The sequence below is a fragment of the Mya arenaria genome, chromosome 10, assembly GCF_026914265.1.
Source record: "Mya arenaria isolate MELC-2E11 chromosome 10, ASM2691426v1".
Classification (NCBI taxonomy): Eukaryota; Metazoa; Mollusca; class Bivalvia; order Myida; family Myidae; genus Mya; species Mya arenaria.
This window is the reverse complement of record NC_069131.1, coordinates 34523585-34595673: the sequence shown is the minus strand read 5'-3', so window position 1 is coordinate 34595673 and position 72089 is coordinate 34523585. Positions and strand designations below refer to the sequence as shown.

Below are 72089 nucleotides of genomic sequence, written 5' to 3'. Positions count from 1 at the left end.
GAGGAAACTTCAAAAAACCTTTTAAAGAAAAGATACGGTTATTGTTTGAAACTATAAAATTACCACACAGTCTGCCTTAGCAAATATAGAGTTTTATAATGATTTATACTTGTTACGTATTTTGCAATGAATTAGTCTTCCTGTTTCACTAAATTGCGGTAAGCTGTAGTTTTGCTGACATGAGGATAATAGTTTTCAAAAAACAATTCACAGTTCGGTATTGAGATATACTTTGATTAGCATCAAATGTTAAAGGCTATCGCTTCAAACCGTATTATTTTCCTGTCGGGGTTAAACATGAAACTCGCTTACATTGCTATATTGGGTAAGAGACAGACATCAGGAAGTATTTGTACATTGTATTCATTTCATTTAAATATGACCGAATTATCCCTGCAAAACTTGCATTCACCCGAATGATTAAATATGTGAGCTCAATGTAACAGAAACATGACTAAAACATATGAAACATAACAATGAAAGCTACCAATGGGGATAAATACAGGAGAGGTTGAGAAACACGACGAGAACTTGTTCGTGTACGTGTAGTAATAGTTATCATAGTTAGTGTTTGCTAAGTGCACAGCTACATGTATATCTCTTTATCAATCTGTTCAACATCATTAACAAAGCTGTGTTAACCATTTATTTCAGTTACTAAAATACATAACATCTGGTCAACTATCATAAGGCTACGCATTTGATTTTTTTGATGTTTTTTATTTATGTCGTGCGCACTACTTAATTATCTCGTGCGCACGTCTTAGTAACTCGTTCGCACGACATAATATCTCGTGCGCACGACTTAGTATATCGTGCGCACGAGCCAATTGAAATGCACTTTACATAAGATAATAAGTGGCACCAAAATCATGTTGTGTTGTCAGCATTGATATCACCAATAAAGATATTTGGCATGATGCAATAAACATATATACGGTAAAATAATTACACAACTTGATTAATGTGCGACTGTCCGGCGGATCAAATGAAAGAGGTAGTAACGATAGAAGAGGTATTGATGACTAATCGGCACATAAATAGGGGGAGTCCTGTTAATTCTGGATCACACCTCGAATATTGTGTAAATATCCTACTGTAGCACTAGATTTCGCAGCACTGTTAGATAATATCACTGGCCTTGAAATAAAAATACAATGTATAAGCTCTATGTTCGATTTTAAATCATAATATGTATACGTCCCCCAAACGCCTAAATGAGCAAACCGACCACCACCACCACCACCATTACACGTCAGAAGCTAATATTTATTTCAGTACGTTTTAAACTTTAAGGTAGATTTTTAAAGGTGTTAGCTTAACGCGGTATGAAGAAAAGTTAGAATTTTTTGTGGGACTGAAAATTGTGATATATAGCGTTTGTTGGATAAATATAGGACTTAGTATTTAACAAACGGTGAGCGAGTGACTTGTTCCTTACTTTTCGATGAAAGTTTGTTATATAGGGGGCAGGAAATGTGTTCTGATTACATTTGATGTAATAAGTGCTCATCGTTAATTGATCACCTTGCCAATATCCCTTCAAAGACCTTTTCGTCACGCATGAACATACAGCTATTCAAAGAACCGCTACATCGTAGGACATAGAGGTACATCATGGGAAACGACGTTTCACAGTGGCGAGCAACAATTAGAGCATTTTCACAACCAATCAAAAACAGAAATACCATTAGAGTGATTAAAGTATCACATGGACATGTGTCGTTATGCATAGGAATAATACTTTTCCTGTTGCTTTCTGCCCAGTGCATTGAAATGAGCCCCGGCCCCGGCCCAGAACTCCGAAATGCCCGACATCGTACTGGTGGACGCGGTGGCCGCCTCTCATCAGTAGCATCAGCCAAAAACACCCCAACTGTCAGTGACTCCGAGAGCAGTCAACTCGCATTGTCACAAGACAATCTCTCCGAGCTGACGCAAACTTCCCATGGACAGGCGTCCATCCCCTCCTGGTTGAATCCTCGGCCTCAGCGGGAGGCATCGGAGGAGGAGTGTTCCACCTCGGCTACAGGTACGGACCACAGACCGGCTATTAGCGTTGGACAAACTGACATGACGTCGGTTCTTCTAGACATCCGATCCGAACTTCGACAGATGAACAAACGGTTCGACGGGTTACAAAAAAATCGGTAAATTAAATCAAAACTGAAAACGCGGAAATTAAACAAGAAAATGCAAATTTGTCAAGTACTGTAAATTCGCTTAAACAGGAACTTACATCCGTAGATGAATTATCTAAAAGTAATTGTAGAAATGGCAAATTTGAAACATATATTCGCAGAAATAACCTTAAATTTCATGGCCTACACCAAACTGAAAATGAAACAGCGATAGAAATTGGAACTAAAGTGAAACATTATATAACAAATACACTTGGAACGACGGTGATCAAATGATATATGAAAGTATGTACAGACTACCAGGCAGAGGCGATCGCCCAATACGGGTCAAATTTGCTAATTATCTTGATCATGAACGCGTACTGCGCGAATTTCGGACGAAACGAAAATACGGTAACGTAGATGGAAGGGTTGTAGAAGATTTGCCGGAAGCAGTAGTTAAAGCTCGCACCGGTCTATATCCGTTTCTCAAACAATGTATCGACGATGGGAAAAGGCTCATTTCAAACATGACAGACTTATGGTAAATGGAAGTGCCTATTCTTACGATGATTTGAAAAAAGGCCAGTTCTAGTTGAAAAATAGGGCTGCGGCCAAGGTCTTGAATACAGTTTTGTAAATAGCAATTTTACCGAACTTAAGATTTGTTAACTTAATATTCAGGGACTGTGAAAGTTTGAAAGTGACTATTTATTTTCTGACTTTTGTGCTCAGTTTGACATCATTAGTCTCTATGAAACATGGGAAACTAAAAATGATGATTTTAGTTTATATCTGTCAGGTTATACTTTGTATTCCGAATCTCGTATATGCTCAAACAATCGAGGTTCTGGTGGAGTAGCTGTTTTCATGAAAGGTTTGTAAAATGACCATGTTAAACGAATTTACGATGATTTAGACGATTGTATAGTCTTCGTCTTGGCAAAACAACTAAACTGTCTGTTAAAAGACATTATTATGTTATTCACATATGTGTCACCCGAGCGGTCGACAATTTATGAAGAAACTAATACATACGGTATATCTAATCTTAACCAAAAAATAACTGCGATTGTATCTGACCTTTTGTCGGCTGATCTTATAGGTCGCTGGAGTTCTAAATGTGCGTATCGGATTGTTGCAAGATTGTATTCCAAACGATGACTTGGACTTCGTATTCGGAGACAGTGATTATCCGTCTGATAACTTTGCTATTCCTAAATGTAATGAAGACACAATAGTGAATACATTTGGGACATCGATGATAGATTGTGCTGCACACATGACATTCATACAATGAATGGACGTCTGTTTCACGATAATAACGGAGAATTCACATGTACCGCGAGCACTTGGCGAAGCGTTGTAGACTATATACTTGCATCGACGTCACTGTTCGCTAACATTTCTAACTTTACAGTAGGCTGCGAATCGTTCTCAGACAATTTTCCATCAATGTGTACCATAAAGTGGCCCCATAATGACACTCAAAAAGTAAAACATAGACAATTAAATATTGCGTACTATTAAAAATGGAAGGAGACGATGAGAAGTGACTTTGTGATTACTTTCGGTTATTTCGTGTTTTCGAACGCACCATTATTAAACATAAATCAAAGTCTAATTGATTTTATACATGTATATGAAGGAGCTGGGGCACTTATGAAAAGGCAACGATGCAAAAGTTATCGTACAAAAGTAAATGAACAACCTGAATGGTGGGACGTTAATTGCTCACAGTTGAAATATGATAGATATAGCAGGCTACGAAAGTTTCGTATTGCAAATAACCAGGCGGAGTATGAGCAATATATAATAGCAATTAATGCTTTTAAAGCTGTATGTAGATCAAAACAATATGAACTTCAAAAACGGCGCCGAAACGATCTCATTAATTGTAGAAATGAGCCAAACCTCTTTTGGAGTACGTTGAAAAGCATAAAAGACAATAATCATCCGAGTATCAATTGTATATCGGACAGTGAATGGTTCGAATACTTAAAACATTTATTTTACGACCCCAATAATTACGATAATTGGGATAATCGATCAGTTTTTGATGATATTACACGACCTGTAAACGGTGACATCTTGAATGAAGTAATAACAGAAAGTGAAGTACTAAAAAGTATAGCACATTTACGAAGGAACTGTTCACCGGGAACTGATGACATTTGTATGGAAATGTTTAAAAGTACCTCCAAATTGATTATCCCGTATATGACTGATCTTTTTAATAACATATTTAACACGGGTAACTTTCCATCGGGATGGAGTGAAAATGTTATCATCCCTATTCACAAAAAGGGCCAATTAAAGGATACCAATAATTAGAGAGCAATTTCGCTTACAAATAGTATAAGCAAAATATTTGTTAATATAATGACAAAGCGTCTTACTAAATGGTGTGAAGAAAATGGCATCATAGATGAGGCCCAGTCAGGGTTTAGAAGTAAATACTCTACAATAGACAATATATTTACGTTACAATCATTGATTCAAAAACATATCTCACGCCAACGAGGAAGATTTTACGTCTTTTACGTGTACTTTAAAAAGGCGTTTGATAGCTGTCAACATAAAAAACTATGGCAATGTCTGTACAGAAATGAGTCCGTGGTAAATTTCTAGTGATATTACAATCTATATACGAACAATTAAAATCTCGTGAAAATACCAGGTTCCAACGTATACCTACCGATGATATCCGATCCACAGCAACAGGCGGTTTTACGGACTACTTCTGGTGCTCCATTGGGACAAAGCAGGGCTGTGTGTCATCTCCAGTAGTATTCAAATTGTTTATGGATGACTTAGTTCACTATCTTATGGCTAATTCTACGAATGGGATATTTGTAACCGACAAAAAAAGGAATTTATACGCTCTAATGTTTGCCGACGATGTATCGAGTTTCGCAGACACATCTATAAACTTACAAAGACAAATTGAATCATTCTTTGCAGATACTGGTATGGAACTTAATACTGACAAATCGAAAGTAATGGTTTTCCGAAACGGTGGTATTCTAAGACACTATGAAAAATGATAATATCGTGTTACTCAATTGGAAGTTGTATCCCAGTATAAATACTTCGGAGCGTTTTTTCACTCCAAAGCTCTCATGGTCACTGACTAGGGAAACAGGCGACAAAAGCCATAACAAACATATTAAGATATCAAAAACATTTTGGTGATTTACACCCGAAAGACGCTTATAAATTGTTTGACTCAAATGTACAACCTAGTTTGTGTTATTGTACCGATATATGGGGATACCGTTATTCTGAATGTACGGAGAAAGTCCATATTGACTTTTGTAAACGGAATTGTGTTTTGAACCAGTTTCTTGCTAACTTTTTTTGCATTAAGTGAGTGTGGAAGAAACCCTATGTCCATACAATATACAACACGTTGCATTAAGTACTGGTTAAAACTGATACACATGCCAGAAAACCGTTATCCACGACAGAGTTATCTTATGCTTAAATCACTGGATGAATCAGGTCGTACAACATGGGCAACAAGTGTGAAGAAATTATTATTTGAGAACGGCTTTGTTTATGCGTAGATTTCACAAGAGATTGGAAACCAAGAACATTTCTTAAGGCTAATTATTGAAAGACTCAAAGATTGTGCTGTGCAACAACTGTATTCATATATAGAGGCTTCACCTAAGGCAGTCCATCATAAACATTTCAAAACTTCTCTTGATCCTGAACGATATTTATCATGTGATCTATCATATACATTGAAAAGACACTTGTCGAACTTTAGGTGCTCAAGTCACCCCCTGATGATTGAAAAGGGTCGACACCTTAATATTGAGCGAGAATTTAGATTTTGCCCATATTGTTTGTCCAAACATATATATGTCATTGAAGACGAATTCAACATATTCATGAATTGTCCGTTGTATGCAAACATGCGAATTGAATATTTCAAACCTAACTGGATTTTGTCTATTCCCACGCAAGCAGTTTTCTACAACATTATGTCAGAAGTGTCAAAAAATAGTTTTGTACTGATTTCAAAATATATTCACAACGCTTTTATAACAAGAGAAACATTTCTTAAACATAATGATAACTCGTTATAGTGTAATTCACCTGTGCCTTATTTTTGGACGGTACTGCGAAGCAGTGCCGTTCATAGGTATCATGCTACTTTTCGACAGGCATGCATCATTTGGTCCCCGGCTTCATACCTCAAACAGAAGCGTCCAGGAACCAGTTTTAAACGGAAGTGCACGGCCAAATAAAATAGATCTTTTGTCCGCTATTCATAAGTACGCGAGTCAAGTAGCGCCCAAAGGCGGCTGATTCATATTGTAAAATATATTCTTTGACTGTAATTCCACACTATTTAACAGTGCATTGTTAAATAAAAACACAATGGTTACACATGAATTGTTGGTAGGTCATGCCTTTCTCTTATGACACTAGTGTTTCAAGAAAAACTGATTCAGATCGGCTTCTTTCAACAAAACATCGCCATTTTGGAACTATCTTATGGTGCGCGTTGTCTTGTGCTAAAAGGCTGACTTGAGAGCTGACCATATAAATGAAGAGGGAAAACGCTGACCAGAAAAATGGAAATTGAATTATTTCTGTTGAATTAATTTTAATGGGTTATTTTGATTTCCTTGTACTATTGAATGTATTATAACTGATTTATTATAAAAAATCGTATAATTTATAAGAGCGTTTAGTTTAAGATAGATGACTTTTTTATCATTTTTAGATATAGAAGTATCAATCTACATCTAGGCCACACCACGTACATTAAATACATTTCAAAACTCGGCAACCCATAAAACTTTAAAAATATATATCAAAATATGTTCATTCGTTTTTTTTGGTCAGCCTTTTCCCCTATATCTATTGTTCAGCCCTTAGGTCAGCCTTTTAGTATATCTCCGTTCTCTTGCCATTCGATAATACTTAGCGCTGGGATCTGTCTTTCTCATCTAGGAAAACAACAAGTGGGATATAGACGCGGCTAGCGCGTCAAGATAATTGAATTTCATACATAATTCGCAAACAAGTACCTAACTATGCGATTCAAGGAATTTGATTGATATGTTTCAAATGATGTATGCATACACATCGTTTCAAGCATCTTCCAATAATGTGCCGGCAAGTTTCGGTGAGTGACTACTTACAATAGAATTTTCGAACGAATTTAGTTTGTTCTGTATCTTGAATTTCGCTGATTTTGGTATCTTGTTCTGATATTTTGAAAATGATATGTAGAAGCACATTTCGGTCAGATATTAAGCTATAACTATCTTAATTTGTAGGAAATTCGAAATTTTGTTGCTGTTATTATTTTCGTACAGTTAAAATTCTTCCTATTGACAGGAGTCCTTCACACGCTTTCACGAAGATTTACAGAACAAAACAAGGACTATGCAAGCGACTGATTCTAACGTCTATGTGTATAGTGAGTATTATTATTGCTATCTAAACGTGAAATTATTGTGCATCAGCTTTGTATAGCTTGTCGGTCTGTATTCAACTGCATTTAAACAGAACTGTGCAATATAGTCGTTGTTTGTTTATCAACATCCAAGTCTAAAAATAGACGTAGAAAGTAGGTTAAAGAGAACGAGATAAATCGGCCCCTTACCAAATCGGCCTACAACCAAATCGGGCCCTAAGAGGTTTCGGCTCTGCCATTTCGTCCCCTTAATTAAATTGACTCGAGACGTTTCGGCCCCTTACTGATTTTCAACAGAGACATTTCGGCCCTTTAATGTTATTGTATTTGTTTTTATTTTGAATTAAAAGAAGAAAAACATAATTTGTCAAATTTTATTTCAAAAGAAGTTGTAAATGAGATATGTAAACTCACAAATAGACAAATATTCATGAAATATATTGCTAACATTGATAAAAAAATCATTCAAATTTAACTTTAGATTTAAACCCTTATTTTTAATATTAAATGTTAAAAAATGTAAGAACGTATTTTATTATATAACTGTTAAATATCGGCGGACGATAGGTGCTTGAAACAGTTTTAGATAGTGGACTTGATATAAAACACATATCATTATACCTCTTGTAAATATATAAATATAAAATGAAGTATAAATATATTTTCATTTGAATATATTTTTTATCAATATATTTGTATGCATATATAGCTGTATGTGAATAAACATATCTCATTATAACCTCTTTTCAAATAAAAATTGAAATGTTATGCTTTAACTTATATTTAGAAATTAATAACAAAATAAAAATAAGGGTAGAATCGTCTCCGTAATCAGGGGACGAAACGTCTACAGGATGGGGCCATTTGGGTAGAGGGCCGAAAAGGTAACCGTTTCAACTAGGGGCCGATTTGGTAAGGGGCCGATTTATCTGGTAGCCGGTTAAAGCATAGGGTTACTCATAAGACTGCGTAACTTTTACAGTTAATTTAGGTTTGATTTGTGCGTTTACTGTTTTTATTGCAAATGCTAAAAAATCATGGTGTTGCAGGTATCGAGTGTGCCAGTACACAGCTCAGAAACAATTTGTTCATTTGTTTTGTTTATTGTTTACCAAAGGAAGCAACAACTTCAGTTCTTTTCCAAGAACTCAAAAAAGCTATTACAGGTCAAGATCGCTTTATTGGGAGATTTCAATTATGATCAAAATGAAAGGGATTCTATTGCGCACTTATTTCATACCAATTTCAATCTACGCCAGTTAATAGATTCAGTTATAACTGAGTATGGCTCATATTAATACCATACTGTATATACACAAACTTGGATTCACTTGTTTAAGATCTTACGGCACTCTAGAATCATAATACGCTGATTACATACCATTGTACCTTGTACTGAAAGTTGACTAAATTTTAGTTAAATGCTTTAATATGATTGGCAATAAGTTACCAACTATGCTTCTTTGACAGAAAAAGTGCTCACAAAGGCAACAATGCACCTGCCTGACTAATATAATAACTAGGTGTTTACACAATATCATATTAAGAAGTCTGTATGAATATTTAACACCCCTGACATTGAAAGTTCCTCCTTTAAACGTGACTAAGTAAAAGAGTAATATTTTATTCTTATCAAAATTGATATTGTGCAAAACAGAGTTAGATGTTTATGCGTATCAATGGCTAGGTAAAGCCCTGGGGCTGTATTTATTAAGCAACTTTGATTGAAGATTATTATAAGTGAAGCCAGTGGTCGAAAATAGCACCAGCCCACAAGCCCTGCACTGGTAAAATGACTTCCGGGCTTGCTCAAATTCTGAAATTTATATAGCACGGTTTGTTCAAAAATATGATTCCATGCAATAGTATAAGAATTTGTTCATCCAAAAGTCTTATTTTGATTACAAGGATAAGGCTAAGATCAATACTGAATACTGGCCCTGGTCTCAACATTTATCACTGTATAGCAACATTATTAATTCAACCGTTACTTTATCATTTTGAATTATATTTTTGAATTATTGATTGGAGTTGTTTTAAAAAAATACAGCATCTGTAGCACAGTATTGACGCACTACAAATGAACCGGATTCTTCATTTTCCAAAAAAAATCATTAAGCTGATCAATTGATAAAATAGACGTCGCCATTTTAAAATGCAACATATGTATTTGCAGATGAATTCCATCAATTAAGCCTTTGAAAAAAGTGGGCCATACCCCAGTCTTTGCCTGTGGGAATGTGGTGTACCACAGGAGGTCAGACGGCATTCCATGATGGAATAACGTCTCTTACCAAATTCAGCAGTTCAAAAGAGCTCTTTACCATCCACAGACAGTATTTGGCAGACTAAGAACAAGAAATTCCACTAAATGTAATAGCGGTTTGGATGTGCATGAACAGCTATGCATCCGGTGCTGGTTTGTTAACATCTTCCTTTAAGATAACAAGGATGTCAGTTTCCAGCAAAATAATCCAGGTATGGAATCTTTCATATATCATATTTTTTTTCAATCCATTTTACCTTCAAAATATAAATTTAACTACTGAACAAAATCTAACTATCAACTTGCTGATATATCAGTTTCTAAGTTTGCCCTAATCTCTTTCACACTGACACAGCCACCAGTTACATGTATATAACTTTGCTTTTGTAAAGTGCTAGTTCATTTTGTGTGTGTTTCTCTGTTTATGTAAATCACTGAGTTTATTAAACATTTTCTTCTTGTCTTCTAATGCAGGAAGAACACCAGGTCTTACTGTTAAGGAAGGCAATGAGGTTGTGACCATTAGGCTTAAAGCTGTGGAGAAAGATGTCTTGCCAGGAGACATATTAATATTATGCTTTACTTGCAAACACCTACAAGCCATTCACTACAACTACCACAACGAACAATGTACTGGTAATGCAGGTGAATATAATTTTAGAATAACCATCAGATATCTAGAAAATTTCAGCTGAGTGTCATTCATTTGGTCCCAAAGCCAATGATATTTATTTGTCAGATCATACTTAAAACAACAAGCATCAATGCTGTTTGAAAACTTTTTTTCATTTTTGTTTCATTCAGCTTTAGATTTGTGTTTGTCTAGATGATACATCATGACAAATGCCCATTATTAAAGAAAACTACAACACTTGTTTTTAAATACAATACATTCTTTATTTTGTCTCTAATTTCAGCTGTATTTCTTATTTATTGATTAAAATATGTTTGTTGATTTGGTATTTTAAAGTATTCAAGGTTTGAATTCATAATTAGCATATGTGAACATTTGCAGAAAATCTGAGCTACCTTTGTAAAAGAGGACATGAGAGGATTGGATGGTGGAGTTTCAGATGACACAATGCTGACTGTTTTCACCCAGCTGATTTTGCTTCCTACTGGCAGCAGAAGGAAGTCTTCACTTTTATTTTAAACAATTCAGTTTTAATGCCACCAATTTGTCAAGATAACGAGGTAACTGAACAGATTGAAATTACACCAACTTCTTTCAGCAACACAAACTGTGTACCTGGACCATCAGCTTGAACAGTATACTACTTCAACTACCATTTCTTCATATTCAATCATTACTAAAAAGGTCTGAAAGGCAATCATGTTGTCTTCAGTTATAAATGAAGAATGATAAACTCCTGTGTTATAAATTCTGCTGCAACTTGAGATCGCCTGTATGTACATACATTGCCAAATTTAATGCATTTATTACTTGTGTCTTATCAGTGCTCTATGCATAGATATTTTACTTGAAGTTAACTATGATTTTATTAAGATGCGATTTTTCACTCTGTGTTGATATTCACATACTTCAATTGCTGTTGCTATACCAGTGTCACTAACAGATAATCTAGATTAATTTGTTTTTATTTATTTCTACCACTGTTGTCTATTATCATTTTCATATCATATAGTTAGTACCCTTCATTATATACAAGGCAGTCAATGTCTAATTTCCTATTACAACTCAGCAATAAGCCTTTTGACATTTCTGCTTTCAAATGTCTTTATATTTTTCATTAACATTTCTTTCTAAGTTTGAAGTCTGATCACTGTTAAAAAACAGGCTCTACTTTATGGCTGCCTAGAAATGTCTTCCAAATTAAAATATTTAAAATAACAATAACCTAATGCCCTTAAGGAAACATAGTCCAAACATTCCTCAACGGCTATGAAATTATTTTTGAACAAACCTTTTTGCAGTTTACAGCCTTTAAAAAAATAAGATTTTTCCCAAACCAAATGCACTGCTTAACCTATAAATAAATGATTTTTGACATATTATAATCATTTTCACTCATTACATGTTTTTCTGCTACAATGTTATCGCGTTTTCATGTGTATCATGTAGATTCATTGTTTTCACATTATTACTTCACTCATGATTCATTGCTAATCTCATTTTATGTAAATTTCTTCTTGTTCAATTGTAAATAATGACAAATGCTGCTCAAAAGAGTGTGATAATGGATATGCTCTTCCTGTCATTCATGTTAATTGATAATTGTCAGCAGCGACATCTTCCATGAATTGCATTACTTTTACTTTGCCTCAGATTTAATAGTATGTGTGATGGTTTTATGTTGTTGCTATTAGAACAGGGGTTATTTTGATAAGCCAAATATCCTGTACATTATCATTTCGCCAAAGTAGTTCATTATAGATTCATATAACACTACAGACTGGTTAATTGTAATGGTAAACTATTTTTCAATTCTTTTAAAAAAAATCCATCCTTTGATATAGCCTTTATCTTACACCATTATTTCCTAGAGCTTTACCTTGCATTTCTGTCATTCAGGCATGGTTGAAATACATTTCAAGGGACTAGACACCAGATGATACCATTGCAAGATGAAAAAAAAAACTGTCCAAAACTTTAATGGAATTTATATCTTAGTGTACATTTTAATTGAGTTTTTGGACCGAGTAAATCTCAGTTATTTTAAAAAATAGCTTCAGAGTGTGTCTTGTAAAAATCACAGGACCCCAATATGCTATTCTTTATTGTATACACTCAGCTGAGACAGGGATAAAAACTCATTTAAAATATTGCATTTTTTGACCTCATTCTAGCCCTTATTCATAAGTCCAGTCTTGTTTTAAGGAAAAATTGAACTTGCTGATTTTGGTACTTTTGGTTCATCCCCAATGGATCCAATAAACCCTGGTATAATATTGATTATTATGGAGACATAAAGACATACATTATATGAAATGTTAATTGGGCACAATCTCAGACCTATTCAGCTATGAAAAAAATACTGCATTATAACTTTTATTAAATCATAGTCCAACTATAAAAACGCACACAAGAGAATGTTCCTTTTCATATACCTTGTTCTTATTTTTCTGAAATTGAACTGCTGGTGTTTAGGCATTGGTCTATGACAGGTGTGGTTGGCTGTTGATATGTAAATTTAACCAGCTACGATAACAACATCATATGCATTCACCACTGTCAGCATTTTAACTGCTACAGCTCATGAAGAGCCTCCAATAGCTATACTCTTAAATTAGCTGCCATTTATAAATAATATTCAACATTTAATTGTTTAAATCTATTTTGTATTACATTTTTCCTTTCAGATTCATTAAAAACATTTACAACCTCAATAAAATTTATATCTGTATGCACTTGTTCATGTTCAGTGTTCATGTTTTGTGGTTTCCTTCTTACCAAAGCCAAAAAGTTGTTGTCATAGCCTATTAGTTGTTTCCCAATTTTTTAACATTGCCATGCTTAAGCTAGGTCTGCTTCCATTTTCCGACTCCTTGCTGCTGTATTACTATTTCCCACCGTGCCCTTTTGTTAGGCAGAGCTTCCATCAATAATTATGAATTATATTTGATATTCAAACTGTCAATTTAAAAAAAGTTTAAAAATAATACAGAAACATAATTGTGATACTTATTTGAGATAAAAGCTACCCTTACCATTTGTTTTGGTATTGAGAGTAGTTACAACACATGCACAATAATGTTTTAACATTGTCCCTTGCAAATGCCCCATTAGCTCTCTTTCAATGCATATCAAAAGATCACAGTCTGACCTTGCACCGTGCTCTTTTTAAATCATAGCTCGTGTCCTGAATTCCCACTTAAGAAACTTTCTTCTACAAAACAATACCAGACTAGGAGTGTTGTACGGTCTGATTCAATCTCCTCTTTCCACACATCTGACATTCATACAACCAGTTGTAACTCTACTGCTGCCAGCTTTAAGCAGTACCGTCCCTCAGCACTTTCAGTGCTTTGATTATATAATTATGCATTTTATTCATATACCGGAAGCTTATGAATGCAATATTGATGTACAATCTTGTTGATTCTTTGCATTTTGAAACATTTGTTTAAAACAGTTTTCAAGAATATTATTGATATATCATTGCTTTAAAATATGTCTTGTTCATCATTGTATTATATATATGTTGTTAAAAGTGTATGTATGAATAACTGTATTATCGGCCGCAGGCATTAGATTACAATAAACTATATGTTATGTTATGTTATGTTATGTCACATTTATTTTCCCCGAGGGTCGCATATACGAAGGATGGTAGCAACATCGTTGGCCCGAACCGTAAACCATTGACAATGCAACGTTGACGCATGACTCGGTATCCATGCAGAGGTCCAGAATCTTCAATTGCGTTAATAATAAATTCAACAACATTACAGAGAGTCACTATAGATTCTTCGTCGAAACATTCATCCGCGTAACACTCTATGTAAATGTCTGAGTGATATGTGTATATTAGTCTGATGGCCTAATCGAAACCGATTAGTAACTCGTGCGCACGACATAGTATCTCGTGCGCACGACATAGTATCTCGTGCGCACGACTTAATTATCTCATGAGCACGACTAATTATCTTGTACTTACGACTTAGTAACTCGTGCGCACGACTTAGTATCTCGTGCTCACGACATGTGTATGTTTTTTTAACTCGTGCGCACGACATACTAAGTCGTAAAAAAACATACACATGTCACCTCTGTGCCACCGTACTTATATTATCCAGAACATTCGAATTCACTTTATCCATTTGTGTAGTCCCTGTCTGTCCATCTTTTCCATTGAATTTATATACGCCGATTTTTAACATTATTTCCTACATGAAACTGCTCAAGCCAGACTCATTATCACCGCTGCCAGTATTTTCAGTTGTTTCGTCAAAAGGAAGAATCCTTAGGCTCGTAGTGCGGTTACTATTTAAATATTAAATGAAAGTCTGACAAGGAAAAAAACATGATCTTTCAATGTATTTCTTATCCACTTTGGAACAAGGTAGTTCCGACAGGTAAAGGACATTTTCTAACTGACAAAAACGTCAAACTGTCAATCACTATGGCCTTACGCCTCGGATACTTTTCAGAACACTGAATTCTTTGTAGCACCATTGTTTCCTCTGATTTTTCTTATCAAATTTAAACCTGACATAAATGTCCTTTTGACGCAACGTTCGGAAGCACCGAACATTCTCCTGCTTTTTAATTTGTATTTCTATGTTCTCATAATTTTATTCAAAATATCTCAGAAATAATTCATTTTCCATTATCTAATTGCCATTGTTTTTCAACCATTTAACAGTTGCTTGACATTAATCCCTGTCATAGTAGATTTCTAACAAAAAACGTTTTTGGAATGAAATATTATTCACTTATTTAGTGGAGATAACATAAATTAAATAACCGTCTAGATCTGGCCTACCTCTCTAAAAATAATGAGTCGTAAAAACGGCAAAACAATGTATTCGTTAAAAATTTGCCAATAATGGAATATATTTTAGTTATAATAATCGTAATGTTCCGTAACAAATTGAGATTTATTTAATTGTGTACAATTCTTCAGTCCTAATTATCTTGAATAATCTAGAAAATAACCTTCTTTATTCAAACAAATGACAACCTTTGACAAACACAATACACTTCTTTTTTTTAATAATTTCATTATTTTTCAATACTTACAGTATTGGTATATAAACCTGCGAAAGCAGTCTGCATTTCATTCAATAAACGTTTAAACCATGCAGCGTTTCTATTTGTGTTTGTTACTAATCATTCTACGTTCTAGAAGGGATCTTGAAGGTGAGAGTTTTAATGTAATGACAGAAGAACAATGTCATCAGCTAATGGAAGAAAGTTGTAATGCATCCCGGATTCTCGACATAAACGCTTGTGACAATTATTGTGCAGGTAAGAATTGTTATTATATTTTACCAAAATGTTTTAGAGACAACATTAATCTACATGTTACGAGGTTTTGTTCTGTTGTCCTAAATGGGTATAATGTTATTTATAATATATTCTTGTCAACATTCTCAATAGTTCATGTACAGTTTGTAAGTACAAGGAGAGAGATGTGTAGTAACAGTCATTTATAGTTTCTGATACTTCCAGAAACAGAATTATCTATCATAATACTTACATATGTCGTTGAAAAGTAGTCTATGAATTGACATATTTTATGTGCCTAATTAAATATTACATTTTATACAAATGCAGCTGTTCAAAAGAGTGTATTGTGTCAATGAATTGCTGTTTCGATAAAATGTACTCAAATGAAAGAGATGAGGCCGATGAACTGACGTGTATTCCCTCTGTAGTCGGAAGCAAGCACAGAGAAGATAGGTTTGGGCTGTACATGATCACAACATGTCCAGTAAGTCATTTAATAATAATTACATGTCTCGGAAATGCTGAGGTTATAGCCTTGTTTTTGGTTCGGTTATTTTAAAAGTAGTCGGTATTTTCAGAGTAGTCGATACTCAATAGTTTTCACATAATTACACATAATTGGCATCGTTCGGTTTGCTGGCTATTATTGTAATTTATACTTTTTGATAAGCACGATTCATGTAGAAGCTTGAACAGTATTTGTTACGCAAGCCGATAAATTCCTTAGTGTTGAATATTTATTCAAACAAGAGCTGTAGCAGAAGTAGCGCGCTTGACTATTACGTCGCTTTGTAGTTTAAGGATCGTAAATTGATGGTGAAACATGCATGTATCACTATGAATTATATTATATGCAAAACCATAACCACAAGTCAAATAATATAGGGGCAAAATCTGCATTATGTGCAAAATATAGTTAGTATACTCAGTTGTTTAAATGTCAGTAAGAAGTTGCTGAGCTATTGACTTATGTTTGCTTACATGCAAAGTCTTAGTCGAATAATAAGGTACACATTTATATGATACGCCAAAAAGAGTTATTTTACATGATTACGTAAATATGTTTGCTGGCTAAGAGCCTGTGTATGATGTTTCAATGCAATACATCATGCATTTGCTGTTATATGTTTTAAAACAATAATAGATAAAATGCATAAAATATATGTTTTTATATGGTTAAGGTGAAGTAAAGGTCATGGTTAAGTGCCATGCTGAGCCATCTTACATTATTATCTAAAAAGTTCACACATGTATGATATTTACTCTTAACTGGGCCAAACTACTGCATTAACTCCGTCGGCATTACTATGACTGTTAAATATTTGTTGAATGACACATTTGCATCAGCAATGCCTTGTACCTCTCCGTAGGCAATTCATTATTCATACCTTGCAATATGTTTGATTCGCAGGAGTCTACTAAGCCTTAATTGCTTCAGTTTTAATATATTCCAGAAACAGATTCCGTCGTAGTCTTTTTTCAAAAATATCTTATTTTATATTATTTTCAGACAAACACCAGTGACTCCAATTAATGTGGTGAATAAACAGTAACATTTTGTGGAAGCCTTAGTTCGGTTTATTCCCCTGAAAGAAAATTAATTTACAATAATGATCGATGTGCACAATGCCACCATGCCGCGGACGTTGTGAATCTTAAACCTATGCTTCAATGTCGTATACATACAAATGGCATCGAAGCTAATCGTTTGACGAAGTAATGACTAGAGTAAAAATGAACTTTGACGACCAGCAATTTTGTTTTGTTCAGTTCATGTTGCCAAAACAAACATTACACATACCACGAAGGGTCCTACAATGTTTTCCAAGACTTATAAATACATGCAACGGGTCAGATTCCATTGCATCACCGGAATTAGTAAATATCTGTGAAAAGGGTCCAAACATGCCTGTTATGTCCGCAGATTATCTTTGTGTTATTTGGTACAGAAATTTGTTTTGTCAGTCCTGCCATAGAGATCAAAAGTGTTGTCAACATCCAAATCATGCATTCATGTCCTATGGCAAACACTACATCCCATTCGGGCATGCAGGTTCTTTTACGATGATGATAACGGGCAAAACATCTACATAGATGAGCATGCCAGTCGGTGCTAGGCGCGCCTTTTTAAGACGTGTGTGCACGTTATGGGGCATCGACAACGTATGTATTATTATGATGACGATTTTATAGTATATATTTGCAAGAGTTTTCAGTCCAAGCTTCTGCTTCGAATGTTACTTAAATTGCTTGGACAATCTACCGTTTCTAGGCGCTTCCCCATGCGACTTAATTTTAGGTATCTATATAGTTACTGCGAAGTGATATGTAAATAACAATGTTTTTAATTAACCATTCCAATATTCATACAAAACACCTTTCCGCCATTAAAGTTTATTACTTGTGTCTAAACATTTATGTTTTATATAAAATGTCTACGTACAAAATACGCGATATACCTATTCCGTGAAATTGATGTTTTACACCAAAACTATGACAACCTTTTTAATGTTGTTACCTTGCATGAACAAGAGTACATATTGCTGAACAAATTAGACAAAACATATGAACATTAACATATTGTTAACTTATTATATAATACCTGATTTTGCTTTCTATTTAAAAGGATGTAATATGACCTTGTCTATTTAAGGTGTGTAGGCCTGTATTTTGTCCCACTACCCGATTAGTAAAGCCAGATGGAACTTGTGGACCTCCCTTTATTGCTCTTATAGTTTCAAAGTTCAAGATTTATCTCAACTTTATGCTGACTCCTAATATACATGAACATCTATTCTTAGATGTGATCAGAAAACTTGACGACAGTGGGAAGCAGTTCCCAGTAAACTTCAATTCGCCATGGGCAGAGAACTGGACAGTTATTACAGGAGTATTTTACTACGGTAAAAACGGAAAAGTCGACAACTTCATGTGTATGTTGTTCAGAGAAAAAAAACGGAATTCTTATGCTGAAGTTGTGTCCGATACTGAACGTTTATTGAACATGCAGTGGCGTTTTCGTGTTGATAACAAGGACTTTGTTGTAACACAAACGTTCAGCAGAATTTTCGAGTTCGTTCCAATAACTGAGTCATCTAATGCTGGATCTTCAGATGTTATTCCAGTTGATATTGCATCTGTTACACCGCATGAGAATGCTATTTTAAGTCAATATTCAGAGGAAATTAAGGCCTTTTCGACATATGTTCTTGGTGACATTAATGTTCAGATTTCTATTTACTTTGTGCTATTAAAATTTGCGTTTTGTGATCAAATCGAGTTTCTATCTGATGAGCTCTACGTATTTAGAAACAGATATATACTGTTTGTTAATTCTTCTGGGCGGATTCTGTTCTCAAATGAATTCAACACATATGTTGATCCAAACACAAAAGAGACTGTTTATAGAATATGTCTTGAGAAGCCGATGATTTCTGGCTAGACGAAAAGTGTATGTACCGATTGCAGCTACTTGATTCTCTTGTATTTATCATTTTCATCAGTGTTTGAAGCTTCCACCCCTGCTCACTGATTCTGTTGAAAAAAAAAATCTCGGTAGGTTTTAACAATTATTCATGTTTTCAAAGGAATCACATGTTATTCAGGAATTTTGAAAGAATATATCCAAAAATGTAGTTTGGAAATGTGAATTGTAAGGTGTTTAAAAAACACAAATTTTCGACCGAGACAGATGAACCTTATCGTTATTTTTCCGAAAAAAATGTCATATTTTACATTTTGATCGTCATGTTTGAGTTTTTGACTTTTCATTTTCTTCAAGTGAACATGATTTAATTGTATTTTTAATAGAAACTTTATCTTAAAGGAATACAACTGATGTATCAATATAAGTGTTCAGCTTTGAATTCATGTTGAAGTCCAACAAAAAGAGATAACGTTTGTGATAACAAGACAAATGAATCAGGGAAACACTTTATAAGTACGGGTAAGTTATAAAAAAAACACCTTTGGAAATCTACGAACATTAATTCAACAGTAATTGAAAAAGTTATCGTATTACAAATCATCTGAAAATCAAGTAATCGATGTTTGATTTTCTGTAAAATATTGCAAACGTTATCATATCTTACAGAAAATGACGAAACGTATGTTTGAATGATATGTTGGTTCACTCTATCAAATAAAAACTTATAAACAAATTTGCAATATTAAGCTCTCTTTTACACAATTGATGCTTTGAAATATATCTTTCGACAAATCATATCCATAACATGAGCTTTAATAATGCACTAGAGTATTTGGTCATTTACAAAAATAATCAAGAGCAATTTGAAACAAACTCAAGCATTAGCCGTTTCTCTCATGTAAAAACATGACATAACCCTTTACTTTCTGAGTTCGATGAACACTTGTTTGGTGTCCTAATTATTTTAAAGTTTCCGGTGCAGACATTTTCCTTAAGATATGCGAAATGTGTATACCTCTATGACGTTTCTAATGATGAAAACTTTATATTTGTTACTACTGTTTAACTCGCATAGCATGATAAAGGGCAGTGTGTGTGTCCCGCCTTGTCAGAAATTGAATATCTATGTGATAGATTGTACAACTTAAGGGAATATTATATTCAATTTACTAAACTCTATTGATTTATAAAAATGTTCGTGTGCTGAATAATACACTCTGTTTCACTAGGTATGACATGTGAGCGTTTGAAATTTTTGACTCGATAGTTGACTTTATAAAACAAAATAATTTAAAATGTATGTGGCCGCTCACATTTGCAATTATTAGCCTGAATGGATTTTTTATTCTTGTTTAAAACATTGCCGAAAGAAAGATTATTCTAATGGCATGTGTTTTCAGTACCATTTATCTAAATAAATAGTACAATTTGGAATGTATAAAGGCCTACATTTTTGTCAGAGGTTTGTAAATATTTTTAAATGAAAAACAATCATTTCAATTTGTATGTTGTTGTTGTTTTTTTGTATAATAAAACGTGCGTGTTTTCATTATATTTTCACCTGATAAATGACAATAAAGAGAGGCTACAAATGATTTAATTTCTCACACTCTTCTCGATCTCTCTTTTTTATTTCATAGTTTTTAGTTTAATGGTATTGAGATAAACACGTTATCGAATGAAAACTTATATGAAAAACTACAACTCAGTAGCAAGAGATTAGAAATAAACCCGGTTTAATGGCACATGGTAAACGCCAAAGACATATACCACTTAACAAAAAGTCACAAACAAAACACCTTCAACGAATCTAATGTTAATAAACAATTGTGAATAGCGTAATGTACGTCTTTGCTTTGCCCTTGTAAGCATCGAGAGTAGTGTGATACTTTTCTCTAATAGGTATTAAGATGAAGTTGATTTATGCGATTCGGCCTTTAACGAATTAAAAATTGCTCAGACTTTGTTGGAGATATTCTTGTTCTTCAAAAGTAGATTATGGGTAACACTATTGAGTTCAGTTGACAAGTATTTTCAAAACAATTCCGGTTGAGATTGGTAAAGAAGGAGCGCCGAACATCTGTTTAATAGTTCTGTACATTACTCAGGTCAGACAGTCAGTGAATATTGTTATCCGAAATATTTCATTCAGCTGGTAGAACAACTCGCTAGCAAGCAGGGAGTATTTTAGTTATACGGGAGCCAGTTATCTCATTTGATAAAGCACGCAACTTGCAAGCAGATAGTGTTCATTCCAATCCCCATACTAGCAACACTCTTTTCGGAATGAAATTGAAAAATATAATGTAGTTCGATACAAACCAGTACCCCAAATCAATCCGTTAATCTTATGGTTATCTTTCGTCTGCTCTGAATATGATCAATTATATTGTTAGCTCCAACCCCCGGGTAACCTTACCCGTCGTTTAAAAGCTTCAAGGGTGTCTTCAACTTTCTGTGGTCCGTGCTATAGTTGTTAATATGCTTTTGAAAATTAATGGCAAAGGAGTTTATTGCTACTAAACCAGTTAACAATTTACTGACAAATCAAATATAACAGTCCGTTTATAGGTCGATTACTTTACTGTTGCATAGCCTTATTTCGATGTTTAGTTACAATTGCAGTTTCGAGTTCCAGTGTTGTTAGCACAAATATCGATTGAAATGAAATGAAATATGTGCGTTCTCTTGATTTCCGTTCATTAATTCGAATATCAGAACGGTAACTACTAGGCTTTTTATAAATTTGCGTGCGGATAAATAACGATATTTCAATATATATTTGCTTTTTATTGAACGCTGTTCTTAACAATGCTGTAAAACAACAGCAGTTTCCTTCATTGCATATAAGGTTAAAACTACACCTCTGTGAATTAAACATTCACCCTTTGCGGTCGTATATAAATTATTCGCTCGAAAATGGAAGTGCAGTGTACTGTTCCTGCTACATTCATTTAAAAATTCAAAATTAAATATCATTTTTACAACTATCTTAAAACTAACAACTTTTAATCTAGCGATACATTTTCTTCCAACAAAAACATTAGTTATTCCTGTATATGACAAGAACAAATAGAAAATTTAAATGAAACGATACACGTCGAGATAAAGATACAACACAAAGACAAAAAACAAAGGTGAACAAGTGATTATGTCGTGATGTTTAAAGTGCCTACCTGACGTATCTACTCAAAATGGACTTATTGAACAATATAAATCGAAACAAAACGACAATCAGGAGGACATTTTCTTTCAGGAAGTAAATATTAGACTGTTTGTCTAACTGCAATGTAAATCCAAGTATATTTCACAATGAGCTGTGAGCTATTTGCATATTATCAGAGAGCGAATTTATCAATTTATTGATAAGATCTGATTTTAATTAATGAAAGAGTAAATAAAAGAGTCTCTGTATAAACTTGATAATTTTTTTTGTATTTTCGGCGCCAAATTTACATAACACTATACATTAGCTATGATTCTTCAACATACACTGCTGGCTCATCTCTCGTACTCATGCGGGTGCTTGAGTATACTATTTAAAAAAAAACATCCCTGAAGGTATCAATCCCCACATAGGAACACACGACTGCTTACGAATTAATGCTGCTGTCACGTGTACATGTATAATTTATGATGGTTAAAACATTCTCAAACGTACATGAAATGCTGACAAAATAATGCTATTGATATTTTATTGATATATTATTCAAGAAAAATGTATGTCTAAATGTCGTTTCTGAGTAACTCGATTGTCATTGCATCCTTAGTAACTTCGTCTCAATTGCTGCCATCCCATTCGAAGCGCTGTACGTCTATGTAAGTTCTACCAAATCTATCTATGACAATGGTCCGCCACTAGCATTTTCCTGAAATAGAAAATGTGCTTACAAATAGCAAAATTCAAACCATCCCGAATTTGAATTCAGTTTAATATCCGTACAAAACGCCCGAGTCTTTATAAATTATGTCATTTTTGACATGGAATTTTATACGTTTACATCCCATTTTCACGTCAAAAATGATCGATTTATTGCCAGAAATGTTATACAGTTTCTATTATCTTAAATTTGTGTTGAGTTCATTAAAGGAAATCTTGATTGGATTTAAACAAACGTACGGTTACATACGAATGAAAGTCACAGTGCATGCACACTGAACACTTATATATATTTTGCAACGTGAAAAATTGAACATGCAATTTACCCTAATATACGGCCTTTTGATTACTTGAAACCCGGGATAGGCACACACAACGGATGTAGACACATTACTTATGTTGTTGCCTAAATCCCTTCCATTGAGCTAGGGAAACACATGGATAGTACTGGGCTCTGAGATGTTACAGGCATAGACAATCCTTTGTCAAAAACTATAGTGGCATAGCATATTTGGTAACAGTCAATTTAGTAAAACAAATTTCTAAAGATTAAAGTTGTTTTATATAAATATTTCTTACGTTATGTCATGTTGCCATTTTCCCTTTCAGAGACGTTGGAAAAGTCAGTTGTTAAATTCATCCCTTGAAAATCTCTTTCTTGAAGAGTCTCATACTGAAGATCGTTGAGTTCAATCTCACAAATATTAGTATCCACTGTGTCATAATCTATTTCGACTAAAACGAAAAAAAAACACATAATATCTATACCAGTTATATATATATAATTTTATAATTACCATTTGATATAAGCCAATGTAAGAATTGTAAAAGAAAAGTGTTTAAGCACAAGCATTGACAATATATGACGATAGTTCATCAATGATATATTAATATTGACTATGAGTTCGTTCTATTATTAATATGTTATCGCAGTTTTATAACTTGCCATCATGAAGTAGATTATTGTGTTCCGTGTTTGACCTTCGCCTGAAATGCAGCATTGGAAAATTAGTTCTCACTCGTAGTGAACTTAGTGCCCTTTACATTGTGTATCATGTGATATTGTAAGTTGGTAATATCCAATGCATTTGTTTCACAAATACTTCTTTATTAGTTTACCCTAGCCGATAGTTATTTATATATTTAATTCAGTGCTACTATTTATAAATAATAAAAACAAATCGAACCATTTACGAAACAACCACATGACAAGCATTGCTATGACTAAAAGTCCCAGAATGCCACCACCGAGTCCCCATCCAAGTGCTGCTGACAATGTTATCGGCTTCTCATCTGTATTTTGAACGCATGCATAAAAATAAAAATATATGTTAACATTAACTTATTTTAACTTAACTGATGTTAAGTAAGACAACATGTCAACATCGATAATGTATTATCCCGCCTAATAGTTCATGAGCACTAAACGCAACACAGTTAAAGCAACCAGCAATAAACAAAAACGACATTTATTAATTTACAGTTCTACAAAAATAGTTTAAAATAAATGATGCAAAAATTAAAATACCTTAATATCTATCGATTGTCTAACTTCCAAAACATCAAAATTCTGGTTTTGTTTATTTTTATAATTGAACATGCAAATGCACATGACCTAATAAATACACGTAGTAAGCACTATTTAATCCAACGATACTTTCAGAATAATACACACAAGAGCTTGAAACAGAATATTCTCTTATAATTAAATCAAAACCAAGATTTTACAAATGTTCTAACTCTGCTTAACAGTTTATGAAGACTTCATTTGTTAAAGAAAATTCATTTTTTGACCAAGATACTAAACCGTGTTATAAGCCATGCTAGTGGCTATTGTATTTCATTTGACTAATGTTAGATCCATGGAAGCTATTGTCAAATAAGTTGCACTGCAAATCATGAATATATCTTTTTATTGGCAAATAACTCATTAACAATCAGTACTTATATTATGTAGTTTATGTTTCAGATCTGCATTCATAGACAAAACACAGCAATAACATTTTACTATTCGCTAAGTTTTAAATGAGTTTCAAAGTATATTGCATTCGAACCAACCACATAACCGTATGGACATTTCATTGACGTAATGAAGGGTCAAATAAGTTAAATTATAAATGCGCAGTGTGTTCAGAGTTAGTGGCGTGTACCTTAAACTATGCATTCTTTGTTAACAATACTCGTTTGTTTAAATGATCAAAATTAAAATAAACAAAAAAACACATGTATATAAAGCAAACATGTCAATTATTTCGGGCAAGTTGGTCTTGCACTGTTAATCATTTGTTTGAATACCTATTATCCGAATTACGTATAATATACCCCAGTCAATTAGAGACAGTATATATCAATAAAGCCTGTTTTACCTTGTGGACAATCTTTTCCCGTGTATCCAGTTCGGCAGCCGTATAAACACATTCCCGTCTTTTCAGAACAAATTGTTTGGTTGTCTTTTCGTAAACAATATTCACCACACCTTTGTTCACATTGCTTGCCGAAAGTATTTACAATGCATCCATTTATACAACTTCCATTTACGTCGCACACTGACGATTTACATGTATTGCTGCATTCCTGTCTACAGTCAGGTCCATATCTTGTATTGTTCTTGCATTTTGAACACGATCCATTGGTTTGTTTGCAAGAGAAGCATGCGGCATCACACTCTGTGTTACAGGTTCGGTTCCAGTATCCATCATAGCATCCTTGAATGCATCTTCCCGAAGAGGAATCACAGTTATTGGCGACGCATTTTGAATTGCAAGTTTCACATTGTCCGGTATTGTTGGGAAAAAATGTAGGTTTACATTCGGAACATAGACCGTATTTATCACATGATCGGCAGGACTCCTGACATGTGTTTTTGCAGTGTTCTCCGTAATACCCAAGTTTGCATGATACACAAGATCCGTCCTCTTGCTTGCAATTATTCTCCTCGCATTCATATGGACATGATTTGTCACAGGATAACCCAAAGTATCCGACATGGCATGAAGAACATTTCAGCTCTTGTTCGCATGCAAGACACGATTGAGGACATATTTTCTCACACGTCAGACCGTACCTGCCCAGAACACAATCGTGACAATATCCTGATGATGATGTTGCAACAAAGTAATTACTTTTGCATTCGCAATATCCTGATGTTATACTACACCTGTCATTTCTGCAGCCTTTCCCACAACTGAATTGGCAGTAATAACCATAACGTCCAGGTAAACAAAGCTGACACTCATATTTCCCAGTGCAATCCTCACAGTTACTATTACATGTTTCATTGCAATTTTTTCCGAAGTATTTATAGGCACATGTGTCACATTTATCTCCTATCCACCCGAATTTGCATGTGCAAGATCCATTAGTTTTTGAACATGTATCAGAGCATCCCGCGGGACATATATGTGTACAGTCGTTACCAAAGTATCCCGCGACACACTGGTCACACATCTCTCCGATAAAATATGCATAACACTGGCATGAAGCTGTTGATGTATTACACTGACCATGAACACAGTGTTCTGTACACTGATACTGACATACATTGCCAAATCGACCGTCCGTACAAGAAGTGCAGTTTGTAGAGCTAATGCAAGATTTGCAGTTAGAAGGGCATTGTGAACACACTTCCTGATTTAGGAAATAACCATCAATACAACCAGTGCATCCACTGTTCCTATTACAACTTTAACAAAGGTATCCACAGTAGTTCTCGCATATGGTGCCGTAAAAGCCTATGTCACACGCTGTACAGCCAGTCCATATGTTGCATGTTTTACACCGATGTCCACATTCCCTGTTGCAATTTACTCCCCAATATCCATCAATGCAAGAATTGCATTGACCACTCCACCTGTGACAATCTACACAGTTAAATCCACATTTTTCAGAACACGTGTCATTCCAATATCCATGTAGGCACCCATTCATGCAGAACGCACTGTTTTTACTGCATTTGATCTCTTTCCCGGAAGCGCAGCAACCACAGTTGTGACATTCAGTGTGTGCCAATGTAACTAGGAAATAAGAAAACAAAACTTGTAACAACAATCCTTCCATTAGACTGGTGAAATAAAAATTAATGGACTGTATTATGATTGTTAGCGTGCTGGATGAAAAATTGCGCCAATTGTCGCACAATTCGACCCTCCTTTCATTTGAACACTCTGTGATAAGTGGTTGAATTCTTTCTGAGGTGCAGACACTGCATAAAACTGCTTATGCTAATTCAACGGTTAATTTTCTTGAGTGACGTAGCCGACATAGTTGATTAGCGTACCAGATCGATAAACCTTCTGGCAAAATATGGTGACGTTTGGATATATATACGCTTTTAAAGTTATTTAGACCGATTTTAGATAATGTCTATACTTATAGGTATTCAAATAATGAGTGACTCGACAGATGTGCCTGGCTTATATCAAATATTATTTCTATACACAGATTGGTTTTGATTGAACTAAGGCTTCTAAAAATTTACATTTTACTGACCGTTCCTGTGCGGTACCTAACAATCCTTGATAAACATACCTAGTTTTTTATATATATAGTTTGTATGCACTGAGCTGCTTTTGGGGGTTTGTGCTGTTCTTCCATGTTTCTTGTTTGTGTTTATTTTGTTGTTTTATGTTCCAGGTCTTTGGCGTTTACCCATTGCCACTAGATCCGATTTATGTTTGAACATTTTGCTAATGAGCTTGTTTTTTGTAGTTTTTCACATTCTTAAGTTATCAATCCGACTATAACCTTTTTTAGGTTATTACTATAATTAAAAGAGTGATTCCTCTAAAGCGACTAAAGCATTATGACTGGTAAAAAAACTTATAACATATTAATAGCACATGCATTCTGATCAAACTTGGTTATGATCGGACAAAGGCGTCTAAAATTATTGATCGGACTAGAACAACTTTAAATTATTTCTGAATTTTTCACAGAGACATCTCATTTGAGACTCATGAAGTATGGCTAGTATTCGAAATGGTCAATATATTATAACTACGCATTGTGTTTTAATTCCCTGATGATTGGAAAAAAATCGAAAGCTTTGATCTAACAGCATAGTGGACGCACAACCCGTCCGCCAGCTGCTTTGCAGCAAATCAGCTGTACAATATGTCCCGTTTTATTAACTGGCGTATACAAACGAGATATTAAGTTTATAACATGTATCTTTCAAATAGTATTGCTACTCTTTTGGTTTCGTATTGATGATCTTTACATAGTTTCTTATTACCGATTTAATGTTATGAGTTAACATAGTCACATTGTGCGTGAAAAAAAAAACAATTTGATAAATTATGTCATAGATACTGCAGTATTTAAACAGAGATAATATCACAGTGTGCCAAAAAACATGTTGATGAAACAAATAATTGATTATACAAAATTTAAACTACAGACCCTAATTTCTCGAAACTTCTTAAATCCCTTATAGCAGGATTAAGCTAAGCTCACTTATTTTGGTTAACAAATATTTGTGTAGGATTTACTTCTTTCAGTGTTTTTTATAAATAAGATATGAATTATCTTTATGATAATCACATTAAGCCATGTTTCATCTATCATAATTAAATTTAAGTATGTAATTTGGCTTATTGAAATAAGTTACTTAAGCCTGTTAAGCTTAAGAAGTTCCAAGAAATTGGGGCCAGATGATTAAGCTTAATTGACTATGTATAAATGAATTGTAGTGATCAGTAAGTATTAACCCGTTTATAGTATACATGCAAACATAAATATGTGGGAAGAAAAACGCATCTTAGTTTAATAAATAAAAAAATACTTGCCTTGGAGTTGAACAAAGATCAGACAAAGATACACCACACTATAGTAAATCCCCATGATGATGCTTTAAATTAAATACAATTAAAACACGCTCTTTTTGATATTTTTACTTGAATTCCAGCCGTTCTTTTATTCAGCATATGGTCTATTTACTGCAAAACCGTATTGCATTCTTCTTAATCGCAATTCGATTTTAAGAATAGTTTATAACATAAAACTTCACATTCATAAGTGCGGATAAATACGGAAATTAAATAAGGTACGACTGCTGTTCATTGTATTGAATACATACAACGAAAGCATATATAGTGTATACATGTAAAGTTTTAAACTAAATGTTTAAGTAAACCTCTTGTATCTAGAAACACCGGAACAAAATCTCATATACGAATAGAAATCTACATCAAAATTAACATTACACAATCCAAAAGTTTGATAATGTCATGTATACGATTTCCCCATTCGCTTTAACATAATGTTTAAGTGAATCTATTATATATTTTAAACATAATGTTTAGTACAATATTGTTCTATAATTTTCCGTTGCAAAATGATAAAAATGTAAGCAAATGAAATAATTGTGTTAAAGGAAAGATGACATGCATACCTCATTTATCTCATACGTATGTGTATACATAGGACTTAAAGAACGATAATTCATCCTAATACTAATACTTGCTATCAAACTCCAAGCAGCATGACGTCCCTTTGCTGTACATATTATCACCGCGTTTAATTTCAAATATATTTATCTGTTTTACATAAAAAGCATTCAATACTTGAACTTATAAATATAAAATTATTTCCTCGTTAGTGTGTTACATATTTAATACGCTGAGGTCATAAAATAATATATAAGGTAACCTCACTTTTCACGTCTTACCCGAACCTGTTTGACATAGAACACACGTTTAACATACGCCCTTGATATCATGTAGACGATCTAAACTGGTAAATTTTGCAACTGGTGACGTTGGCAACCTCTTAAATTTATGGCGAAGTGATAAAATATTCCGCAATTTAATTATGATTTGCATTATACATTTTTTGTTAAATTTAAGACAAATTGACAAAGAAAACTTTGACATTTAACATGGTATTGTAGTACAGGACTCCCTCACGAAATAAAAAGGGTAGACGGTGTAATTATAACAACAAAAATCATTGAATTCAATTGTTCATCGTGATTACAGTTTGGCATGTTCATATTTATCATTAAAGTTTTCATTTTTACGAGAGTCTATTATACCTAAAATTTTGGCGAATACAAATTGTGTTCAGGTGGAAATGGTAAAATCTGCTGTGTCTGATTAATATCCTTGATATTTACCGCGTGTCCCTCATTTTCAGGTTGAAATGGTTTATGGTTATTATATCTGTGTTACTAATGTAAAAGACAAAAACATAACCATGTTGGTCATAAAATAATTACGTATACAGTATTTGTATGTTGCAGTATTAATTCATTGCCTACATTTGATCATACTATTGTTAACCACTGAATTATTCATTTCAGAAGGTGTGGAAAACAGCCATTTTCAAGTATTGACTCTGTTATTATATATTCATATTGGTATCTTAATTTGAGAGACGGGCAGAGATAAGATTTGTTTTTTGAAATTATTATTTATTTGGATCAGAAATAGATGTGGATTTACCTCGAATATCGACATTTACAAAATGTATCGTTATGGCAAACTGCTTTTATATAATGTTAATTTCTTAGAGTTTACGGCATCGTATAATCGACATGTAACACACACAACAGGGGAAACGATGTATTTTATTTATTGAATACTTTTTCGAACTTTGATATAAAATTTGAATGCCATTTTAACGAATTTATGCCATTCCCAAATCACGCTCAAAATCCTTTTCATTTAATGGTTAAACAATACAATGCATTGAATGCGTTTTAAACGCCACAGTAAGTAAGTAAGCCTTTTGAAGCACTGCTTTTAGAGAACGAAAAATCTATAACCGCTTTAAAAACAACTAGGCATATAATGTTGCACTGTAATGAAACTAAATGCCTATATTGCGTAACATAATGGACTGAGTGCAGCTCATGGACACCTGTAAGTTACCCTATGGTCTATAAGATAACTGACGCGCCACTGTAAAGAAATTGACTGCTATTGACTCCCCATTCTACGGAAAAACGCGAACGGAATACGTATTGCTAGCAATTGGAACTTAACAGAAAGTCTCTAATGTGCCACTCTAGAGAACAGCAAACCTTTAGCAAACCACAACACAGGAACCAAAGACAGCGTATATGTCAATATTATGGAACCGAAGGTCACCAAAAAAACAATTGTATTGTAACCGATGATCACTTACATCGACGTAAGTGAGCCGAATGTTTCTAACCTGCCTCTGTTATGAAAGTAAAGGCCACATACTTGAAACTGAAAGAGTGTAGGCCATGAAAACACCGATGTAATGGAACTCCTCTTGCTTACTAGTCCCTGACAGGGTAGTAAAGGTCAGGATCAACATCGAACAAAGCCATTGAATGTAACCATATGCATATAACGAGACGCAGTAAGTAATGACACTGAGAGTCATAAATCATGGCATTATAACGACCGTCAGTACAGACATTCGGACATTGGTTATCATCTGATAAATTAGGTATATCCACCTTCAAAGGATGATTATTTAACCGGATAATGTAATATGATCCTGTAGTGGTATGTTTCATTTTCTATGTTTAACGTTTTCTATTAACCCTTTTGTCTAAAATATTTTATTCTTACTATTCTTAATATTTGCAGTTATTGCATGCAAAACGTTTTGCTGAATGCGCCGATGCTGACGAGTGGCCGAATGTGTTCGCTTGGTCAATTGCCATCAAAGAACTGCTGAATAGAATATTGTGGGAAAGTATTTTACCAATATCAAAGCTCATATGTATGTAACGTATTCTTGTTTTAGGATGAATAGTTATGTATCTATGCGGGAGAATCGCTTCTCTGAGTTCAGCCTCCTGACATTTCGCGAGTCATCGATACTTCGAAGGTTTCAAAATATGTTCTTCTTTTTATTACTCCTATAGCATATTTCGATTCATTGCAAGCACATTCGTACTAAAATGAGCATTTAATTTGAATAACTACTGTTTCCAAGTTTGTCAAATTTGTTTGAAAAAAAAATGATTGATGATTATGGATATTTTTGTTTATTTTCAGGCTGCATGCTATGATGATTTTCTTTGACCAATGACACCATTTTACTTCAAAATGTATAATTGACTATGTTTATTTTTTTATTTTTTTTTAAAAACTACTGAGAAAACTCTTGCCAGGGAGTTCTACTTTTACCCCGCCAAATCAGTTTCCACCAGTGTTTTCTCACCTGGTCCAATGGCGGCCAGTGGGGGAAAACACTGCACTTTACATCCCTCCCTGAAATTGACAATCAGAAGTAGGGATATTTAAAAATAATGATTAAGTATCAGCAAATTTTGTTTATCAAATATTTGTATTTGAATACCAATTTCGATACAAATTGATATTATATTGAGCTCCATTTAATGAACAAAAGGGAAGCAACTTGAGATCATTGTTTTATCGCGAGTCTTGTAAATGGCTGTGTTATAGATTATCTGTAAGCTTCTTTTTTAATTTTAACATACGATTGTAATTGAATACAAGTTCGTGATCGTTTCGGTCTTATCGAATTATACTGATAACAGGGATACAAAGAGAACGCTGTTGAGTGTTCAAACTGCTTCATTTGGATGAATTTTATAATAATACGTAGAACGCATTTCGATTTCAAGTGTGCGTTGACAAGTTTATTATGGCTTTATGTCCCTTACTTTGTTTAACTTTTTATAAGCATTACCATTTGTTGCAAAACAATACAATTGCAAGATACGGAGCTTAAACTTTGAGTCAAAAGTGTCCGATGTGTCGTTAAACTTCTAAAATAATGGCCAAAACTCAGTAGACAAATTGTAGACAGCACCGCAGTGGCGTATCTTCCAATGTCTGTTTGGGTCGAGCCACTTACAGAGTGTAAAATTGGCAAATATCGGCAGGGGCGCCGGAGGTTTTCGAACAATTTAAATGCGTGATTAGAATCGTTGCTTTCGTACTTGCCCCATTGAGTATGTTACACTGTTTTGGTAAGGTTTTAATTCAATATTCTTATAGTTGATATTGGTCACACAATTTGGAACAAAACATCCAAAATCAAAGAGTCTATTCAAATAAAGTTATGATGATATAGTATGAAACAACAATCCAGATATTAAGATATTTATTTGCATTAAAAGATACTGATGAGAACTACTGTAATACTGAAAGAATTATAAAAGGACTTAAATATTTTAAGATCATATAACTTGGTTTCCTTAATTTCTTTATTATTGTCTGGAAGTTTTATACATTAAGATGTTTGATGTGTACGGGGCAATTTAGGATATCTATACGTACTGGACTATTTGTAATAGCAAAATGGTATTTTCCTATCATGATTATTTAAATATACATGCAGAAATATTAAATTTGTACAATGAAACGCGCAACTGTTCATGTGGCCATCGACGTAGCTCCAAAGCACGGAAAGCCTGGGCCTACACTTCTTTTCCAAAAATGAAAAATACAAAACGTCCAAATCTGCTTTAAAAACCGAAAGGTAAGGGGAGTGACGGCTTAAGTCTACTTTATTTTCAAATTAAAGCTTCAGGTTAACTAAGTTTTCTTTTTTAAAGTTGAGTGCCTATTTTTTGAAAACGGTTAAACCGTTTAGCATATTGATTTAATACTATTTTTGACATCAACCGGCAAGCGGATAATTCCAATGAGCGTCTGTTTAACTCGGTTTTGTTACAAATATAAAGTTGCGAAGCGGGAGTATATTTTTAATGTCATTCAATATGTTTCCCCCTTACCCCGACCCTGGAGATTCCGATGGATCGTGGATTGATGATTGTAAACTCAGACTTTTATCACAGACGTGGGAGTTGGTAAGTGATTTCAAATTTCCATCGAGATACGCTTGTAAGACGTATGTTTAATCGGAAAAGTTTCGGAAATTTGGGACAAAAATGAAATATTATTTTAGTTTCACATAGAACAATGGTAGCAAGTTGTGATTGGCCAATGATCGCCGATAATCGATTATTTCGACAGACATTCGTAACTCGGCGATCGGCGACCTCATCATTCCATAATCGATAAATCGGGGGAAAAAGTTGCTTGAATCTGGTAAATTTCCAACTTTATATAGCGCAGTAACTTAGAGCTAAGGAAAGTAACCGATACTTTGAGTTTAAATAGTACTTTCATATAGTTTTTCATTGCGTTCAAATCGCTTTAAAATGGCAGACGGTCAGGGGGGACATCGATCTCAAAATATTTGATTACCCTGGTAATCGGTCGTCCAGGTGCTGTAAACGTGCGAATTATTACAGCGAAATGGTTAGGGTCATTCAAGCCCAAAGTCGTATGAAACTAGGCTTGATTGACCCCAGCTGTGCTCACATATTGAAATGAACGGCAAGATCACTCGATGTAAAAACAAGAAATATTTGAAGAACGGAAATGTCTGTGGGCCCAACTTTTGTTTGTTCCTTGATTCTTTTTTGTCACAAAGACCATGTTGTTTCAATGACCATTTCGGTGTACTACATGAATTTAAATATCACAGTGGCGAAACAAGGTCAACTATATCCCTTACAAATATTGCTTAAATAGCAAAATGCTTCAAAACAATACTTACTCATCAATGTTTCTGACACGTAAAAAAATTAAATACTAAATAAGTTAAGCATCATTTGATCAACATTCGTTTAAAGATTGCAACATTAAATATCTTTTTTTAAAAGTTCGCATTGACAACCAACATTACATAATGTTGTATAATACTATTCAAGGAAAGAAACACGCATATACTAACATGGTGCCAGACATCGTAAACTATAACCTTGGAAATCACCAGTAATGTTAACATGACAAAATACAAACATAGACATATAACCTAAGCCTCCTGTGAGCAACGTTGATTCGTTTATTTATTTTTATTTCAGTGTGTCGTGTAAACATATTTATCTCTCTTCAAATATAAAATAAGCATAACATATCAATCCTTCGAAAAATTCGCATTTGTTACTGATGTTCATAGTAAGATAATTTGAGATAATGTTGTCTTATAAAATGCAAACAATGGAAAAATGTTCTGTTAAAATATACATCAAATGATGGCTTGACTAATCTTCCTGGTTTGATATTATAACAGCGTGTCTTTAAGCGTATGAAACATATTTTAAACCTGGCTCGTAAGCTTTGTGTTAAAACACTTCTGTCGGAATGAATTAAGTATGAGTCACAGTGGATTTATGAACACTTTAATGACATAATTCCTGTTTGGGAGCAACGGACTAGTGTACACCAAAACTTAAGCGCAATGTTTTCGTGTGTTATTGTTTTTATACTTGTGCGAGGTAAGTTTTCCATCGTCCTACTAAACTAAAAGCTCCTATTTCCGTGTGTTATTGTTTTTATACTTGTGCGAGGTAAGTTTTCCATCGTCCTACTAAATCTAAAAGCTCCAATTTATTTTAATATTTTAACGATTCATAGAGTCTTTGGACAAAGACTTTGCTTTTATATTGTTTATCTTTAAACACACATTTTCATGATTAAAACATAATTGTATAACAACTTAATACATTACCATGTCTCGGAAGAAGGACGTTTGTCATTTACAGTTTATGGTATCCTGACGTATTTTGTAATGATATTTGAGAAAATAAAACTGAAACAAAATGATTTACTGATACGAATGTTTACATTTTGGGTGATTCAAAAAGTCGTGGACACCGCCCTAGTCTGAAAAGAAAAAAAACACGTGTTTATTTCTCCTGAGATTAATGTTAAACAAGCTCTAGATTATGACGTTTTATTATCAAATTAAATCGTAATACCATGCAAATTAAGTTTATTTGATAAATATAGAAGCCCACAATAACATGCATTGTACTGTTAATTTTGTATCTTTTGAAAATAATAAAAAATATGCTTTCGTTAACAACATTTTGGCCAGTTTTCTATTAATTCAAAGATACATCACTCAATCAGTGTTATAAATCTATATATTACTGATACTATTACCTGTTGTTTAAAACCGTATTATAATTAGCTTATAAAATGTTAGTAAATTCGGGAACAGATATATTTATAAAATTGAATTTAAAAAACAACAACATATTTTAATCAACACAATAGTATTTCATCTTACAGGAACTTCATGCTTTATTTTCAGTAAAGATGCATTTCGTTTTATTTTTGTATTATTGTGCCGTAAAGACTTCATTTGCAATTGGTTCAAAGATATTAATCAATGCACATGTCAGTCTGGAAATAAAATTATACTGCATTAAAGGCAATAGTAAAAGAGATCAAAAATTAATGAAATTGCATATGTATGGATAACTGTAACTTTTGGCTCTACCATCGTTAGAATAACGACAAATGTAGATAAAGTTTCGTTCGATATTTTATTTTGTCATTTACACATCAAAACATGTCCAACCCGTGTAACCACTGGAATGGCAGTAACAGTGAAACATCCTGCAATTACATAAATAACATTGTCTTACAATACTGGAGACATTACTAAATAACTTATCATTATAAGAATGATAAAGAATGACATGAAGGTTAAAATGGTTATGGAATGAAATATACATTTTAACAATGAGTTCAGGGTGAGTGACTGTTCTTTATACAATAGCCTATATTATACATCAAACAACATTGTTTTCATACTTACAAAGTATCTGGTACTTTAGACACGTTACCCCAATCAAACTCTGGCTTTCGCTCTCAAACCGGGACTGGAGGACCTGGTGAAATATGAGCTGTAACAAACCATGCAGTTGTTAAAGTGACTTGTAGAGATGAAATCGTGAGGTTTATTATAAATTAAGGTTAAATGACGTTCAAAACAGCCCGCAAAAATATCAAAGACAAAACCCGGTCCGACATCACAAACAAAGACGGAAATACAGAAATAGACAAAGCCTATGCTCTACTTACATTTGTCTAATAGAATATGGATATCTAACGAAGCTGTTATGACACTAAATTAATATGCCATTCTATTATACGTGTCGATATCTCCCGATACGATCTACTACAAAACTGCCAGTATCTCTGGCTTCCTCTCGTGGAGAAAACTTACTTAACCCAAAGAAAATATACATAAAGGTTACACTACACTATTGATTTTATCACCCTGTCACATTCTCCCCCTCTTCGGAAAAGTCGTCTCGACTTGTCTGAAAGCTTATCTCGTATAAAACGGTTAAAACATAATAATAATTCAAGTATACATTTACTAAGCGTGTAATACAACTATGCAAATATCTTGATACCTGAAATACATAAAAAAAAATATATATAACGTGTACTGTCCTTCTTTTAAGAAATCTGTGCTTACTAGTTCTAGAGGATATGAAGACTTAATGTTTATTAAAGGAGCTGTTGCATTTTTGGTAGTCTTTGCTCTCAAGCATCTCGGACACTGATCTACCCAGCTACCTACTTCTGCTGTGTATCCCGGCCAGTAGAATCGTTCTCGGACTAGAGACGAGGTTCTGTCCTTGCCTGGATGTCCCATATCATTGTGTATACCTAAAAGAACTTGTCTTCTGTAAACCCTTGGTAGAACTAGTTGTTTGATCTTATCCCCATTTTCTTCTGTTTCTCTATAAAGTAATCCTCTTACTACTCTAAACTGTTGAAAATGTCTTGACATAGTTTGATGTTGTCTGTTATTAGTAATCAATTTTCTTTGGGGATAACACTTATCAATGACTGCTCTAAGCCAGATTCCTATAATGGGGTCTTCTCGCTGTTCTTTTCTCAGTTCCCGCATTTCGATCTGGGCCATAGTCTGGCCTGGTGTCTCAATAACATCTAAAATGTCCAATGTTGAGCATGGTAAAACATCAATGTATGGTGAAACAAAAATTGTGTTACAAATGGCTTTGATGGATTAAAAGTCTATTAAATTGTTGTCCTGTACTTTGTATCCTGGATATCTAGATAAAACATCAGCATCAGTGTTACTTTTGCCTGATCTGTAGATGATGTTAAAATCATAATCGCTGAGTGCCGCTATCCATCTTTGGCCGGTTGCGTCGTGTTTTGCACTAGAAAGAATATGAGTCAAAGTGTTATTATCCGTATAAACTGTAAATATATTTCCTATCAGATAATCACTAAATTTGTCAGCTATTGCCCATTTGAGCGCTAAAAATTCCATCTTGAAGGCTGAGTTTTTTTTTTCTGATTTCGAAAGACTTCTGCTAGCGTACGCCACAACTTTCTTCCGCCCTTCTTGCTCTTGATAGAGTACTGCGCCTAGTCCAACACCACTGGCATCTGTATGCACTTCAAAGGGTTGATCAAACTGGGGGTAGGCTAATATTGGAGGTGAGGTTAACAGATCTTTAATCTTCTGAAAGGTGTCTTCTTGTTGCTTTTCCCATTGCCAAGGTTTCTTCTCTTGTTGTTTCTTATTCTTTTTTGGACTAGTTGGTGGAAGTAGGTCAGCTAAAGGTTTGGTAACTTTCCTAAAATCTTTCACAAATTTCCTGTAGTAGCCTGCCAGTGCTAAAAAGGAACGCAGTTCGTCTGGATTTTTCGGCGTAGGATAATTTTTTATTTTCTCACATTTTTCTGGGTCTGTTTCAAGTCCATTTTCACTCACTACATGACCCAAAAATATTACCTTTTTTTCCAAGAAAAAACACTTTTCTGCTGATAACTTGATACCACATTCTTTCATTCTGGTAAGAACTTTGTCAAGACGTTCAAGATGTTCCTCGTAGGTTGAACTGAAAATGATTAAGTCATCCAGGTATATGAAACATATGTTTAAATGATAATCGCCCAGACAATCCTGCATTATTCTTTGGTATTCAGAAGGTGCATTACAAAGTCCAAAAGCTAATTTATTGTGTTCGTACAATCCAAGTGGTCCTAAAGTAAAGGCTGTATATTTCTTATGTCTCTCTTCTACATCGATTTGATGATATCCAGATTTCATGTCTGCGATTGTGAACCATTTTGCGCCATGTAAACAGTCAAATATTTCTTCTGGTCTTGGTAATGCGTGGGAATCTTTGATAGTTCTTTGATTAAGTCTTCTGTAGTCAATACATACTCTAAGTTTTCCGTTCTTCTTGCGTCAAAGTACTACGGCCGACGCCCATGGAGATTTCGATCTGCGTATGACCCCACTTGTTAAAAGATCTTCAATGTGCTTGCGAACCTCTTCAAACATCCCTGGTAGTATCCGCCTGTATTTTTCTTTAAATGGTATTTTGTTTTCTAATTCAATTCTATGTTTCCCTTTTGTACACTTGCCAATATCTGTATCTCCTTTTGAAAAAATAGCTTCATGTTTATTTAGAATATTCAATAGACTGTCGTGTTGTTCTTGAGAAATATCTGTGCCTATGTGGATCTTGTTGAATGCATTTGACTTGCTGCTTTCTGATTGATTTTCAAGTAATCCATTATCAATTTCAACTGGTTGAAGTTCTGCAATGACTGCTTTGGGTGAAATAGTAACTGTATGTGTCGTAAGATTAGAGATGGTAACAAAATATTCTTGCTTTCTTTTTTCTCTGTAATTTACAACTGCTGGACTAACATCCACGAAATCAGGTAATTTAGACTGGTTTGTTTCATGGATCAATGCACATGTTGATATGTGGCTTATTTCATTATCTGTGTGACATCTTATACTTATTGAATGGTTTGGTCCAATGGTGACTTTCCCAACTTCAGCACTTCTTAGAATTGCCAGTTTGTTGTGATTTCTATGAAGTTCTTTTTCCCTTAATACTATGCAACGAAATGCTAAAAACCAAGGAACATGTAAACTAGAGTTCTGTAGAAATTTTTCGCCATTTCGTTCTTTGCAGATATTTAAAAATTCTGAGAGTATGTTGGTCCCAAGTAATATTGGTGTTTTGGTGTTGTATTCTGTGTCTGGAACGACTAGTAGCAAACAAGCTTGTTCTTCAGCACCTGGTATACCAACTGGCTGGATGTTTACTTCGATGTAGCCTGTGTAGGGTAATTCATTTCCATCTGCACATTCAATTTTTACCAAGTTTTTCAAAGGTTTTAATACAAGATTAGAAAGATGTTCATTGTAGAAATTTTCAGAGCATGTGGAAACACAAGAGCCTGTATCGCAAAGAGCTAAACTATTTATACCATTTATCTTAATTTGAACTTCAGCTGATTCACCAATAAGTTGTGGGTCGGCGTGTTTCTTTGTACCAGTTTCTTGACCCGCGGAAGTGGTACCTACAGGTTTAAATGGCAATCTCTGGCGTAGTGACCTGTTTCATTGCAGTTGTAACAAGCTCCAGACTGATTTGAAGGGCAATCTCTGGCGTAGTGACCTGGTTCATTACAGTTGTAACAGTTTCCAGGAGGCCGTCTTGTCATATAGGATGATTTACCCCGGCCATGTCCTCTGAACGGTCTTCTTCCCCGAAATTGACTGTTGCCACCTCTAAAATGTCGTTGACCGCGTCCACCTCTTGGAGTATACTGGTAACTTGACTGCCCAGGATAGTAACCATGTTGTTGTTCTTGGCTGTCTTGTGGCTTAGTCTGTTGTTGCATGCTTGCTGTAGTATGTTCCTTTTCTTTCTCCAGCTTTTCAAGTCTTGCATTTATACTTTCAAGTACTGATTTTAGGTCTGGATCCGATGTTTGTTTTTTTTTAATTAACTTCACTTTTTGTGGTGGCGTTGCATTTGGTTTTATTTTCTTTCTTGGGTTTCGCTTTTAACTCTATTTCCAGCTTCCTTATTTCAGTTTTAAAATCATGATAATTGGCAACTGTTTCAAATTTAAATGATGATGCTATCTTCAATTCAGTATTGAGCCCTTCATAAAAAACACTCTTCAGTAAAATTTGTTGAATCCTATGAACAGCACCAAGGTTCCACAGCTTGTGAAAATAATTCTTTTACTTTGGATGCATAGGTATTCACTGGATCGCAGTCTTGTTTACAACTATGAAATTTTCTTAATATAGATTCAGGAGTTTCAACATTCCCATATGTACTTTGAAACATTTTCAATATATCATCTATGGTGGCTTGTTCCCCAAGTCTCGTAACCATGTCTGCTGATTCTCTCCGGAGTGAACGGCGTATGCCCAGGAGAATACCTTCTTTGGTGTACGCCTTCTCCCGAATCAAACAGTTGACCTCGTATCTCCATGTACGGTATGACACTTCACCTTTACCACTTTCACCATAGAAGAGGCTGATACGTGGAAATTTTAATGTCTCTTTGACATCAGCTATCATAGTTGGCTTTTTTTCTTTCACTTTAGCGCCGAACAACTCTTCTAAATCCTCCGTTGTATTGATCTTAAACTTTTTCATAAGTTCCACCATTGCACTATCTTCTTCCGTAACTTTTTCCGCCATACTTTATCAAAGTTTTTCAATCACACAAGTAATAGATAGTTTCTCAGTTAATTCACAATGTTACTAAATCAATATTTCAATTGCAATAAACAGTCCTTGCTGTCTTAATAGTGCAATATTGTTTGGATTTAGATTGATTTAATATCTTCTCACTATAAAATCATGAATGTCTCTTTCACTTAAATTTCACAAGTGTCTCTATCACCTAATTTCACACTATAGTGTCTCTTATCACACAAGTTCTCAATATTCAAACACTGATCACCACATATTATCACAATTAATAAAATGTAAAAACAAGTAGATCATAAAAGAATGAATGATCATTACACAGCCTGATATTTAATTAATGTCTGATAAATAAATGCGTGAATTAACAATCAAATTCACAAAAAAAATCACAAAATCATCTATTTAACTATTCCAAATAGACTACTTAACTATACTAGCTATCATAAACTTAACTATGGGCCCAGTCCTTATCTACAATACTGTCACTCTAAGTCTGACATGACTACTGAGTACTGAGTACTAGGGTAGACTACTTCTTCAAAATATTCACAAAAAATATTTATTTAAATTGCTGTGCAATAATCATTTTACAAATACAACCAAAATGGATACAAGGTAAGTGTATAGACAAATAAGTGACAAAAACACAAAATTACATTCAACGGCAATGATAATTGTAACAGCAAAAACAATTATTCTATACCACAGAAAAATATGGTTTATCTTGTCCAAAAAAAGTATTAAATATACAACTAAATAGTCTTAATATAAAAACTGAATTGAAAATAATGAATCTGACAACTTTTGACACTTGATGATGACAACGACAGCAGCAGTTGGTGCTTGCAACAACAACAGATAGTGCTGATGATGAATTTCTTGAAATCTAAAGAAATGGACACTAATTAATGTATAAAGCCCTAAATAAGAGATATATAATTAATTAAACCTGCAATATAGATAGCCTTAGTAGTTAATTGGTTTGATTGACCAAACCTATTTACGGTGCAGGAACAATCAGCATGTAGATCTCAGCAACTCCCATTCATGTCAAGGCCACCGAAAAGATCCCGACTGTAAATTACGAACTGGAACAATCTGAAATTTATTTACTGGAACCTGCTCCCATGATCTGAAACTATAGAAAGCTGTTGTGCTCATAAGAGGCCATTGTAATCCAAAACATAAAGTAACATGGAAACTTTTTAACAGAATTTGTGCATTTATACGTCACTCACCACCTTAACCTAAGGAAAATAAGCACTGTATCACTGTCACTTGGCAGTCACAATCTGCCAATGGTCCCTATGGATGGTTCTCTTGATGAATCTAATAGTAGATGTGAAACTTCTCTAGTAGTTGTTAACACTCATGTCCACGGAATGAAGACATCGACCCACCCAGACACGCCTCAGGTGTTCGGTAACGAAACTGCCCACAAAACGTTGGTCCCTCCTCGAAACGTTGGTCCCTCCAATTCCGGTGAAGCTACTCGTTGGCAATGACATTCCTCACTGGGGGCTCCATTGTAACTTTTGGCTCTACCATCGTTAGAATAACGACAAATGTAGATAAAGTTTCGTTCGATATTTTATTTTGTCATTTACACATCAAAACATGTCCAACCCGTGTAACCACTGGAATGGCAGTAACAGTGAAACGTCCTGCAATTACATAAATAACATTGTCTTACAATACTGGAGACATTACTAAATAACTTATCATTATAAGAATGATAAAGAATGACATGAAGGTTAAAATGGTTATGGAATGAAATATACATTTTAACAATGAGTTCAGGGTGAGTGACTGTTCTTTATACAATAGCCTATATTATACATCAAACAACATTGTTTTCATACTTACAAAGTATCTGGTACTTTAGACACGTTACCCCAATCAAACTCTGGCTTTCGCTCTCAAACCGGGACTGGAGGACCTGGTGAAATATGAGCTGTAACAAACCATGCAGTTGTTAAAGTGACTTGTAGAGATGAAATCGTGAGGTTTATTATAAATTAAGGTTAAATGACGTTCAAAACAGCCCGCAAAAATATCAAAGACAAAACCCGGTCCGACATCACAAACAAAGACGGAAATACAGAAATAGACAAAGCCTACGCTCTACTTACATTTGTCTAATTGGATATGGATATCTAATGAAGCTGTTATGACACTAAATAATATGCCATTCTATTATACGTGTCGATATCTCCCGATACGATCTACTACAAAACTGCCAGTATCTCTGGTTTCCTCTCGTGGAGAAAACTTACTTAACCCAAAGAAAATATACATAAAGGTTACACTACACTATTGATTTTATCACCCTGTCACATAACTGCTCATGTATTAGTTATACTTTACAGCTGTGTGTGCACAGTTGTGTTCCGAGTGCCAGTGTTGTGCTAACGGGTCATATACAAATTGTACAAACGGCTACTGTAATAACGGATGCATAGAGGGGTATTATGGAGAGAATTGTGTTTACAAATGTAGAATTCAAAATTGCCTTAAATGTGATCGGATCAATGGCCATTATTGCTCAAAATGTATTACCGGATATTACTTGGATACTAATTATTGCATTAAATGTGGAACTCACTGTTCTTCCTGTGAACCATCCGGGTGTCAGTCCTGCCATAACGGTTACTATGGAAATAATTGTCAAAGAAGTGCGCTGCACATTGTACAACCTGTAAAAACTCGAATGATTATTGCCTATCCTGTGAACTCGGATATTATTTGCATAATAATTATTGCCGTGAATGTGGAACTCACTCTGCTTCATGTGACACAAACGGGTGTCAGTCGTGCCAGAACGGATACTTTGGATATACTTGTAAAACGAGATGCGCTGTACATTGTACATATTGTAGAAAATCAGATGGTTATTGTAATTCCTGTGAGTCCGGATATTACTTAAAAAATAACCGTTGTTATAAATGTAGAACGCATTGTTTTTCATGTGAGTCAACCGGTTGTCAGTCGTGCCAAAACGGTTACTATGGACATAATTGCCAACGGAGCTGTGCTGCAAATTGTTTGTCTTGTAGAAAATCAGATGGGTATTGCAATTCCTGTAAGTTCGGATATTACTTGAAAAATAGTCGTTGTTTTAATTGTGAAACTCCATGTGCGTTCTGCGAGTCATCCAGATGTCAAGCTTGTTTTGACGGATATTGGGGAAGTATTTGTGAGCATCACTGTGGCCATCACTGTTCATCATATAACCAAAGTAACGGCGTGTGTATATCTTGTGAGGATGGGTACTGGGGAAGTCAATGCACTACGTGTGGTTCTCAATGTAAAGCATGCAATCAATCAAACGGATGTTTGGAGTGTAGTGTTGGTTACTATGGCCACACATGTGACAAATACAATTGCAATGGTTGCACAGAATGTCAATATGGCAATGGATCACTTTGTCATGCAGGTGAGACTGACATTATTTTCAATATACTATCCATACCTTCCATACAATATTTTACACACAAATAATACTTTTAGCTATTGAATAGAACATGTTCTTGTCACAACTTCTTGAAATTGTCATGCCCGGAGATAATGTTAATGGTTTGCAATTTATGAAATGCATGATGTATCTTGTAATTTACTGTTCACTTTACTATTAACAGCCTTTGAAACAGAAGCAGGACAACAAACGTCAACTACATCCCTTGCTGGAGGAGTTGGAGGTGGAGTTGTTGCTATTGTTGCCATTGTGGTCGTTGGAATGATTTTGCTTCGACGAAGGTGATAGACAAATTAGCATATTCTGACAAAAGCAATATACATTATTGGCAGTTTAACTAATACGTTTTACAGTTAATTATATTACTAGAAATCTTGCATATAATGTGGAAACCGCTTGTACTTTCAGAAGAGACATTCTATGCAACAGAAGTAAGCGACCCGAAAAAGAACATGATAACTCTTCCGCGTTGAACGCAATGGTGAACAAAGGCAGTACGTATGCGTTTTGAAATTAATATTGTATTACGTGTTTTCATAGCAAAAGTCTGGTTAATTATACCAAATAAGTTGCTGAATTATATTGTTTCCACCTTGCAGAAGTTGTTAAATCAAGCCGGGAGATGAGAATGACACACATAGTGCGCTAAGTAATTTCCTGATAGAGTAGCTGGATTTCGATCTTAAAAAGGCACGCCTTATTGACATATAAAGCCTTTGTCTTTGTGTCTTCAGGAGAAGAGTATGTCAATGAAGATACCGATTAATTCCACTCTATCACCATCATAGAAAACACCAATTACCACAGTCCACCAGCGAAGAGCTCTCACAAGGATAACACGCTTATTTTGACTGAGGACAATCTTGAAATCGGTAAGCTAGTTATGGTAAATGTAACATTAGTAGTTCGTATTAAAAATTGACAAAAACAGTTTCTACTTATTTTTACGATGTTTTAGACGCAGATGATGTTTCTGCACAGGACATCACAGACATGTTTGAAACAAATGAAGGTGTTTATTACAACAACACAAGAGAAGTCAGCAAATTCAAACTGACTGTAGCTAATTTACCGGAATATGTACACAACATATGCATAAAGGATATAGAAGAAGAATTTCAGGTACCGTACACTGCCTTGATGTCTAACTCATGCTTCTACGTCTTGTGTTTTTATTACATGTAATATAGCTTGGTTTATTTTTAGGAACACGCTTTCATTAACGTTTATAATTTTCAAATATGAATATTGTTTATATTTGTATAGCATTTTTTTTTCAATTTGCAGAAAATACCGTACGGTCTCTTGAAACCTTACGAAGTTTCACAAACGAAGCTAAATATGCACAGAAATAGATACAAAGGAATTTATCCGTGTAAGAACCAGTTCCCTTCTTTCCTTGTCTGCCCTTTCATGTGTTTAAATATATTAGTTTTATTATATGTTTTAGGCGTTCATAGCTGGGATTGTTTTCTTACATGTTCTTGTTCATTTTCCAACATCTTTGACTTATTTTTGCGTTATTAAGCACGAATGGAATGGCCTTTTAGTACTGTACTTGTGTTAGCAAATATGTCATTGAGTTCTGTTTTAGATGATGATGCGCGTGTTGTAGTACGTGGAGGAGACACAGACTATATCAATGCAAGCTATATAGACGTAAGTCCATACAAGAAAAACGTGTGATATATATTTTTTTTATAATTCTCCTTGATCTTCTTTTTCTACTTCTTGTTTTAATTTTTCTTGTTTTAGTTTATCTTCTTCTTCTTTTCTTCTTCTTCTCTTCTTCTTCTTCTTCTTCTTCTTCTTCTTCTTCTTCTTCTTCTTCTTCTTCTTCTTCTTCTTCGTCTTTGTCTTCTTCTTCGTCTTCTACTTCCACCTTCTTGATCTTCTTCTTCTCCTTCTTCACATTCACAATTTGACTGTATAAACGCAATAGTATAAGTCATCGCTTTTTCTGATGACACAATTATTAATTTTACTGAACTCTTGGTATTTGTGAATACAACATGAAAATATTCTTGAAATGAATAACTCAAGGCAAAATTTACATAACCTAATTATTTCAGGGTTTCAGGAAACGAAAGGCATACATAGCTGCTTTGGGTAATATGATGTATTAATTGAACGTTTGTTTTCTAATGATATTAACTCATATGAATTAAAATGTTAAACAAAAACACTAAATTTTAGTTTATAAAAATCAACTTTCATTTTAGTTTTAAGGACATAATAATGAAAACCTACATGTTTATATTATGCCTCCTAAAGGTCCGATGGCTAAGCAGCTGGGCGATTTTGGCCAATTCTGGCGAATGGTTTGGCAACAGAAAGTGGAACGGATTGCCATGGTAACCAACTTGGTAGAGGATGAGGTAAGGTGTTTACTTAACGAAAAGTGTGTGACCCTCTGTGATAAAAGGTGTTGTGGTTTTGTGATGGATGGACAACAAGTAAAAACAATGTGTATGTAATATAACTTCAACGATCTAGGATTAAAATGACAAGAGTACAATTTGAGCAATGGATTCCATTATGAATAACATAAAATATTATGCAGATTTAATATCATGTTATATCGGTATTTAAGAATATTGAAAAGGTGGTTATGCTTATGAAACATATTATTGTTTCCTGTATGCCCTTCAGGCATTAGAGGGCCGTTGGCATTAGTCCATATAATTACATACTTAATTGGATCGTTATCTCAATTTAGTTAATAATAAGTTAATATCCGTGTATTTGCAGAAAACCAAATGCGAGCAATACTGGCCTGATCATGGCCAATGTAAGCTATACGGCGATATAAAAGTTATGTGCAAGGTTGAAAAAGTGTACGCAGATTTAATTTGGAGACAGTTTACGTTTTCAAAGGTAAATTTTAATTTACTTGGACAATGCCAGTAATTTCAGTATCAACGAAAACAATTAGGTTGATGGAATTTGTGTTAGTATGCTTTACTCTTAATTGTATAGCCTATAAGTGATACACATGACAATACAACCTGTGACTGGGAATACGGTGGCGCATCGTCGGATTCGCAAGACTGACAAATTTCATGACACTCCATCCTTCAGCTGTCAAGCAGTTATCAGTACTGAGAACTCCAAGTTTTCCAGTACTACCCTTGAAGGGCAGGTGACAGCTAAGGGATATATATCATATATACATACATAGGTATCAACATGTAGCCTCCCGCGTGGAAAGCGGCTATTATACAACTAAATATTTGAGAACCCTCAGAGGCAGAAAAAAGCTCATAAAAAATATGTTTATTAAATAGTTTCTGATTTTAATATGTCATCCCTTATTAAACGCAATTTCTCCGTTATAAAGTTAATGAATAATTGTTTTGAATAAGTTTGATTTCAGGAAGGGAGGCTGAAATATCTAAGTATTTAGAATGACTCAATATTCCCCCTCTTGAACATAAGTTTCCATAAGATTTTGAAGTATGTGCACTTTAGTTGTTACGGGATCAAACAAGTGCTATAATGACTTCCTTAAATGTTAATATTTCTAGTAAATATGTGTTTATTTTTCAGTCACAAAACTGCGGTTTAACAGATTTGTTTGCTAAATTAGCTTTTACACTTTCTTATCAGTTCAGAAGCGAACTATATAAAAGTTGAACATACATAGTCGTTGATAAGCATAGCATGAAATGTAAAATAAATCATTTACTGCCGTTTACATTTCAATGTAATTTCCTTTTTTCGAAGAATTGTCATCTTAAATACGTTTACATTGTGCTTTCGTAACATTTATCATATTAAAATAACTCGAAATATGCAAAAATGTAATCATTATTTTATTGCATTATTTTCTCCGCCAATTTTGATAAGTTGATCAATTAATTCTTATTCAAATCCAAACAACAGTGACTATTATCTGTTTCTTTTTCTATTTAAATAAAAGATAATTGTTAACGATTGGTGATGATAATGAGTTTTCTTAAAGAAACAAAGTTCTTCCATCATAAAGGATTAATTCGAACCGATTGAATTATTATTGGATACTTTGAATTTCAGTTATGCATTCAGATAATTACTATTAAAAAGAAATTAAAGCAAATTATTTCTTGCAGGAACAGTTTTACTTCTGCTACGAGTGTGTTCTCAATTCCGTGAACGAAACAGATAACGCTGTGTATTACAACATAAGTGGGGATATCCAGAGGGAATGAACGCGGTAGGCCAAGGCTGAGACTTCTTACCGTGGAACTATGACAGCCTCTGTCCTGCATTGACATATAAACATGACTATATGCTCATTTTTGCATAACAGTTATCAAATAATTCACAGGACACTAGTACATCTTTTGAGATTATAAACATTTCATTGTAAATATCGTCACGTGGTAGCGTTTTGGCTTTAGACTTGTTTTTGACCTTTGTACCATATTGGGGAACAGTTTCCTGTTTTAAGTTGAAATATTTCTTATTACAGTTTCCTATATATAGGCAAGTTTCAATATGCCAGGTTATTGTGAATCATATTGCCGTTGATAAGTTGTTGTTAAACAAATGACGCCGAACAACCTTGACATGCATATTCATATTTGTTAAGCACCAATGGAGATGTTCACCAGGCACGTGAATACGTTAGACAAACAAATGTACGTGGTCTTGAATTTGTTCAGAAGATAGTTATCGAGGGCAGCCTTGCACGTTGATCAGCTGCATTGAGGTTTGATCCCGGTTTGGAAAGCAACAATGATATGTCAATATAATACAATGCTTGACTTGGAAACAATGAGGGATAATGGTTTTTTCATTGGAAGAAAGTAAATATGTGTTCATGTCGGTGAACAATCTCCGATTACAGTCTTTGACTCACTAGTCAATAATGGTTTTATTCTGTATCAATAAATCGTGGTGGATTTGTAGAATAATGATGCTTCGATCTCTGTGTGTGTAATTGCAATCGTGTTTTTCGTTTACTTACTATTTCTTATATAGTGTTTGTTTATAAAAGCGCTGTTCACTATCACTTGTGTACTATCATGTTTTAATCTCTATGTTTTCCATTAATTTTGTATGCTGGCCTTTACACTATAATCCCTTAATTATGATATAAATGTATAAGAAACTTGTACAAAACCACTTTACAGTTTGAGATTATGATGCTTCAATCTCGTTGTGTATAATAGCAATCGTTTAATTGGTCGACTTACTATTTATTATATATTTTATAAAAGCAAACCACAATATCACTTTTTGAATAATATGTTTTGTACTACATATATTCCATTGTTTTGGTATACGAGCACTATTAACCCTTTAATAAAAAAATAGATGTATTAGGAACTTGTAAAAATCAAATGAACATATTTTGTTAATATAGCTGAATTAATGGAGCATGTGTATGTGTTATGGGAGTTGTCCAGTTTCCAAGTTTTAAAATGCCAGCTTATTGTGAACCATATTGCCGTTGATAAGGTTTTGTTTATCAAATGACGCCGAACCACCTTGACATACATATTCATAACTGTTAAACACCAATGGAGATGTTCACTAGTCACGTGAATACGTTAGACAAACAAATGTACGTGGACTTGAATTCGTTCAGAAGATAATTATCGAGGGCAGCCGTATATAATGCAATACTCGACTTGGAAACAAAGAAGGATAATGGTATTTTATTTGAAGAAAGTAAATATGTTTCCTGTCGGTGAAAAATGTCGGATTACAGTCTATGGCTCACTAGTCTATAATTGTTTTATTAAGTAACATTAAATCATGGGGAAAATGTAGAATAATGGTGCTTCGCCCTCTTTGTATGATAGCAATCGTGTATTTCGTTCACTTACTTTTTCTTATATAGTGTTTGTTTATAAAAGCCCTATTTACTATTACTTGTGTACTATCATGTTTTGTACTATATGTTTTCCATTGATTTTGTATACGGGCCTTTGCACTATAAACCCTTTAATGAAATATAAATGTATTATACATTGTAGAAAAAAAAACACTTTTAGTTTGTAATAAAGATTCTTCGCCCTCTTTGTGTATAATTGCAATCGTGCATTTCGTTCTCTTACTATTTCATATACTGGTTGAGTTTGTAAATCCGAACAGTTTATAAATACCGAACACCTGTTAAATCACGCGTTTGTTTACCTCAATCAATAATTCGATGATATAGATTGATACAGACGCTTGCCTTAGCAACGAATGCGAATTTTCGTCAAGTTTAGAGTATTTTTCTTATAAATCCCTGTCATACTCCTAAGCAGGTGAAATGTAAATATGAAGCACGCGGGGGAATGACGTCATATTTTAAATCGCACTGTAATCAATATCATGGGTATTAAGGAATGTTCTTAGATTTTCGAAGCAAGGGGCACAACTCAAATTTCCAAAGATTAGATTCTGTTCGAGTTGATTCCCATTTCCATTGTGTGTTTGATTAGAAACAAACTATGACGGAATAGCAATCTATTTTAAGATAAAATATAAGCGATCGGGATTTACATACTCCATTTCACCGAGTGAATGGTGATTTACTGTGCTTGAAATTGACGTTATGTGTTTATGAATTAAAATATTTTGTAAATGTGTACTTCAGCAGATGCTGAGGTTTGAACCAAACATTATTTATGCCAAGTTTGAAGTTACTTGAACCAAAACTCGCAAAGATATTGTTAAAAAACTGTCAAAACTGTTCGGATTTACAAACTCAATCAGTATATTGTTTTTATAAAAGCACTTTACAATATCCGTTCACCCATACTGTCATGATAAACTCGTACATTTAACAGTTGATTGAAAGAAACACGATGATATGGAATACAAATGTCACTGTTTATTCACACTGTTATGAAATACTCGCACATGTAACTGTTCAGTGATGGATGGCTGTCCGCCTATAGTAATATGATATTCATATGTGTAATATATATGCACGCTTGACTGGTTCGACCCATTTTATTTGCTTTCATCGTCAACGACTATTTTAGATTTAAAGACAGCTATTACTAATACAAAAATTGACAAAAAACAACCCATTACCGATCTTAAGCATTTTAAATTGTAACGTGCTGAAGTATAGCATTCGTCCTATTTCGTTGTATTTTAAACACGATGTATGACAAGCTCAGTATTCGATTGTGGCTCTAATGAATGTGGCTCTGTTGTACAGAGTAAAATAAACACAATTTGAACTTCCTGGACAAGCTTGGGCACCAACGTCACCCTATTTAAATAAGGATATAGACCAGCATACACCATGCGAAATAGACACAAAGTACATTTAGCAATACTTTAATAAATTGTTGGTTAACCGCTAACAGGAGTTATATGGACTGAGAAATAATTTTTATTTATTGGCTACTGGGCGTGCCAATGTACACCTTTCAATGACAGATTAGTATTTTCTATTTGTTTTTATAATTTGAATTATAAACGATTGGTTTAACTACAATAATTTCTTTTAACCATTAATTAATGTGGTAAAACGTTGTGAAAGGGGCATTATATAAGTTATTTCATTTTCACCGAAATATAATTTATTTTATACCAGTTGCAAATGGTGCATTAAGATGAATATAAGGAGCCTTTTCTGGCATTTTATGCAGTTAATAAAAACTGAAATGTTATTACTTTACTATGTACGGCTACCAAACAGGTTGACGGGCACATCGTTGGCATTCAAGAGTGGTGCGGAAAAACTGCGTTGGCTGGTAATTTAAGCGGATAAAGATCAATCTAGTTTGACAACATCTTTCGTGAGAAAAGTGATGATTTTATCTTAGTGTTTTGTGTGTTTTTATGTTTACTTAAGCTTCAGCTCTTCGATATGTGTGGTTTTCGATGTAGTTCTAAGCCTCAGCTCGTCGAGATGTGTGGTTTTTTCGAAGTACTCCTTAGCCTCAGCTTTTCTAGATATGTGGTTTTCGAAGAGGTCCTAAGCCACAGCTTTTCCAGATGATATATACTATATATCTATTAGATCAATATAATAACAAAGACATGAACAGTTGTGTCACAGGAATTAATACATACAAGCATATGTATATATTATAAAGCATTATTATTTCCCTTTAGCTATAAGGATTAAATAACAGTTGGTATACCTTAAAAGTTATTTGTGTTTCAGAATAGTTTGATTCCAAAGTGTAAAGAAGGCGTTAAGTAGAGTACCAATTTAATAAATATTGTGTACGTACATTTTTTTTTAACTAACAATTCATGGAGTCTAAAATTTATTATTTTTTCAATCATAATAATTAATGTAAACACTTTGAATATTAATGAAGTGTTTTAATGTCATTTTTAATAGAAGATACAGTTCCACATTCAACCAAGTTTCAATACGTCTATAATGAGAACGCCAATTTAATTGTTGATAGATTTACACAAGTTTTAAATCTACTCGGAAACAACAATTCCTTTAACTAAAGTCAATAAGTCAATGGGTGAAGCAATATATATTATTCATTATGATAGAACACAATTTTAAAATGAACAATTCACATTTTGCTATTAAGCACTATTTAAAAACATACTACGACAATTGTTTTGGCTATTCAAACTAGACAATACACACCATTTAACAACTAAACAACGATAACTGACGTTGTTTGCGCGGATTACCCCATTGTCATCGAAAAAAACGAACATAAATATAGAGTTTGCAATAGTATAAGTTTTCTGGGTCTTTCGTAGTTTTATATATATGTACTCTACTTTAGAAGCAAATCGTACAAACGTAAGGGGTATCCTGGCAGAGTTATTGATAGCAGTTGTAGATCATTTATCGTCGGGTCTATTGACTTGTCGTAGCAGATCAAACTAGAATCGCAACTTAACCGTCATGGAATGACACCGTGCGTGATGGGAAGCAATGCGTACCAAACGTGTTTTTTCATCTATTATTATTCATATTGTATTGTGACAGAGAATCAGACGCTATGTATTTTGAAGACAACGAATGTGAAATATTCAAGGTAACAAAAGTTAGCTTGGTATTACTTCTTTTCAATTTGAATAAAACGATTGTCCTCTTTAACAGAGTTGTGGCCCTTCCGGATCTAAAATAGATAATATACAGCAGTAGGCAAGATTTATGCAAGTACTGTCAAGAATTAGGCCGCGATGTACGCTAATACCCCCTATTAGCCTACCAAGGCAGTACAAATGTTAACGCCGCTGATTTGTTGAGTAGAAAAGTTACTTATGTTATCAGTAAGCTGATTTGCTAAACTGCCAAAAAACAGCAATGGTCAAGCTGCCACGGTCAATGCAACAAAACAAAAGGTTCATGATTAAAAAGAAACATGTCATTTGCACAATTTAAATTTGCAAATTTAGAGAATATTATTACTACTTGAAATTGGTTTCTATGTCTGTGTGAATAATGGTCAAGCTGTTATTTTTACTTAAATGTTTTAGCTTCAGTAATACAGAAGTAGAACATTTGTTGCATTTATACCTTTCAAAGCCTGATGAAAATATTTATATGATAAACTAAAAAAATGTGCATTGTTGAACGGTAATAAAAGAAGGTATGTATATTCTCCGTTTGTTAGTTACTTTAATGTTGCATTGGTGTGTCGTTTGTCAATCATCGGAGTGTTTCAAGATTCAGAATTTATTCTGATTGAAAACCTGCGTATGTGCATTTCTAACAATAAAATAGATGAGTGCAATTCTATTGAAAGCTTTAAAAACAACAACAAGATAACTATATCTTTTATATAAAATCCTCACTCTGCGACTTAAACGGCTGTTATTCATCATGTACGACGGGAAAAACGTCGGATTGCGTGATCGCCATATTCTATATTCATTTGGTTTGCATAGGTTAACTCCCTTGCAGACTAACAAGCTCGAATACTTTATTATTTCTGGCAAAGCATTGACTTCGGAAAATACTTGACCATATACAATTCTCTTACTCCAAACATCGAGACGGCGTTGATTGGTAAAAGCATTCTTTCCCAACTAAGAACGATCGCACTATTCATTACAATAACGTCCCTTGAATTGTCAGAATTTGACCTACTTTGCATTTCATGCTTTCTCAGTATTTTTAAGCCGATCTTTACTCGACTTGGTAACAATGTTTTAGGCATAGTTTCTAGGGCAAATTTGATAGCCTGCCATTGTTGTTTTTGCTATTAAATATTCTGAATGATTTGTCTCGGGATATTGTATGTTAATGTTAAAATAGGTGCTTTAAAATTAATTTGACCAGGTTTTATAATGACATCGCTTTAACAGTAGTAGTGTATTCCTATGATAAGTAAAATGTTTTAAGCAAAACAATCCAATCGCCTAATTCTACTTTTACATTGTGTTTCCTTATACTTCTCATCAAGTACCTAGGTTTATGATCCTTCATTGTGTTTTGAATAGCTCTATTGAATTTGGTTAATACCTAATACCTATTTTTTTAGTAATTTGTGACATCGTCTGATTATGGTTTGAGGTTCACGAAGCATCGAATATGTTCTAGGTGTTGCAGATACATATACGAATTTGTAAAGTGTCATTCCGGGGGGATTCTTGTTTGGGTGAGGGGTGTATCGGGGAACCGTTCTCGTCATCCTGTTGATCATCCGTAGTTCTCGTGCCAGATACCTTACTTGTTTTAGCCCTGATGTACCTAGAAGGATAACTTTCAATGTCACCGAAACTGATTAATATGCCATAAAGTACGTGTCGAACCAGAGTATTTATTGCAGCTTTGTAGGTCCATTATACAGCCAAAACGTTTAACTTTGACGTTGCTGTATTAAAAAAAACCTATGCGTCTCCACCATTACACTACACAGAAAAATGCGTTCTAGCTGAGTAGAACGATTGCTGACATGAACAACAATATAGTTATGGACAATGTCTTTATTTTATAAATACACATTAGATAAATACAATACTTTTTGTCACTTTTCAGCACCAATTTATATTTGTGTAGATTAATCAACTATGTCAACACTCGACTTTACCTCAGACCATACTTAAAAGTTGCTTGATGACAGCGGGTTATTCAAATTTCAGTGGATAAGTAGGCCGCAATGTTGTTGTTTTGTATTTTAAGTGTACAGCCGCTGTAGATGATCAACCATGAAAACGATTTATGTTTTGCTCCTTTCCTTTTCTAAGTGTTTTTTTTTTATTTAATGCTTATTTTTTATAATGCACAGAAGACAAACTCATGGTCATGCGTCCTAGACATCATTTACTGTTTAGTCCGTTCTCTAAATCAACGAATCCCCAAAACAACATCGATCTTAGATCCCAATAGCAGCAATATAGACCAAGAAGAAGTAGTTACCGTATGTAATAATAGACGAAGCCGTATTGGGTATACGTGTGTTTACTATATCACTGTCTTCCAAACAAACTCTATATAATGGATATGGAGTAAGGGTATTTGTATATGTAAAAAATTGTTCTGAGAACAATATAAGACCAGATGAATTTACAAATAAGACATAACTGTTTTGAAACATATAGACTTCTTTAGACAAAACTCCAATTTGTTCACAAAAGGCGGATTTCGAAAGCTTGACATGGTCATGTTTATCGTTGACTTGTTCTCCAAAATCAATAAACGTATAGAGTTGGTTATTAAGGCCTCCTGAGTGTTGTTTTAATATAGATTCCTCCGGTTTCGTTATATTTGTCAATGTCAACAGGCAAATAGTACGTAGAGTCATCGAAAGAGGACGTCGTAGAATGTTGTGTGAATGCGCATAAACTACTAAACGATTGTAAAACTGTTACTTTTTGATCATCAATATAAATCTGTCATTTCTTTTCAATAACGCGTTAGTGTGGTCTAAGACTTCCAAATAAGTGATAAATTGTAAATCAAGTAAGTTACTCTTCCGTTAATAGACTGATATACTACATTATGCGGCTGTCTCCAGGCATACGCCAAGGGTGAATTGAAATTGACCGGGAAGCGTTTCCCCTTACTGTCAACTTTTGAGATTAATTCTAAAACAAGTTGCTCTGGTAAATTTGGTGTAAGCGTAAATTTAAGACAAATCTTATAATTTTGTGCATAAATATCAATATCAGCAGTTGGTCCGCAATTCAAATTTGAGAGAGGACTTGTATAAAACACGGGTCGGCAGTCCTGAAAAAAACAGCGTCATAATAAAATGGTACAGCCACATAATCATGAACATTGCTTGAATATTGAATTTGTTAACAGAAGACAACTATTTTATGTTTGTTTATCCTACTATGTTTCCTTCAAATGACCGGATAAAGACCTGCCAGATAAACATGTTAATATCCGGTCCCTCAGTGGTATGTTTTATCTATTTATTATGCAATATAATGAAAGGTTTGGTGTTCAGATAATTTTCTATTATAGCCAACACATTTCATTGACACCACCAAGTCGTTTTTAGCTGTAAATTTATCTACTAAGACCTGCTTGGGTAAGCCAAGTAATGAATGATGAACTTTATATCTTGAGTTAAGCAGTTATACGTAGTTTCATATGTACAAAAGAGAATGCGGTAGATCGTCTGCAAGAATTGCTGTAAAACTGGAATTCTGAACTAAATTATTGTTACTATTAATAGATAATATATACATGTAACGGTTATTCAAGTTTGTTTGGGTCATTTTCATAATATATATTAGTTAAAAATGCTTTACATGTTTACATCACTTACCCTATTTCAGAACACTCGCCACGTATATCACATTCCAACTTGAATCAATTGAAACAATGCGCCTAGTTTCAAAGAACAGAAATGCCCAATTGTTTGAGTAAGACTTGAAATTCAGAAATTAGGTTCGTGACTATTTTGTTCAATAATGCCCCAGTTGTTGGTACAATCGCTAAATTTTGACGATTCGCTATTTTAACGCTCGCTAAATATCTGACTTACCGTTACCTGATGAGTCGCTAAATTTTCAGTTGTTAGTGTCAATTGAGCGATCATCGCTACATAACGAAATCGTAAAATATATAGCGAAATCGCTAAATTGACATTACTTACTGTTGGGTTGTGGTTTCACTGGTTACTTCCTGTTCATCAAAGAAGACGTCTGCAGATGTAAGCCTGCAGATTGAGAGTAAAAAGAAGGTAAAAAGCGTGAATTTTACACTTGGGGAGATTGATTTGTTGTTGGCTCTGTATGAAGAGAACAAAGACAAGCTACGGTCAAGTAAAACAAGCCCGGAAGTAAAAGGAATGATATTGGACAAAATGGCGGAGTAGCTGTCTGTGTTAGGTGTTTGTAGAAGAACTGAAATTAATATATAAAATAATGGGACAACCTACAAAGGAATGGGAAGATTTAGGATGCCTTGAGAAAAGCCCACATAAAAGGGACAGGAGGAGGAGAAGGACCGTCTTTGAAGGAAAAGAAAGAAGAAGCTCTGCATCAGAGGTTGGTGGACTTGTGCTCAGATGACCTTTCCTTCTGTGGGATAACCGGTGGATACGAAACTAAGATCTGCTTGGGTAAGCCAAGTAATGAATGATGAACTTTATGTCTTGAGTTAAGCAGTTATAAGTCGTTTCACATCTTAGTAAAAACTAAGAGAATGAGGTAGATCGTCTGCAAGAATTGCTGTAAAATGGAATTCTGAACTAAATTATTGTTACTATAAATAGATAATAGATACATGTAACGGTTATTCAAGTTTGTTTGGGTCATTTTCATAATATATATAAGTTAAAAATGCTATACATGTTTACACCACTTACCCTATTTCAGAACACTCGCCACGTATATCACAATCCAACTTGAATCAATTGAAACAATGAAAAGTTTGCGTTGTTCAGTTTCAAATGCGCCATTTTTTCCAGGGGAGTTAACTACAATGTTAGGTTGTTTCAACCCGTAGACGTTGCAACCCTCGATACACCAACCCTGGTGCGATAAATAATTTAAATCCTCTGTCATTTTAACCCCTTATAAACGTAAACCATTCAGCCCCATTACCAATGAGTCATTCAACCCATTCATTATTGACACCTTCGAAATTAATATCAGGTCAGGAAATGAAACAATTAAAGGGCAATTAAAAATGTCGATCAGGTGTGTTTAATCAATTGTGGAACCAACACCCATTACATCGGAAAAAATGTATGCAAAGCTAAAATTAAACAACTATGGAAAGAGATTGCTTCATATATTGGCAAACTTGACTTATATTCCCGTCGGCACCAATCACTTAGATGTAACTGAATTGCTCTCCTTGTTGAGAACTGCATTAACTTTGTTTAATTATTCAAAGTGTTGGTAAATGGGATAAGGCCGGGGTACTCCTCCAATATAATTTTAACAACTTCTTCATTGAATATAAAGGTATATTTATACCATTTTAAGGGGCTGGGCCTGGGCGCCGGGGTGACCTTCAACACCACCACCACCATGGATCCGCTAGTGGAAATGGATTCACTGCAATGGAGGGGTTCAATGCATTCTCTATAAGGAAATAATGTCTTGGTTGAAATACTTATTTATCCATGGGTTGAAACGTCTATGGGTCGAATTTCCTTGATAATGCAATAGTAGTCAAAACGTCTCTCGTAATAAACGGTGTAACATTATGTCATTTTTCAGGACCAGCCCCGACGAAGAGTGAACTGCTGAATGTTAATAACATCAGCTCTGGGTCATCCGATGAGGTTGATGATGTCAAATCAAAAGTAACAAATGAATAGACTTGTTTTAATAAAAATTTGGACTTTCCCCCTTATGGGTAACAAGATCATAACACCCCACATACCCCTTCCCAACCCCAAAAATAGTAAAACAATATCATGTCGGTAATGGATTAAAACTATTTAAAGAATGTTCTTGAATAAGAACAGTCAGCTTATACGGGTATATACATCTTAAGAATACTTGCTATTTTTTAAAACCTTTTAGCTGCTATCACAATCAGGCTCGCACACATTGAAACCAACTGTTATTGAACTTTATTATCACCATTTCAATTCAATCTCGCATTGTCCCAACTTCTACGAGTTTTTAAAAAGATAATGTATTTATAACAGTAACTAATTAAATGAATAATAATGAACACTTCAACAATTCCAGGTACTGGTTGAAAAAAAAAAACACTAGATGCCAAGGACCCCTTTTATCGTTCCTGGCTGTAGCAGTGCCAATACTTGCATGAACATAGTAAGCATTAAGGTGACTTATTTTATTCAATATGAATGGAAGCCAGTGAGGGTTTTAATTAAATAAGTGTTGTAAAGTTTAAATAAGCCATTCGGTTGATAACGTCAAAAGCCGAGGTTTTATGTTGTTATTGATTTTGTCATATTTATTCATTTACCTTAAGCGACTCGATGCATAAAAACATATATATTTCAGGACAGTGAACAAGTATCCAAGAAGCAATGCAGCTCTAGCCAATCTTCCAAGAAGCGAAAGTGGGTTCTTATCGTAGTTGCTATATGTATGAGATTACAATTTAAATTCTACTTATGTTATTGGTATTAAACGTTTATAAAATATATTTTCGATCTATTGTTTAATATTCATCGCACTGCCGAGTGAATTGTATTGTTGATATTTAAAAGAAATCCCTGAACACATGGTAAACATATACTTGCTATCTATCTGACCAAGGGGTTAGAGAGGATAACTTGTTAGCCGGGAAATGTTGACGGACGGACGGACGACTACGAAGATCATTCACCCAATAATTATTAATAATAACACATTGTGCTCAAGTGACATGAAAGTGATAAAACAATTTGGTATAAAGATATGTTATATACTTTGCAGGTCTATTTCTGAAGAGCTCCAAGATGCACAACTTAACTATTTCAAAGAACAAACAGAAAAAGTGAAACTGCAAAAGCAACTCATTCTAGAAGGGATTGCAACATCAAAAGCAAAGCGACGCTTTTTTGAGAGGGTTACCAAAAACTTGGAACAAAATGAAGCCAGCAGTTTCCTGCAAATCCTCAGTGATGAGTGAGGTAAGTATTATAACTCTTAATAATCTCTCATATTTCCAACATTTAAAAGTATTGTTGCCCAATATATTCTCTGGTGAGAAAGCCAGTCTCTCGTCCGTCCAATAAACTGTTGTCCAACATTTCCATCCAGCCCAACTCCATCTCCTTCTACCTCAGGTTCCCAAAGAATAAACGCGATGATGTGCAGAATAGCGCATGCCATTATAATCTTTGATGCCTTTTCAGGGACTAGTTGTACCTGAGAATACAAACATACATCAAGATATTGCACACATTGCGTATTATAATTTCATGCGGTTCGAGCACTCAGAATATAAATTTGTAAGCAGTTTCTTAAAAACTACTAATAAAAAGCTGTTTTGGGTGTCACTAGATTCACAAGGTCGGTTTGGAGCTCACTGTATTTTAAAACAAAACGCATATAGTAAATAACGATAAAAAGCTGTCAAAGTGACAAATAAGGGACTCCAACCTCTGTTATATTGAAATATATACTTCAGACTCAAGTGCATATTTTCTGTATTTCAAAATAAGTAGCCACCTGAGATATCATCGTTGTCGCCGTGGTCGCTGTCGTAGCTGTCGTCGATGTCTTCATCATTCTCAACACCACCACCATCATCATCATCATCATCATCATCATCATCATCATCATCATCATCATCATCATCATCATCATCATCATCATCAGTTTAATTATTATACTAATACATCATTTGGTTATGACATTACTGCTAATAGACCTCAATATAGAGGTATATCATTATATACGATTTCAGTTATTTGTCTTTTGTTCACAAAAGTATAAAAAAATGAAAACAAAAAACCTCGCCAAGTAGTATGCCGAAGCGCCTTTTCCATCTCCCGAATGTTGATTCCACAATGACACGGGTTCGGCAGTGTGCTCTGTTATAGACAGCTTTTCTATCTGTGTCCGCTGTCCTGAATGGCGTCAAAAGATATATGACACATGCATACCTGCAAAATAATTCAGAGGTGTGAAATACGTCTTTTCCAAACTCTGCAAAACTGAGTATTTTCCCTGAGTATTTACGCAACCGGACATAGTATATGATCCAGTGGCGTAGATAGACCTGAAGAAATTTGTAGGTCCGATGGTTCTAGGTGAGTTTGAGGATAAGACCCCCTCCACGCACACAAATAAAACATTTTTTTCAAAATAAGAAACAAAATGATGCAATTTCGGAGCATTCCATGAGAAAAAGGCACAATTACATCCATCTTATATCCACACTTTTATATATGCAATGAAAACAATGAAAGCAAGCCATACATGGTTACATGCAATAAAACAGACTTTTGAGTTGTTTGAAGTGTTTGAGTTGCTATTAGTTTTTTTATTGCAGTTTTGGTTTATTTAAATTTTGTCATTTTTCAAAAAAAGTGTAGGCCCAGGCCTACAAAGCATATATGTATAGCTACGCCACTGATAACATAATGCGAGAAAGAATCAACGCAGATAAAAGAAATTACACAAAGGATTAAAACTTGACTTCGTCAATAATATTAAATTTAATGGCGGTGTTCTTATGCTGACTGTACAGGCATTGCAATGCGTCTACAAACGTTGACGCTATGTATACCAATGAAGGTGTCCTTCCATATAAAACTGTACTTTGTTTGCCTATAAAAGTGTTTCAGTGGTACACTGTAAAATTTTAACCTTTGTGTTGTATGCACTTCCTAAATGCAAACGAATAAAGTATGTTCTTTGAACCGACGTAAATTGAATACACACCCACTATCTCCGAGAAGGATACAATCTTCAAGGCCGCGATGCTGTGTCTCCAGGTGTACCCCCAAGGCAGATGACTTTAATACAAACCTGTCATGAGCAGACCCTGGCAAGATGGCATTGATGGACATAAACTTCCCTGAAATAAATCAGTAGGTTTCATTTAAATACACATTTGTATCAGTTCTGTAGTTGCTCATCAAACTTGACGTATGCATTATTATAAAAAAACTTATTCCGCTTACAAAATGCAAATTGAACAATAGGTTTTAATCGACTTGGCAATCGATTCCCAATTTAGCACCAAAAATGCATAGAAGTTACCAGTAAGCTATTTACATTTTGAGTATACAGGACAGGAAATCATGAGTTTTTCAATCAGTACCTGAGAAATCAAATGTCACATTTTGAAAAAAACTTAAATATATAAGTTCTACAAAAGTAACAACTATTGTGATATTTTTTTTTACAAACTAACAGTACCTTTTTCATCACAAACCGCATCACATTGATCAAGGGAAACCCCTTACGGTTGATAAATCCCCTCTCCTGCTCTTTACTGGGTTTTATCACTCTTACATGGGTTCCATCAATGAGTCCGATGACACATGGAAATCCAGCCACATCCCTGAACGCCGCTTTCGTCCGATCCTGTTCAGCTTGGTCAGGCAATCGAATTAACATTTCTGACTTGCTCGCGATGAGGTCAGCCCCGCAATGTATGACACGGCACACAGTTGCCTTGTCCCGTCCAAAAGTATCGTCTACGACTTGCATAAATGCACAGGATGCAAGGTATCGCAGTGTTATACATACTTGTTCCTCAACAGACATACTGCATTCCTGGAGGTTGTTCTGCAAATGTCTTCACCCAATAAATCCCATACCGGTACCTCTCCCTGAGTTCACCTTCTGTGAAACTAAGTGGTTGTGCGCCCTGAAATCTTTTTCTTTTCGTTCTCTGTTTAATGCAGCAACAACGGCAGCCATTTTGTTATTCGCTATGTTTGTTTAGCGAAGCCCTTATGCACCGCTATTTTATTTCGTTAAACATGCCATAATATAGTGATATCGTTATCGCTATATGTACCAACAACCCTTTAATAATTTAGCGAGTGCCTTAGCGAAATATTAAGCGAAACGCATCAAATTAGCGATAATCGTCATCGCTATATGTTTAGCGATTGTGCCAACAACTGGCCCAATGATCTGTTCTGAATAATATTTTATATTATATCGAAACCTTCCCTAACATTTTGTCCAAAAGTTGATGTTATGAAATGAAAATCTAAGAAGCTCTTTAACGACTTAATGTCTAATCAACAGGTTTCCTTTTAGTTTTGAGTAATAATTCCATTTTCGATAAAAATTGAGAAGACATTATTGAACAGGTTAAACAATAAATATACAGAATATAAGCTTTTTGTACCAGAATGTACTTAACAACACCGATTATACTGGAACTGCGTTGGCAAACTTGTTGGACAAAACAACACATTATCGGAGGAATGTACCGCTGTGGCGTGTTTTCTAGAACTAATGCGTTGCTAATTTGTTACTGACATTAATTCCAGGTAAATTGCCAAAATATAATATTAAAAAGCCATTTTTATCATTATGGTAGATAATTGCATGACCGATTTTCACCTGTGAAACAGATATACTTTTCAATGTGGACTGAAATCTTAAAGGTTCACCATTTTACTTGCAATAGAGTGTTTAACCAAAAAGCTTCATAGTTTTCTTATGAACTTTTACACACTTTTTAAACAGGCGTAAAATGAAAACAAAAAAAATGACATAAATTTCCTTAAACTAGAATTTTTACAAACAAAATTATGTTTAATCATTGTTATGAATAGTTATCGTTCGCCTAATTTAGCATTTGATATGGGTTATGCATCGTTATGGGTGCCTAAATATTGACGATACGATCATGACATTTCCGGTATTCTTTTTTGATGCAACTGCATTAAGATACGAAAAACAAACCAAAAAAGACAAACTTAGGATTATAATATAAGTATGTAGTTGCTGTTAAATACATAGAAATGTTGTCTTTGAAATTAAACTAGTTTCTCGCCTTGACGAGTATAATCTGCATTATGGGATGAACTATTTTCGAATTTTGTTCAATGGTAAATCTTGTTATTCTTGACATCTAGTTCACAGGCCTATAACCTCCACTTAATATTTGTAATAGAGAGATGACATGAAGAGAATTCCTTATTAATTAGAATGGACTGTGTGAGCGTAGTGTAACTGACTTAGAATACAACCCCATTGGCTGATACATTGACAATGCAAAACTGACGCAGGGAGTTTGTAACGGATGAGTGGCAGTAGGCGGAACTTTAAACACCCGCAAAAGTTGAAATTTTTAATTATAAAATTTAGGACTTAATGATTACCTAACTTAAAATGTGGGTTGTATTCTTAATGAAATAATGGTGCAAATGTTATAAATGCATAATGGATAGCGTATTTTTTTTCTTCTGACATTTGAATATGAATATTACCATTTAATAAGTGAACTTTTAATAAGTGAACTTTAATAAAATATATTATTTCCAATTTCAACATTACCTTTTCCGGAACTTCAGAACAAAGTGTTTACGCAAAAGACCTAACAAAGAATTTCTGACGCTAAACAAATAATGTTCTCGAACATTTGCAGATCATGAAGTTCGAAAACCAGCAATTCTTGCGCTGTTCAGAAATCTTAGTCTTGACTTGTTCTTGGCTTTGGTTCTAGAACACTGTTATAAAGCCAAATGGCCTGTTATAAAACAAATTCTAACATATTTCATGACCGGACCCCAATTTCTCAAAACTTCTTTAACTTAACAGGCTTCAGTAGCTTATTTCAATTAGTCAAAAAACAAACTTAAATTGAATTTTGATAAATGAAAAAGGTTTATTGTGATTATAACTTGGACAATTCCGATCTGAAGTATAAAAACTCTTAAAGAATTAAATATAACACAACATCTTGAGAAAACAAAACTAGTGAGCATAGCTCAATTATGCTATAAGGGACTTAAGAAGCATCGAGAAATTGGGGCCTTATGCCTAAAACATGTTCAAGAAATTATTTATCTTGAAATGGTCTAGAACGTGTTGTTTCAAAACCGGCCTTTAAACGTTTACTCTTAAACTGTTCAAGAACTGTTTTTGAAATTCCCGAACAAGTATAACATTAAAACAAAAACTGCAGTGAAATTAAAAACCGATGTTTGGATGATCGTCTTGAAACTGTATGTGAAAACAATACATCACTGATAAGTTAAACCGGTTTGATCAGCTAAATTCTCTATAAACGCTACTATATTTTATAGCTTTGATCAAATGATGCTCCTTTAATTAGACACAGGTTTCATTAGCGTTCGCTCGCGGTGAGGCGCAGATTCATCCGGTATTCTTACACAGTTACAATTTCTGTAGCAGACTAGCTAACTTGCTCTCAGGGACTAAATAACTTTTCGACGATTAACCACTGTTCAGAAATGTACGTCTTTACTCTTAGCCTAGTTGTGATTTTAGTTACCCAACAAATCAGCGGATTTAAGGAGCCAGAGTGCTCTCGCTATCATTATGAAGAACAGATTCTTGAAAGAGTTGTCCGTATGGGAATGGAGTTTGAATACCAAAAGAAAGATGTTACAAATATCTTGGAAACAGTGGCTGCAAAGTTGGACACTTTCTCAAATGAACTTCAGGTGCTGAAAAGAGAGAATGAAGAACTCAAAAACAATCTCAAAGACGAAGTTCAAATATCGATATCGGACTTGGAGAAAATTAAAGGTATGCTAACTTTCATTATTCTATATTCCCATATCATGTACTTGGCTCGTATTCAGTGAAATCTTGAGTCTGAATGTATTGACTCCGACTAAGAAAAGCGAACTTCAAAATGCTGCACAGTATCATTGATAAAACAAAATAAGGCAAAAAGAGTATAATTGATAGGTTTATAGTTTATTCCTGTCTCATATGTACAAAACATGACAAAGCATAAAATACAAATATCTAAGAAATCAGTGCACATCTTTTCATAAAATTGAATTACTGGGGACTAAAAACTCATATCTCGACATTGTTGATAAAAAAATAAAACAATTAAGTCTATCCTAAAAAAACTTAATCTTATTTACATGACTCATTTAAGCTAAGAAACACCTTAAAGGAGTGTCACTTAACAACTTGTGCAAAGTATTGAAACGGATTTCAAGTATATTAAAACATGTTATGGCGGTGAATTTAACAATTTCTGTATTGGAGAGTAAAGAAATACACCTATGTACATCATCCATGTTAACAAACCCAACATTGATATTCTTAGCTTTAAAATATAGTACATTTATAAGTAGTTGGTAATCGGACCATTTAGTTAATACATGTAATTCTGACTCAACATCTTGTTTACATATAGAACATATTCATATCGTTCACTGCCAGATTTTTATATCTGCCAGTCTCCAGACGAAGAGGTGCTATCCGCGGAGAGCGAACAATTAATTATTTTAGGGTGTCCGAACTCTAAGGTGAAGTACGGTAAATACATTCAGAAACTCTAATATTGTCAACTTTACTTAGTAATACATTCATTTCGTAATAAATGCTTTTCGTACCCAAATCAGATTTATTTCAGGGAAAAATAGGTTAGGGTCGGCGGGAAAACATAGGGTCGGTCGGGTAACCTGAAACAGACCTATTTTTTATTTGGCCTTAGCAAGTGCTGTTCTATATTTTATAGGCATTGGAATTGATACATAGGACTCAGTTTCAAATTGAGATTTTAAAAAATGATATGTTCTCAACTTTTTTTCTGCCACGTCCACTAGGACCCATTGCACAGGTTATACGATTTTTCCATATAATAACATATAAATCCATATTATTTTTTTCAACAAAATTCCAAATAATTTCGATGAGAACAGGGATTGTGTAATCAGCAAATTTGACAAATCTGTTTTTTCTAACTGATGTACAAAAATATATTGCCAGTTTTTGCATCTTGGACTTTCTTTTTTATTGCAGCATTCATATATTGTATAGTTCTATGCCATTGTCTAGCTACAGATCTCCACTGTTTCACACAAGCTGGTCGCCAACCAAGTTCACCATATAAAGCCGCACATGGAGTATACTTTCCCAAACCTAGATAAAAGTGCATAGCCCTATTTTGCACCGCATTTATACTGGAGTAGGACTTAGTGCAACACATAGAGGCACCATAAGCGACAATGGGCCACACCGAGCTTTCATATAGTTTTGTGAAAACAATATACGGCATGCCACCCAGGCTTTTCGATTTTGCTATCAGGAGCCCTGGTGCCCTTCAAGCACTTTGTGTTACAGACTTTGCAGTTTTTTCAAAATCTAAATGCTCATCCAAAAGAAGACCAAAGTAGGTGTACTGACTGACGACTTTTTAAGTATGGTCACCACAAGAGAAAGTATAAGATGTTTTTCAACCGATGATGGTCTAAAATGGACTATATTACTTTTCTGAGGGTTTACTGTCATAGTGTTAGCAGCACACCAGTTGGACAATACTTCTAACATCTACTGTATATCATTTTCATTTTCAGCTACAAGAACAAACGAATTCACTTTCTATGCTTACACCTTTGCCTATAGTATAGCCTTAATTTTTGCTACTAAATCATTAAGAAACAAATTGAATAACAAATGTGTCAATGGACAACCTTGTCATTGATTGTAAAATATGTGGGGGTTTTAAACTTCGCAGCAATGTCTACCATTATTGCTCTTTAAACAGCAATTTCACCATTCAATAATAATTGCAGTTTTGAGTCTTGAGTTTCAAATATTGGCCGTTGATCGGTGTATTCTGTGAAATAATTGTTACGTTAGTCATAATTATTTACTGCTAGTTGATTTATGATGTTAAGTCAATATAAATAAATATATTTCTTCTTTTATATGTTTATTATTATTATTATTATTATTATTATTATTATTATTATTATTATTATTATTATTATTATTATGATTATTATGATTATGATTATTATTATTATTATTATTATTATTATTATTATTACTATAATTATTTTTATTATGAAAATAATGATGATGATTATAATTATTATTATTATTTTTTATTACCATTATTATTATCATTATTATTATTATTATTATTATTATTATTATTATTATTATTATTATTATTATTATTATTATCATTATTATTATTATTAATCTTATTATTATTATTACTATAATTATTTTTATTATGAAGATGAAGATGAAGATGATGATGATGATGATTATTTTTATTTTTATTTTTTTATTACCATTATTATTATTTTCATTATTATTATTATTATTATTATTATTATTATTATTATTATTATTATTATTATTATTATTATTATTATTATTATTATTATCATTATTATTATTATTATCATCATTATTATTAGTATTATTATTATTATTATTATTATTATAATTATTGTTACTATTATTTTATTATTATCATTACTATCATTATTATTATAATTATTATTATTATTATTATTATTATTATTATTATTATTATTATTATTATTATAATTATTATTAATATTTCTTTTTTATTATCAAACACAATGCCTGTCTCTTATCTTTCCAGAGAAGATGTTTCTTCCCGTTGTTTTCTTCAATTCTAAAACTGTCGCTGACACCACAATTAAGGCAGGACACACAATCGTTTTTACCGAGACCATGGTAAATGATGGAAACGGGTACGATAATACAACGGGCATCTTCACAGCTCCAGAAGACGGAATATACCTTGTATCATTGCATGTGTGCGTCAAAAATAAGCAAAACCTTTACTATGGACTCGTAATCGATGGCAAGGACAGTCTCCGTGGAGAAATGTATGAACATTATGCATACTCTTGCAATTCCGTACAACAACTGCTGACCATCAAGGCCGGGAATAGAGTTTGGATTCAGGTCTATGCAAATGATGTAGTATTGCATCAGAGTGCCAGTCACTGGAATATGTTTTCTGCCTTGCTCCTGAATAAGGGATAGTGAATGGTATTGGGTAGACATGTACTGATACATACGTTTATATAATCAAGTATTGCTTACAAATCACTTCTTTCTACTGATTTTGATTACATAGCCATGCTTCTTACCACTCGTCGAAACGCGATTGGACATCGAGGAATTTGACGCAATTCCATAGTTGAAGGGCTGTCGGATAAAAGTTGTTTGTCTTATTAAAAGATGCACTCTTACTCCAACAGAAGATATTCCACAATTAATGATATTATTATATTAATCCAAAACGGATTATAAAATGTTGAAAACAATGATTCTAGTAAAAAATACCTATTTTAATTTGAAAGAAATGTGCATTAAACACGGTATATCTACCGTTTTTTATCAGCTCTTAAATACATGGTTACAATCTTGTTTTCAGTAATGAACATTACCCAAACATGCATTATTTATTATTACTACCACTACTGAAGAACCCACGACCACTACTGAAGATCCTACGACAACTAGTGATGAACCTACGACCAACCCTGAATAACCTACGACTACCACTGAAGAATCCACGACCACTTCTGAAGAACTTACGACCACCACAGAAGAGCAAACGACCACTACTGAAGACCCCACGACCACTATTGAAGATCCTACGACAACTTCTGAGGAACCTACGACCACCACTGAATAGCCTACGGCTACCACTGAAGAATCCACGACCACTTCTGAAGAACTTATGACCTCCACTGAAGAACCTACTACCACTACTGAAGAACCCACGACCACTACTGAAGATCCTACCACAACTACTGAGGAACCTACGACCACCACTGAACCTACGACTACCACTGAAGAATCCACGACCACTTCTGAAGAACTTACGACCACCACAGAAGAGCAAACGACCACTACTGAAAAACCTACGACCACTTCTGAAGATCCTACGACAACTACTGAGGAACCTACGACCACCACTGAAGAACCTACGACTACCACTGAAAAACCTACGACTTCCACTGAAGAACCCACAAACATTACCGAAACCACAACCACGACAACAACAACGACAACCTGTATCGACGACCACAGCAGCAGCGCCCTGCTCCTGCTGCTGTTAGCGGCGAAATAAAAATAAGAAATGATGGCACCTGGCTAACCACAAGTTTGGCGAAAAATGTTACTGATTCGGGGACCGCGGACCTGCTCCTCATTACTGAAGGCTACTGTTAATATATCAATCATACTAGAATTGTCCAAGAATCGAATTTGTTCTAAGACTAATGTGAACTTATATTGACATCAACGTCAACTCTTGTATTTAATTCTTTATTTTAAACTGTAAGATAAAATTGGTATACATAACACTTTGGGGACAATTCCATGCGATATTAAGTTAGTTTTTATTTATCAAATATTTTGTTACAAATTTCATGGAAGTGTTGACGCTTTACGGTCTTTTGTTCTATGTAAGAGATTATCTGCATGAGTATTTTGCACGATTAACATTAATTGCAACATGTTTTAACGTGTGACCATTTCTTTTTTTTTATATTGAAACGCTATTTTAACTAGTTAGACTCATATCATATACTTTGTGTAGGTCCTTAATGGACGTCAAATATCTTGATTGTTTAAACCTTTAATTTGTTAAAATGGGAAGCTTGTATTTTTCAAATCTGTCGTACATTTGTGACATATTTTAAAACATAAGCAGTCAGCCGTTAATGATTTCATCAGATGATTGTAGATTTAACTAAATAATTTATACATAAGATATTCCCAAACAATAAGCTTTATTCATTGGTCACCATTTTTTTGTCCAATGAGAAGGCAGTATTTCTCATTCTCAAGGTTACCCAAACATAGGTATTAATTAATCAATTCAGTCGAACCCCGTTGGCTCGAACTCCGGCGAAAATACCTCGAGCCTCGGAAAAGCTAAGGGAGAGTGCTTACATTCAATGTAAAGAAAAAGGTTCTATATAACTAGTTCGAGCCATCGAGGAATTCGAGCGAAGCGCGTTCAAGCCAGCGGGGTTTGGCTGTAGTTGATTTAAATCAGGTTAAACGATATATATGAATAGTGGCTGGCCCACTTAGGAGGTTGATTTCATAATTAATTTTAGATTACTTAAGGATGTTAATTTGCGCTTACGCAAACTTCCTTTTTTACGTATATAATAACAATCTTAAACCGCTACGAAATGCTTTAAGTGTGCATTTACCAATTAAATGTGCCGAAAATTTGCGATATTTGCGGGACATTGCTGTTTGTTAACTGCTTACTAATAAACTTTTACTGCTACATGAATTCAATTCACTGTTTTTATTTCCCATTTATGTAGCAGAGTCGACCCATAAAGTAGCAGAGTCGACCCATTTATGTAGCAGAGTCGACCCATTTATGTAGCAAAGTCGACCCATTTATGTAGCAGAGTCGACCCATTTATGTAGCAGAGTCGACCCATAAAGTAGCAGAGTCGACCCATTAATGTAGCAGAATCGACCCTTTTATGTAGCAGAGTCGACCAATAAAATAGCAGAGTCGACCCATTTATTTGTAAATATGCGAATAAAGTTAGGCC

At 34.2% G+C, this 72089-nt stretch overlaps 4 protein-coding genes and 1 long non-coding RNA gene across 8 annotated transcripts; 2 read left to right on the top strand and 3 right to left on the bottom strand.

The window, feature by feature from the left end:
• Positions 1 to 22769: 22769 nt before the first annotated feature.
• On the bottom strand, positions 22770 to 29443 carry LOC128204628 (cell death abnormality protein 1-like). Its single transcript, XM_052906030.1, has 6 exons — positions 29439 to 29443; positions 25414 to 26729; positions 24235 to 24340; positions 23994 to 24034; positions 23627 to 23782; positions 22770 to 23036 (listed from the first exon to the last, which is right to left on the bottom strand). Exons 1-5 carry the CDS (start codon positions 29441 to 29443, stop codon positions 23628 to 23630), a joined length of 1623 nt encoding a protein of 540 aa, XP_052761990.1. The 3' UTR covers positions 22770 to 23036; position 23627.
• A 5583-nt stretch (positions 29444 to 35026) lies between these two features.
• On the top strand, positions 35027 to 50770 carry LOC128205644 (receptor-type tyrosine-protein phosphatase epsilon-like). 4 transcript variants are annotated; one of them, XM_052907453.1, is made up of 11 exons: positions 35027 to 35285; positions 44966 to 45083; positions 45211 to 45296; positions 45402 to 45674; positions 45761 to 45924; positions 46090 to 46177; positions 46397 to 46461; positions 46875 to 46911; positions 47077 to 47180; positions 47554 to 47679; positions 48894 to 50770. In XM_052907453.1, exons 5-11 carry the CDS (start codon positions 45796 to 45798, stop codon positions 48990 to 48992), a joined length of 648 nt encoding a protein of 215 aa, XP_052763413.1. In that variant the 5' UTR covers positions 35027 to 35285; positions 44966 to 45083; positions 45211 to 45296; positions 45402 to 45674; positions 45761 to 45795; the 3' UTR covers positions 48993 to 50770. The 4 variants fall into 4 exon arrangements, with proteins under 4 accessions (XP_052763413.1, XP_052763414.1, XP_052763411.1 ...); XM_052907454.1 differs by lacking the exon at positions 35027 to 35285 and adding an exon at positions 43461 to 44409; XM_052907451.1 differs by lacking the exon at positions 35027 to 35285 and adding an exon at positions 43461 to 44763 and having other exon boundaries at positions 45537 to 45674.
• Positions 42900 to 43441, bottom strand: LOC128205645 (uncharacterized). Its single transcript, XR_008256301.1, has 2 exons — positions 43194 to 43441; positions 42900 to 42991 (listed from the first exon to the last, which is right to left on the bottom strand). It is a non-coding gene; the product is annotated as an uncharacterized LOC128205645 (long non-coding RNA).
• Positions 50771 to 60744: 9974 nt separating the features above from the next.
• Positions 60745 to 63318, bottom strand: LOC128204627 (uncharacterized). The gene is made up of 4 exons (XM_052906029.1): positions 63015 to 63318; positions 62492 to 62623; positions 61561 to 61670; positions 60745 to 60966 (listed from the first exon to the last, which is right to left on the bottom strand). Exons 1-4 carry the CDS (start codon positions 63316 to 63318, stop codon positions 60745 to 60747), a joined length of 768 nt encoding a protein of 255 aa, XP_052761989.1.
• A 2563-nt stretch (positions 63319 to 65881) lies between these two features.
• On the top strand, positions 65882 to 70234 carry LOC128206180 (uncharacterized). The gene is made up of 2 exons (XM_052908485.1): positions 65882 to 66288; positions 69128 to 70234. Exons 1-2 carry the CDS (start codon positions 65991 to 65993, stop codon positions 69535 to 69537), a joined length of 708 nt encoding a protein of 235 aa, XP_052764445.1. The 5' UTR covers positions 65882 to 65990; the 3' UTR covers positions 69538 to 70234.
• The last annotated feature ends 1855 nt before the right edge of the window (positions 70235 to 72089 follow it).

What these genes read in the sequence shown, in the direction of transcription:
- LOC128204628 (XM_052906030.1), bottom strand. An exon ending in GGGAAAAGATTGTCCACAAG is followed by an intron (nt 24,341 to 25,413) that starts GTAAAACAGGCT and finishes TTCAAAATACAG; the next exon opens with ATGAGAAGCCGATAACATTG. An exon ending in ATGTGGTTGTTTCGTAAATG is followed by an intron (nt 24,035 to 24,234) that starts GTTCGATTTGTT and finishes GCTGCATTTCAG; the next exon opens with GCGAAGGTCAAACACGGAAC.
- LOC128205644 (XM_052907453.1), top strand. Translation starts at nt 45,796, where the DNA reads ATGTTTGAAACAAATGAAGGTGTTTATTACAACAACACAAGAGAAGTC. An exon ending in ATATAGAAGAAGAATTTCAG is followed by an intron (nt 45,925 to 46,089) that starts GTACCGTACACT and finishes TTCAATTTGCAG; the next exon opens with AAAATACCGTACGGTCTCTT. An exon ending in CCAACTTGGTAGAGGATGAG is followed by an intron (nt 47,181 to 47,553) that starts GTAAGGTGTTTA and finishes GTGTATTTGCAG; the next exon opens with AAAACCAAATGCGAGCAATA.
- LOC128204627 (XM_052906029.1), bottom strand. Translation starts at nt 63,318, where the DNA reads ATGTCTGTTGAGGAACAAGTATGTATAACACTGCGATACCTTGCATCC. An exon ending in TTGTATCCTTCTCGGAGATA is followed by an intron (nt 61,671 to 62,491) that starts GTGGGTGTGTAT and finishes GACGCCATTCAG; the next exon opens with GACAGCGGACACAGATAGAA. An exon ending in GCGCTTCGGCATACTACTTG is followed by an intron (nt 60,967 to 61,560) that starts GCGAGGTTTTTT and finishes TTGTATTCTCAG; the next exon opens with GTACAACTAGTCCCTGAAAA.
- LOC128206180 (XM_052908485.1), top strand. Translation starts at nt 65,991, where the DNA reads ATGTACGTCTTTACTCTTAGCCTAGTTGTGATTTTAGTTACCCAACAA. An exon ending in GGACTTGGAGAAAATTAAAG is followed by an intron (nt 66,289 to 69,127) that starts GTATGCTAACTT and finishes TTATCTTTCCAG; the next exon opens with AGAAGATGTTTCTTCCCGTT.